This window comes from Salmo salar, chromosome ssa04 (assembly GCF_905237065.1).
Source record: "Salmo salar chromosome ssa04, Ssal_v3.1, whole genome shotgun sequence".
Classification (NCBI taxonomy): Eukaryota; Metazoa; Chordata; class Actinopteri; order Salmoniformes; family Salmonidae; genus Salmo; species Salmo salar.
The window spans coordinates 57399481-57470134 of NC_059445.1; the positions used below are offsets into that span (position 1 = coordinate 57399481).

Here is a 70654-nt window from a genome sequence, read left to right on the forward strand (position 1 = left end):
GATCACTGTATACCCTCAGTGTCACGTCCTGACCAGCAGATGGAGCTATTGTATTAGTTTTGGGGTCAGGACGTGGCAGTTTTTGTGTATGTGAATGATTGTGTTGTTGATTGGGACTTCCAATTGAAGGCAGGTGTGTTGAGTTGCCTTTGATTGGAAGTCCTATATAGGTGTGTGTGTTTTTCTTTGGGGTTGTGGGTGGTTGTTTTTGCACTGCGTTTAATAGCCTGCAGAACTGTTGCTGTTGTCACCTTTATTGTTTTGTTAAGTGGATGCTTTACTCCTTTTTGGAAATTAAATTTGAGTATTCACATACCTGTTGCGCCTTGGTCTTCTCTCCATGACAACTGTCGTTACACTCAGGCTGTGATTGGTCAGGTGTAGACAGCTGTCAGCTCTTCAGACCTAGAGACACCAGACAGCTGATCACCAGGCAGGATGGGTGCTGCAACAGTTATTTCCTGTGTACTCTTCCAAACCCAGATTCACATCTCATCATAGCCACGGGCTTTGATTGTGTCACTATCTTTTGGTACATGAGGCATATACCAGCAAACATATCACTGACAAGCTGAAATGGTCCACCCACACACACAGTGTGGTGAAGAAGGTGCAACAGCTCTCTTCAACCTCAGGAGGCTGAAGAAAGTTGGCTTGTCACCTAAAACCCTCACAAACCTTTACAGATACACAATTGAGAGCATCCTGCCGGGCTGTATCACCGCCTGGTACAGCAACTGCACCTAACAACCTCATGGCTATCCAGAGGGTGGTGCGGTCTGCACAACGCATCACCGGTGGTAAACTACCTGCCCTCCAGGTCACCTACAGCACCCGATGTCACAGGAAGGCCAAAAGATCATCAAGGACAACAACCACCCGAGCCACTGCCTGTTCACCCCGCTATCATCCAGAAGGCGAGGTCAGTACAGGTGCATCAAAGCTGGGACCGAGAGACTGAAAAACAGCTTCTATCTCAAGGCCATCAGACTGTTAAATAGCCTTCACTAGCACAGAGAGGCTGCTGCCTACATACAGACTTGAAATCATTGGCCACTTTAATAAATGGAACACTAGTCACTTTGATAATGTCACTTTAATAATGTTTACATATCTTGCATTACTCATCTCATATGTATATACTGTATTCTATACTATCTATTGCATCTTAGCCTATGCCGCTCTGAAATTGCTCATCCATATATTTATATATTCTTCTTCTTTCCATTCCTTAACTTAGATTTGTGTGTATGAGGTATTTGTTGTGAAATTGTTAGATATTGCTGCACTGTCAGAACTAGAAGCACAAGCATTTCGCTACACTCAATAACATCTGCTAAACACGTGTATGTAACCAATAAAACTTGATTTGAATTGATTTGATAGGCCTATAATATCATGTCTACATGACTGGGCTGATTTTGAGCAATAGGTGTACTTCATATACAGCCAGTGGACTCCTCATAAGTGCATGTCTATGCACCCAGTTCACACTTATCCTATGTGCAGGAGTTTACTATATATACTGATAGATTCAGAAAGCTTGGACATTCTGCTTTTCACTTTGCATTTGAATGCAGGCCGGGGTTCCTGTCTGACTTCACTGTGACAAGAACCATCAATGAATATATGGTGTCCATTCTTTGAGGTTCGGAGAGCTGTGCCATGATGACTGGCCAGAATGCAGCCAGCTGGGGCTACTTCAAACTGCCACCAACCAGTGGAACATAGATATGTGAGCACAATATCCTGGCCTCCTTCTTCTTGTTCTTCTTGTTCTTCTTCTTTTAGCACTAATTCTATTTTAGTAAAGAAGGATGTTATCACTAACATACTACATACTGAACATTATTTGAATGGATGTGTTGTGTTATGTTGTAGGTTAGCTAACATGCAGCTGTGGACGTGTTTAACTATACCTGTGGGTACCAGAAGTCCGCACAAGAATAGTAAACCAACAAAACATTTACCAACTGGGGACATTTTGTTGGTCCCCACAAGGTCAAATGCTGTTTGTAGGGGGTTGAGGTTAGAATTAGTTTTAGGGTTAGGAGCTAGGTTTAGTTTTAGGGTTAGGAGCTAGGGTTAGGGTTAAGGTTAGGGTCAGGGTTAGAGTTATGGTAAGGGTACAGGCAGGGGCGAAAATCTGATATCAACTTTGGAGGGGACAATTACATTACATTTTCTCAAGAGCAATTCCTGAGGGGGACACCAAAAGTAGTGCTGTAACACATAGCCTACGTTTAATATGGTAAATGTATATTGAGGAAGCAAAGAAATAAGGTGTTTGCCGTACTCCTAACTACCGGTACCCAAAACTACACAACTAATCACAACAGCAATACCATTGCCTTTAACAAATCTTAGTTCAGTCACCAGTTTAAGTTGAGAGTGGGGGTATCCATGGCATTTTCCAATTATGTTCCTATTTTACAAGTAAAAAAATTGAGAACCTTTCATAATGTTGCCAAACAAAGACTCAACAAACTTACCTGAGACTCCCTGTCTCTGCCAGTCTGACCCTGCATATCTGTCCCCAACTCTGCTGTCTGTGTGCCATCTGTTGCCTGCTCTGCCTAATGACATCATTGTGAAACATTTCCATTAGAATTTCATTTCTTTCTTATGAACATTTTATCAACTAGTCTTTGAGATATTAGGCTACTAGGGTTCTTACTTTGCGTTTTGGTGTACTGAAAAATACTCTGATGTCCGTCTTTTTTCTGCCATTTTTCTGCCATTTTTCTACCTGGTTGGCTACACACACACAGTATGTAGGTTATTTACAGTAGGAGATGGGCTTCTATCATCTTATCTTCTATCATTCTATATGGGCTTCGATCTAAAAGGTAGCTAGCAAGTGTGAAACGGATTGCAATGACAAGAGTTGACAGCTGTATGAGTTCACCATTTACACAACATATGCTGCAACCTTTTGTAATTTTAATCGTTTGTTTCATATTGGCTGGCTTCTAACAATAGCTGAATTTGCAAAGCTAGCGAACACCAATTCAGTGGTGTTTGCTATAATCTTTGCTACCCGGGTTAAATAAAGGTGAAATAAAATATATAAATAAAAGTTCCCTTGCGACAATTTAGCTTTTGCAACGAGACCATTAAATATATTTAAAACAATGGTAGAAGAGAGTGTAGTTCTGTTCAGTTTATCGCTAACCTTATCACAGGGACTTTGAAGCACTAACTTACATGCATGCTGATCTTGGAATAAATTGACGATAGCAAAGATTCCATCTTTGACGACGCCACATAAATGGAATAGGTACTAGCTAGCTTAATAGTTAATATTTGCGCGCTAGCTCTGCATATTCAGCTAGTGTGTGTGCGCGATTGACTGGATTAACCTCACGTCAGTTATGTGCATTGAGTGCCTTTCAGACAGTAGATACGACCTCTACGTTACCTCGCAAGCTAAGGAATTGGCAGTGGATCAAACCATTGTGAGGCAAAGGGTGGGGGGGGTCGCAATCTTTTGTAACTTAAATAACGAGCTATTAAGTGTCTATAATCAGCACAATTGCTTTCATTGCGTATTATTAATATTATTTAAATTACATAGTTATGTTTCAGTGATATATTGGGGGGGACAAATCATATTTTTCCCAGGATGGGGGGGTCGTGTCCCCCCCGTCCCCCCCGGGATTTCCGCCCCTGGGTACGGGTTAGGGTTGGAGTTAGGTTTAGGGTTAGGGGTTATGGAAAATAGGATTTTGAATGTGACTGAATTGTATGTCCCCACAAGGTTTGCTGCGCAAGACTGTGTGTGTGTGTGTGTGTGCATGCTCTAATCTGAACGATGCTGGCTTTCCTGTGTACCTGCTCCCTGAGTGTGTGCCATCTGGCTGCATGGCTAGGCAGACGTGCTCTGAGTGGCATGGTGTCCACACCAACACACCTGTAGGGGCAGCCCTGGGGGACTTCCAGTGTTCTGTCTACTCCTGCATGACTAACAGGACGGACGCAGGTGAAGCCTGGGGAAGAGGGGTGGTCTGACCTTTGAATGTCAATAGTATTGCTGAACGAGGATTGGATAGGTTTAAGCTATATGGTAGTAGCTCCACCTTACACTTCCTAATATCCTAGGTGGAAAACGAACCATTCTGTGCTTACACCTATCCATCTTTCAGATCTACAGTAGTGCCTAAATGCTAATGGTAGGGGGGCGCCGAGGGCGCAGCGGTCTAAGGCACTGCATCTCAGTGCTAGAAGCATCACTACAGACACGCTGGTTCGATTCCAGTCTGTATTACAACTGGCCGTGATTGGGAGTCCCATAGGGGGGCGCACAATTGGCCCAGCTTCGTCCGGGTTTGCCTGGTGTAGGCCGTCATTGTAAATAAGAATTTGTTCTTAACTGACCTACCTAGTTAAATAAAGGTTAAATACATTTTAAAAAATCACAACTTGACCATTGATTATACTGAGCTAACTATTTCTATCCCTATTTGCATTTGTCAATATAAGCACCTCAGCCCAGCTGACCTATGCCATGCCACTTGATTTCACTCCGCCAAATATCCCTGATCCCACCTCCTCCATCTCCTACTTCCTCTACTTCGATGCCTCCTACTTGGCGGTGGCAGCATCGCTCAATGGGGGAAATGTGGTGGCCATTCTTGTAGCCATGCTGAGTGGCTGGATGAATGAGCTAGGTACATTGTTTATGAATCATTCACATACTGTCACTGACTTAGTCACAAACCCTGTAAATTTGTGTCACTTACAGAAGGATTGTTAAATCCTGTTAAGTCCACGAGAGACAGAGCTACTGAGTCATTACACCTATTTCATATTTTTACCTATAGAGGTGGAGGTGAGCGACTCCAGCCTGCATGAGATTCCAAGATGGCGTAGCAGTCGGGCGTCTGTTTTGTTTGTCTTGTCCTGTCCCGTGTATATATCGCTTTCTTCGTATATATTTCGTATATATTTTTTATATTTTTAATCTCAATTTCAATCTATGGACTGAACATACTATCCTGCAACCCGCCTCACCCAATGTGGTATGGATCTGCTATTTTTTATACTTTAGAACCAGAACCCCCATTAGAAGCTAGCCAGCTAACTAGCTACTAGCTAGTAGTCAGTTAGCCACTGCTAGCGGTCCTCACCGTTAACTAAGACATCAGCCAGCCTCAGCCCGGCCAATTCCTTCCAGTCTGCACAGCGCGATGTCAACCCAGAGCATATCGGACTGCTTTTTCTCTAACACATCTCCGGATTCCTACCGCAAGCTCTGAACATTTACTCTGGATCATCACAGCTAGCCAGCTGCTATCCGAGTGGCTACTCCTGGCTAACGTCTCTGTCCCAAAGCAAGCATCGAGCTAGGCCTATATCCCGGCTTGCCAAAGAGATCCATCAGACAATTCCTGGGTTTCAATACCTCTTTTGCCAATTGGCCTGGGCCCTTTGCTGCCGACATGGAACCCCGCTGATCCATCACGACTGGTCTGCCGATGTAACCGTCCGAGAGAGTTTCAACAGGCTCTTCCGTTGCGACGTCCCCCTGAGGCCCATCTGCTAGCCTACTAGCCCCGGCCTGCTAGCTGTCTGAATCGCCGTGTCTCCAGCTCGCTTAGCTACTCACTGGACCCTATGATCACTCGGCTACACATGCCTCTCCCTAATGTCAATATTCCTTGTCTATTGCTGTTTTCGTTAGCGATTTTCGTGTTATTTCACTGTAGAGCCTACAGCCCTACTCAATATGCCTTAGCTAGCCCTTTTGTTCCATCCCCTCTTTGTTCCACCCCGCTCTAGAGACAAAACCTCTCATCGTCACTCAATGCCTAGGTTTACCTCCACTGTACTCACATCCTACCACACCCTTGTCTGTACATTATGCCTTGAATCTATTATTCCGCGCCCAGAAATCTGCTCTTATTACACTCTATTCCGAACACACTAGACGACCAGTTCTTATAGCCTTTAGCCATACCCTTTTCCTACTCCTCTTCTGATCCTCTGGTGATGTAGAGGTTAACCCAGGCCCTGCAGCCCCCAGCATCACTCCCATTCCCCAGGCACTCTCATTTGTTGACTTCTGTAACCGTAAAAGCCTTGGTTTCATGCATGTTAACATTAGAAGCCTCCTCCCTAAGTTTGTTTTATTCACTGCTTTAGCACACTCTGCCAACCCGGATCTCCTAGCCATGTCTGAATGCTGGCTTAGGAAGGCCAGCAAAAATCCTGAAATTTCCATCCCTAACTACAACATTTTCTGACAAGATAGAACTGCCAAAGGGGGCGGAGTTGCAATCTACTGCAGAGATAGCCTGCAGAGTTCTGTATTACTATCCAGGTCTGTGCCCAAACAAGTCTCTCAACATTGCCGCTTGTTATAGGCCCCCTTCAGCCCCCAGCTGTGCCCAGGACACCATATGTGAAGTGATCACCCCCCATCTATCTTCAGTGTTTGTACTGTTAGGTGACCTAAACTGGGACATGCTTAACACCCCGGCCATCCTGCAATCTAAGCTAGTTCCCCTCAATCTCACACAAATTATCAAGGAACCTACCAGGTACAACCCTAAATCCGTAACCATGGGCAGGCTCTTAGATATCATCAGGACCAACTTGCAATCTAAATATATCTCTGCTATCTTCAACCAGAATCTCATTGATCACTGCCTCATTGCCTGCGTGCATGATGGGTCCGCGGTCAAACGACCACCCTTCATCACTGTCAAACGCTCACTAAACACTTCAGCGAGCAGGCCTTTCTAATCGACCTGGCCCGGATATCCTGGAAGGATATTGACCTTAACCCATCAGTAGAGGATCCCTGGTTGCTCATCAAAAGTGCTTTCCTCACAATCTTAAATAAGCATGCCCCATTCAAAAAATGTAGAACTAAGAACAGATACAGCCCTTGGTTCACCCCAGATTTGACTGTCCTTATCCAGCACAAAAATATCCTGTGGCGTTCTGCATTAGCATCGAATAGCCCCCGCGATATGCAACTTTTCAGGGAAATCAGGAACCAATATACTCAGTCAGTTAGGAAAGCTAAGGCTAGCTTTATCAAACATAAATTTTCTTCCTGTAGCACTAATTCCAAAAAGTTTTGGGACACTGTAAAGTCCATGGAGAATAAGAGCACCTCCTCCCAGCTTCCCACTACACTGAGGATAGGAAACACTGTCACCACCGATAAATCTACGATAATCGATAATTTCAATAAGCATTTTTCTATGGCTGGCCATGCTTTCCACCTGGCTACCCATACCCCGGCCAAAATCTCAGCACCCCCTGCAGCAACTTGCCCATGCCACCCCCCCCCCCCCCACTTCTCCTTCACCCAAATTCAGACAGCTGATGTTCTGAAAGGTCCTAAACGATATCATAACCACCATCAATAAAAGACAGTACTGTGCAGCCATCTTCATCGACCTGGCCAAGGCTTTCGACTCTGTCAATCACCGCATTCTTATCAGCAGACTCAATAGCCTTGGCTTCTCAAATGACTGCCTCGCCTGGTTCACCAACTACTTCTCAGATAGAGTTCAGTGTGTCAAATTGGAGGGCCTGTTGTCCGGACCTCAGGGAGTCTCTATGGGGATGCCACAGGGTTCAATTCTCTGGCCGACTCTTTTCTCTGTATATATCAATGATGTCGCTCTTGCTGCTGGTGATTCTCTGTTCCACCTCTACGCAGACGACACCATTCTGTATACATCTGGCCCTTCTTTGGACACTGTGCTAACAACCCTCCAAACAAACTTCAATGCCATACAACACTCCTTCCGTGGCCTCTAACTGCTCTTAAATGCTAGTAAAACTAAATGCATTCAACCGATTGCTGCCCGCACCCTCCCGCCCGACTAGCATCCCTACTCTGTACGGTTCTGACCTAGAATATGTGGATAACTACAAATACCTAGGTGTCTGGTTAGACTGTAAACTCTCCTTCCAGACTCACATTGTAAAGGCGTGCGTAACTGGTGGCAGTGAAGTCAGACGCAGGAGAGCAGAACAAGGTAATAGCCGGAGCAGTTTAATTTCAAAATCAACGGCATAAAGCAATAACCAACATGGTTACAAAACCCGACACGCACTAGTAAACATGTGCACAAGCACTTACAACAAACAATTCCACACAAAGACATGGGAGGAACAGAGGGTTAAGTAGACAACATGAGGGAAATGAGAACCAGGTGTGTAGGAAGACAAGACAAAACAAATGGAAAATGAAAAGTGGATCGATGATGGCTAGAAGACCGGTGACGCCGACCGCCAAACACCGCCTGAACAAGGAGAGGAACTGACTTCAGTGGAAGTCGTGACAGTAGCCCCCCGACGCGCAGGGCAATCTGGACGGAGACGGTGGAACTCCCGCAGCATTGAAGGGTCCAACACGTCCTCCACCAGAACCCAGCATCTCTCCTCCGGACCGTACCCCTCCCAGTCCACGAGGTACTGAAGGCCCCTCGCCCGATGCCTCAAATCCAGTATGGAGTACGCCGGGGCCCCCTCGATGTCCAGAGGAGGCGGAGGAACCTCCCGCACCTCAGACTCCTGGAGAGGGCCAGCCACCACCGGCCTGAGGAGAGACACATGGAACGAGGGGTTAATACGGTAATCGGGGGGAAGCTGTAACCTGTAACTCACCTCGTTCAGTCTCCTCAGGACTTTAAATGTCCCCACAAACCGCGGACCCAGCTTCCGGCAGGGCAGGCGGAGGGGCAGGTTTCGGGTCGAAAGCCAGACCCGGTCCCCCGGTGCGAACACCGGGGTCTCAGTGCGGTGATGGTCTGTGCTGACTTTCTGGTGCAGCACGGTGCACTGAAGGTGAACATGAGCGGCGTCCCATGTCTCCTCCGCGCGCCGGAACCAGTCGTCCACCGCAGGAGCCTCGGTCTGACTCTGATGCCAAGGATGCCAAGAGCCAGCTGATACCCCAGTACGCACTGGAAGGGGGAGAGGTTAGTGGAGGATTGGCGGAGTGAGTTCTGGGCCATCTCTGCCCAGGGCACAAACACCGCCCACTCCCCCGGCCGGTCCTAGCAATAAGACCTCAGAAACCTACCCACATCCTGGTTAACTCTCCACCTGCCCGTTACTCTCGGGGTGAAAACCCGAGGTAAGGCTGATCGAGACCCCCAAATGTTCCATGAACGCCCTCCAGACCCTCGAAGTGAACTGGGGACCCCGATCAGACACTATATCCTCAGGCACCCCATAGTGCCGGAGACATGCGTAAACAAGCCCTCCGCAGTCTGTAGGGCCGTAGGGAGACCGGGCAGAGGAAGGAGATGGCAGGACTTAGAGAAACGATCCACAACAACCAGGATCGTGGTGTTTCCCTGTGATGGGGGAGATCGGTCAGGAAATCGATCGACAAGTGCGACCATGGCCGTTGTGGAACGGGTAAGGGGTGTAGCTTACCTCTGGGCAGGTGCCTAGGAGCCTTACACTGAGCGCACACCGAGCAAGAGGAAACATAAACCCTCATGTCCTTGGCCAAAGTGGGCCACCAGTACTTCCCACTCAGACAGCGCACCGTCTGACCGATGCCTGGATGACCAGAGGAAGGTGACGTGTGGGCCCAATAGATCAGCTGATCACGGACAGCAGACGGAACGTACAGACACCCAGCGGGACACTGGAGGGGAGCGGGCTCTGCACGTAACGCCTGCTCAATGTCCGCATCCAGCTCCCATACTACTGGTGCTACCAGGCAGGAGGCCGGGAGTATGGGGGTGGGATCCATGGGCCGCTCCTCTGTGTCATACAGCCGGGACAGTGCGTCTGCCTTCATGTTCTGGGAACCTGGTCTGTAAGAAAGTGTGAAAACAAAACGGGTAAAAACATGGCCCACCTTGCCTGGCGAGGGTTTAGTCTCCTCACTGCCCGGATCTACTCCAGATTGTGGTGGTTAGTCCAGATGAGAAAAGGGTGTTTAGCCCCCTTAAGCCAATGTGATACCCTAGGAAGGAGACGGATTGCTGGAAAAACAAGCATTTCTCAACCTTGACGTACAGGTCATGCTCCAACAGTCGACCAAGCACCCTGCGCACCAGGGACACATGCTCGGCGCGTGTAGCAGAGTATATCAGAATGTCATCAATATACACCACAACACCCTGCCCGCGCAGGTCCCTGAAAATCTTGTCTACAAAGGTTTGGAAGACTTATGGAGCATTCATCAACCCGTACGGCATGACAAGGTACTCATAATGCCCTGAGGTCGTACTGAACGGCATCTTCCACTCGTCTCCCTCCCTGATACGCACCAGGTTGTAAGCGCTCCTGAGATCTAGTTTGGTGAAGAAGCGCACCCCGTGCATTGACTCAATCGCTGTGGCGATAAGAGGTAGCGGGTAACTGTACCTCCCCGTGATCTGATTTAGGCCTCGGTAGTCAATACACGGGTGCAGACCTCCCTCCTCCTTCTTCACAAAAAATAAACTCCTGGAGGCGGGTGAAGTGGAGGACCGAATGTACCCCTGATGCAGGGATTCGGAGACATATGTTTCCATAGCCGCCGTCTCCACCTGTGACAGGGGATACACGTGACTCCTGGGAAGTGTAGCGTCTACCAGGAGATTTATCGCACAATCCCCCCCCGTCGATGGGGTGGTAATTGAGTCGCCTTTTTTTTTTTTGCACGGGCTGCGAGAGCCAAATCGGCATATTCAGGGAAATGCGCACGGTGGAGACCTCGTCTGGACTTTCCACCGTAGTAGCACCAACGGAAACCCCTAAACACCTCCCTGAACACTTGCGCCACCACCCCGTGAGAGCCCTCTGTTGCCATGAAATGGTGGGGTCATGACGAGCTAACCAGGGAAGGCCTAGTACCACGGGAAACACAGGAGAGTCAATGAGGAAGAGACTGATTCTCGCATCGTGACCCCCCTGCGTCACCATGCCCAGGGGGATGGTAGCTTCCCTAATTACCCCGGACCCTAATGGTTGACTGTCCAGAGCGTGAACTGGGAAAGGCCTAACCACTGGAACAGTAGGGATCCCTAACCTATGGGCGAATGCTCTGTCGATAAAATTCCCAGCCGCACCTGAATCGATGAGCGCCTTATGCTGGGAATGCGGGGAAAACTCAGGAAAGTAAACAAGCACAAACAGGTGTACAACAGAGGGCTCTGGATGAGAGTGGTGCATGCTCACCTGGGGCGATGCCAGAGTGCCCTGCCTGCTGCCTCGACCCCTAGAGGAACCAACCCGTCACCGACCAGTGACCCCTACAGACGGTACACGGGAAAGCCCCTCCTCCCGCCTCCCTGAGCGCAGCACCACCCAGCTCCATAGGCACCAGAGTGGTGGTGCTAGGAGAAGGAATCGACAGAGCCCTCTCGGGACGTCCGCGGGTGACCAGCAGGTTATCCATCCGAATGGACAGGTCCACCAGCTGGTCGAAGGTGAGGGTGGTATCCCTGCAGGCCAACTCCCACCGGATATCCTCGCGCAGGCTACAACGGTAGTGGTCGATAAGGGCCCTGTCGTTCCATCCCGCTCCTGCGGCGAGTCCGAAATTCCAGGGCAAACTCCTGGGCGCTCCTCGTCCCCTGCCTCAGGTGGAAAAGACGTTCACCCGCCGCTCTACCCTCGGGCGGGGGGTCGAAGACTGCCCGGAAGCGGCGGGTGAACTCTGTGAAGTCGTCCAACGTCGCATCATCTTCTCCCCACACGGCATTAGCCCACTCCAGAGCTCTCCCTGAGAGGCACGAGACGAGGGCGGACACCCTCTCCCTTCCCGAGGGAGCCAGGTAAACGGTGCCCAGGTATAGGTCCAGCTGTAGCAGGAACCCCTGGCACCGTCCCATCATACTCCCCGGGAAGGGCGAGACGCATCCCACTGGGACCGGGTACAGGAGGGACGAGTAGTGGGAACCCCTGTTGTGCTGGTGGAGGCGCTGGAGGGACTCCCTGTCTCTCCCAGCGGTCCATGGTCTGGATGACGGGGTCCATCGCGACGCCGAGATGTTGTAGCATCGCTGCGTGTTCTCTGACACGCTCCTCAACTCCTATAACCGGGGTACCTGCTCCTGCTGACTCCATGGTGTGGTGTGGAATTCTGTAAAGGCGTGCGTAACTGGTGGCAGTGAAGTCAGACGCAGTAGAGCAGAATTAGGTAATAGCCGGAGCAGTTTAATTTCAAAACCAACGGCATTAAGCAATAACCAACATGGGTACAAAACCCGACGCGCACCAGTAAACATGTGCACAAGCACTTACAACAAACAATTCCACACAAAGACATGGGGGGAACAGAGGGTTAAATACACAACACTTAATGAGGGAAATGAGAACCAGATGTGTAGGAAGACAAGACAAAACAAATGGAAAATTAAAAGTGGATCGACGATGAATAGAAAACCGGTACCGCCGAACGCCGCCCGAACAAGGAGAGGAACCGACTTCAGTGGAAGTCGTGACACACATTTAGCATCTCCAATCCAAAATAAAATCTATAATCGGCTTCCTACTTCGCAACAAAGCCTCCTACACTCATGCTGCCAAACATACCCTCGTAAAACTGACTATCCTACCGTTCCTTGACTTCGGTGATGTCATTTACAAAATAGCCCCCAACACTCTACTCAGCAAACTGGATGTAGTCTATCACAGTGCCATCCGTTTTGTCACCAAAGCCCCATATACTACCCACCACTGCGACCTGTATGCTCTCGTTGGCTGGCCCTCACTACGTATTTGTCGCCAAACCCACTGGCTCCAGGTCATCTATAAGTCTTTGCTAGATAAAGCCCCGCCTTATCTCAGCTCACAGGTCACCATAGCAACACCCACCCTTAGCACGCGCTCCAGCAGGTATATTTCACTGGTCACCCCCAAAGCCAACACTTCCTTTGGCCGCCTTTCCTTCCAATTCTCTTCTGCCAATGACTGGAACGAATTGCAAAAATCACTGAAGCTGGAGTCTTATATCTCCCTCTCTATCTTTAAGCATCAGCTGTCAGAGCAGCTTACCGATCACTGTACCTGTACACAGCCTATCTGTAAATGGCACCCCATCTACCTCATCCCCATATTATTACTTACCCTCTTGCTCTTTTGCACCCTAGTTTCTCTACTTGCACATCATCATCTGCACATCTATCACTCCAGTGTTAATGCTACATTCTAATTATTTCGCCTCTATGGCCTATTTATTGCCTTACCTCCCTCCCTACTCTTCTACATTTGCGCACACTGTACATAGATTTTTCAATTTATTTTTCTTTCTGTAGTGTTTTTGACTGTCCGTTTGCGTATGTGTAACTCTGTATTGTTGTTTTTGTCGCACTGCTTTGCTTTATCTTGGCCAGGTCGCAGTTGTAAATGAGAACTTGTTCTCAACTGGCCTACCTGGTTAAATAAAGGTGAAATAAAAATGAGAAGCTGATCAGATGTGCCCTTAGAGTGGACAGTAGTGACCTGAGGGTAAGTCTTACCATCGAGGGGGAAAGACACAACCCGCTCAGCCTGGGCCAGGTGTAAAAAATACACCCGTCCAACCTCTCCCTGGCCAACATAACCAGAGCGGTGTGCCGGGCATTCTGGACAATATCACCTCCATGATGCACCCTATCTTCCTTCTGGAAGTCGGAGTGCAAAGGATCATGGGCAGTGGGAGTGCCTTTTCCCATAACGCGGTGCTCAGACAGGAAGCAGAGGATGTTTTCTTTACCTGTGGAATATGGGCAGGATGTGGACAGCTGTGGGCGTGGTTATGGTCTTTCATGGCAGACTATGAGTTATAAATTCACACACAGAGGGGCATTCCTATTTGTTTATGTCACGGATCCCTCTGGAACTTTCATTGCGCTCACCTGGCCCCTATTCCCACTGATTGTATTTGTATATATGTGCCCTTTGTTCACCATGGTGCTGTCGATTATTGTTACAATGTCCGTTGTTTCGTGTGAGTACCTGTGCTGTGTTTTTTGTCTTTTCTGCCATTGTGGATTGCGCAGATGATTACGTGTCTCGTCCCGTGTGTTAATCATCGTGCGCTTGTGTTATTTATTCAAGGTACTCCTCACTCTTTTGTTTGGGTTTCTACCCTGTGTTTTGTTACGTGTTTGTTTGGTCTTCGTCCCCGTGCCTTAACACGGCACGCCGTAATTTGGGTAAATAAAAAATAAAAAACCCTGTTACGCATTCCTGCACCTGTCTCCCGAATCACTCATGCCAACGTGACAGTTTACTTGAATATTTGAATACTTGAATAGTATTTTTTCTGATTTGCTAACAGTGACCATTACAATCAACATCATGCTTATTTTACTATCCAGTGATATCCTCAGAAATGTTTATGAATGAATACTATTGGAAATTCATTGTGCAATCTCCAATCAAAATGATGTCTCACATTTATAGTACAAACTAAAAGTTAAATTAGGCCTACATTAATGGGTAAGTGGTAATGTAGGACATAGTTAACTACAGTAAAATAATGTACTGTATTTGAAATGTTTACATTGGTGAATTTGAAATTTGAACTAAAACATTGTTCTGCTACTGCTAGCTTACACATCAGTGTTATTAACAAGATTTTAGTATTGTTGATCATTACAACTATCATTTATAATGATTACAATTATTTAATACTGTTTTTACTAAATGATAAAATTGTTATGTTATCATGGCGCATGTAAAAGAAGTCATAAAGTTTGTTGATCCCTCTAACTACAGTATATAGAAGTCTAATCTCACAAGACAAGTTTTTTTTTTCCGACCACAATCTTAGTCACAGGAACAGACTCACCAACAACACAGCTCACGAGGCAGCAGATCTAAGAGAAGGCAGGCACTCAAAAAGCTCTGCAAAGTTGTTCTGAAAGAAAAAAGAAGAAACGCTTACTGACTTGAATGTTGTATTAAAGGAGAAGGAAACCCCTTGTGAGACGAGACACATTCAAAACAATAAGTAAGTAATGTATTATCTGATAATATGTAATTATGTACGATTAGATTAATCATCTATGTTTGTGTTATTACATTGTTATGACATATACAGTACTCAAGAAGATAGATGCCTTTGCATCAAACTAACTACACTGTTCCATTAGGTCTTATGGGGATATTAGAAAATTGATCATCTGTGCAAAATTTTGTAGGCTACTCAATGTGTGAAGTAATGAGAAGGGGATGATATTTTGGCTTTAAGAATTTGCAACATAATATTGTACAACAAGGGGCAAATCAGGATACTGGAATTTACTTTTGAAACAGATTGTGAAATGCAGAATTTTACCATTGCATTGTGTGCACTGAATATGTGTGTATGCGAACTTTGAGGATTTACTAAGAATGTTGGTTCAGCACCGTATCAATGTACTTATGTGGTATTCTATGTTTCTATCAATAGGGATATAGTATGCATATAGTTCGGATGCAGAGGGTAAATAAGAGCCAATGGCTAAACTGATGTCCATTTACTTTTGAATATAATCTTAACAAAACACATGTACATTAAAACAGTTATTTGTCAACATTCATAAGAATAAGCTAAGATCCTTTGTGCATCTCCTGGTCACTATATCATTGCTGTCTCAGCAGTGCAACAGAAGGGTCAGCCATGTAGCCTTTTAAGCTCTCAGAGCAGAGCTCTCTCTGGTGGTAATGTACTCTGATACTCCCTGGGGATGGGCTCTAACTATCTTTCTCCATCTGGCTCTCTCTCCGCTCTCCAAGATCATCCCCATCGCTTTATCCATAGCATCCCTCCCTACTACTCACAGTAGTATTGAGTAAGATTCAAACACACACACGCTCTGTACATAGAGGTTGATTTGTCATGCGGTTGTGGATTTAAGGTGTTTATTTAATATACGAATGATATGATAGACAGAGACATAAGAGAAAATGTGATCCAACAGACCACTCTGTGAAGTTGTCTTCGTACATACATGGAAGGAATTAATTCATCTCTGTGTAAGTACAGTTATCTGTATGTTAAACCTTCAGGTCCCAGATGGCTTCATGTCCATGTTTGAATTATTGAATCATAAGCAGGTGTTGATGATGGCTTTGCATTTGCTTTGTTTATGTGGGAAAGTTTCAGTTCTTCTATTGCCATAACTGAATTCACTCCAAACTGTAAACATTCACTCCAGTCAACATGTCGTGCATGAGCTCACTGTGAGAAACTACTGTAGAGCAGGCTACTAATAGAAACCAGGAATATAACCAAATGACAATTACTCACTGTTTGGTTTTACATGTTTGCATATTAGTTAGATGTGTCTCAAACTGTGATTCTAAAATGCTTTGTTTTCATGATGATCCATGATGTCATTGTCTACCAGTCTAGTTGTTTTTTAACAAGATCTGCACAGGAGGACAATTCAAATGTACACGGTTACATAAAGACTGTATCAGAGCAGAATAAAACAAGCACAACAATTAGATTATTCAGCCTGAGTTTCAGCTATACTGTAGTTAATGTGAAAAGATGAAATTAGCATAGGAAAAACAATGTGTTTAATGAGGAACAGACTATATGTTGTGGTGGGAGAGAGCTCATCATTGATGTTCTACAGTTGGTAGACACTGTGGTTTTGTTTTTTTGTAAGTAGGGAGGGGTTGGTAATCATATGACACCACATCAGAAAATAGCCTTTCTTCTCTGAGAGGAAGAAGCCATTTTGAGCCCCAGGTCCAGCAGCTTTAGATGAGTGGATGAGGATCTATAATGTACATCAAGTGATAGCAAAATGGCCACATCGATTATGCATACAGACATTATCTCATAGAGTGGATAAGAGACATTGTTCACGTGCTGCACACTGTTTTATGTGCCCACTGATTTACACTGACTGTGTGTTGTGCCATGCAAATGGACCTGAAGTACACATTACACTAATTTGTTTTACAGTAATGGATCAGCAGAATAACAATATGTTAAAAAAACTATCGTGACTAATGTTGAGCCTTAGATTATTTGTTTTCACAATGCTGTATCCCCTAGTAACACAGTTCTGTATTATTTCATTCATTTGTCAAGGGTATCATAAACCAAAATATTTGATGAGAATGAGATGGATCTAGATGTGCTGGGTTATAAATGGGGATGTCTTTGAATCATGCTCCTGACTTCTCTCTTTCTGCTGTTCCACACATGTTGTTCTCCTCATGGTAGGCAGAGAGGTCTTCAGAGTTTCACTCTGAGTCATTGTCAATCTCCTTCCTCTTTTCTAGGGCATCTACAAGGAAATAACAAAACAAGTCGTTTCTCATGTCATCCTTTTTCTGAGAAATAATTTAAATCCCAGAAATAATGATTCATTCTGATCAGTTTAGCTTGAAGAGAAATGTGATTATTTACAATGTGTCTCAGTAATTGCTGTCCTAATTTTCAGCTGAACTGTCTAGGAATGTTTTGTCAGTTATTTAAGTAAAGAAAGGGTTCTAGGCCTGGATAGAGTTTTGTATTAGCTATAGTTGTCATGGGGAAGTGCTAATAAATAACCAGCTTTGTTAGCCATCTGGGGGTGAAACATCACATGTCTAAAAGCTGGTGTATTTTGAGGTCAGCTCTCTTATTATGTTTCAGAGAATCTAGATAAATGGAAGAAATTGTAAAGTCAATGTCTAGTTATTCAAATGTGTATGACCAAACAATATTTCATCATGCCAAAACTCAGGAAGATAACCATGAATGCAGTCCCTCACTGCAGAAAAATTACATTAAATTAGAATTTGTCAATCCTCTCATTTATAATATACTGAACATACTGTATTAACATGACTGTGATGTGTTATCATTGTAACTCCTCCTCTAGAACAGGAGTCATTATGAGCAAGTCAAAGGGCCCAGAGTACCCTTCCTTCTCTCTGGAGACGGATGACAGGACGGATGATGAGAGGGCACAGAGCAGACAGGTGAAGAAGCCTGACCGGCTGGTGTCTGCCCTAGGCTTAGGCAGTTCGGGGGGGCCCAAAACCCCCATGGACTCAGACTACCAGGATGAGCTGGAGGAGGCCGCTCCCAAGATTAGATTCAATCTCAATTTTGACAAGTGAGACAACACATTCACAAAATATAATAACACATTCTGTACAGTATGGAGACAAATGGTGTTTAATGCCTGATTGTAGGGCTAAGTCACACTAATAACAGTCTTAATACTGTTTGAGAAAACACAGATGTCTTCCCTCAGGGAGGACGTTTTGTTAATCAGAAGTTCATTTACAATATAACATGAGAATAAGGTCTTTGTTTTGAAGCCCTTTTGGGAAAGACCATTCATTTTTTGTTTTCCAATTGAAGAAGAAATGCTTTCCCAATACTAAAGTCTAACATTTTTCTTTGTAGGGAAGTACGATGTTTGGAGGAGAACAAAGAGGACAGGGTCAGCAAGAGGTTTGACATCAAGAGGCTGTTTGAGGCCGTGTCCACTGGTGACGTCATGAAGCTGGAAGGGCTGCATCAGTACTTGCATCAGTCCATGAAGAAGCTCTCCAACACTGAGTGTGAGGGGGACTATGCATTACAGTATATAGTACTGTATAATTGTAGCATTTTAGGGTACCACTTTACATTACAGTGCTATTATTGCTGTGTAACTACTCGTGTTATTACAGTGTAATGAGTATTGTAAACTAACCCTATTTTCATGTCCACACCTCTGATCAACCTTAACCCAACCTATTACCCTAACCCTAGCTTGATGTCCACACCCTGGCTCAACCCAAAACCTATCCATTAACCTAACCCTACCTTCATGTCCACACCCCAGTTAAACCCTAACTCTAGCTATTACCCTAACCATAGGTTCATGTCCGCACCCCGGTTCAACCTTAATAACCCTAGCTTCATGTCCACATCCCAGTTAAACCCTAACTCTAGCATCAATCCTAACTTTAACTTCATGTCCACATCCTAGCTCAACTCTAACCCTAACCTCAACTCTACCCCTAACCCTAGAGTGGTAATGCATCGTACCTATAGCTTTAACACTAACGCTGACCCTAAAGTGTATTATTTTATACCCCATTCTTTCACCTCTTGCTCTCCTAGATCAATCGTATGGTAAAAACGTCCTGCTGAAGGCTCTACTGAATCTGAGAAAAGGCAGAAATAACACAATTGAATATCTTCTTGACATCTCAGAGAAGATGGGGGACATCAAAGAATTTGTAAATGCTGCATACACAGACAGCTATTACAAAGGTGAACTGTCATATAACCAGAATTATCATTAGTTGATGTTGTTCATCTATTCCACACATGCCTCTGACAACTCCGTTCTATGTACACAGCCCTCAACATACCAACACAGTCATGTAACTGTATATGTCAGGCCATGCATGTTATGATATTCTATCCTTTCTATCTACGGATCAAATAGGTCAAACAGCCCTTCATATTGCCATTGAGAGAAGGAGCATCTATTTTGTTGAGCTATTGATCAAGAAAGGAGCAAACGTCCATGCCAAAGCCTGTGGGAAATTCTTCCAGGCCCATGATGGACCCAGCTTCTACTTTGGTGAGTGTGTCAGTATCACTGAGCCTTGAACAGTATCCTCCTCTGGTAGGTTTGACAACAGACTCTTCTGCTTGTCAGGCGTCTAGTCATCCCTCAGAGAATAATCATTCCCTTCTTTATGACTAAGGGAATTTTATTAAAGTGTTTTATGAAGCTTTATTTAAAGTGGATTTACATATCCAGAAAATATTTCCAACAAGGTTGTCACTGTTGTGGTGGATAGGGTAATAGAAAGGACATTGAATTGAGGGAAAATGTGTTTCCAGGTGAGCTGCCTCTGTCTCTGGCTGCATGCACCAACCAGCCTGAGGTGGTGGACTTCCTGCTGGAGAATGACTACCAGAGAGTGGACGTGAGGGAGAGTGATTCCCTGGGTAACATGGTGTTGCATGCCCTGGTGGTGTTGGCTGATAACACACCAGAGAACACTGACTTCATCACCTCTATGTACGACCACATCCTCACAACAACTGCCCGCCTGCACCCCGAATGGAGGCTGGAGGACATAGAGAACAACCAGGGCCTGACGACTATAAAACTGGCTGCCAAGACTGGCAAGATCGGGGTAAGGGAGGAGTCCAATATGGAGTAATGCTGTAATGGTGTTCGGCCCAGTAAAGACCTTCTGGAGAACAGATCAACAGTTTGTTGTTTCCAAATTAAGTAATCTCATTGTCATCTCATCTTCACTGTAATATTTTGTTCCTGTTAGACGTACGAAGAAAATGCATTTTTCTTCCATACAGTGCATTCCGAAAGTATTCAGAACCCTTGACTTTTTACACATTCTGTTACGTTACAGCCCTATTCTAAAATTGATTGAATACACGTTTTTCCTCATCAATCTACACACTATACCCCATAATGACAAAGCGAAAACAGGTTTTTAGAAATGTTGCAAATTTATTACAAATAAAAAACAGAAATACCTTATTTACATAACTATTCAGACCCTTTGCTATGAGACTCGAAATTGAGCTCAGGTGCATTCTGTTTCATTGATCATCCTTGAGATGTTTCTACAACTTGATTGAAGTCCACCTGTGGTAAATTCAATTGATTGGACATGATTTTGAAAGGCACATACCTGTCTATATAAGGTCCCAAGCAATGAGGTCGAAATAATTGTCCGTAGAGCTCCGAGACAGGATTCTGTCAAGGCACAGATCTGGGGAAGGGTATCCAAACATTTCTGCAGCATTGAAGGTCCCCAAGAGCGAAGTAGCCTCCCTCACTCTTAAATGGAACAAGTTTGGAACCACCAAGATTCTTCCTAGAGCTGGCCGCCCAGTCAAACTTGAGCAATTGGGGGAGAAGGGCCTTGGTCAGGGAGGTGACCAAGAACCCAATGGTCACTCTGACAGAGCTCCAGAGTTCATCTGTTCATCTGTGGAGATGGGAGAACCTTCCAGAAGGACAACCATCTCTGCAGCACCTTTATGGTAGAGTGGCCAGACGGATGGCACTCCTCAGTAAAAGGCACATGACAGCCCACTTGGAGTTTGCCAAAAGGCACATAAAGAAACTCAGACCCTGAGAAACAAGATTCTCTGGTCTGATGAAACCAAGATTGAACTCTTTGGCCTGAATGCCAAGCGTCACGTCTGGAGGAAACCTGGCACCATTCCTACGGTGAAGCATGGTGGTGGCAGCATCATACAGTGGGGATGTTTTTCAGCAGCAGGGTCTGGTAGACTAGTCAGAATCAAGGGAAAGATGAATGTAGCAAAGTACAGAGAGGTCCTTGATGAAAACCTGATCCAGAGCATTCAGAACCTCAAACTGGGTCAAAGGTTCACCTTCCAAAAGGACAACAACTCTAAGCACAGAGCCAAGACAATGCAGGAGTGGCTTCAGGACAAGTCTTTGAATGTCCTTGAGTGGCCCAGCCAGAGCCCGAACTTGAACCCGATCGAACATCTCTGGAGAGACCTGAAAATAGCAGTGTAGCGATACTCCTCATTCAACCTGACAAAGCTTGAGAGGATCTGCAGAGAAGAAGGGGAGAAACTCCTCACATGTGTGCCAAGCTTGTAGCGGTATACCCCAGAAGATTTGAGGCTGTAATCACTGCCAAAGGTGCTTCAACAAAGTACTGAGTAAAGCGTATGAATACTTATGTCTATTTCAGTTTTAACATTTTTATAAATGTGCAAAAATTTCTAAAACCATGTTTTTACTTTGTCATTATCGAGTATTTTGTGTAGACGGATGAGGGGGGAAAAAAACAATTTAATCAATTTTAGAATAAGGCTATAACGGATCAAAATGTGGAAAAAGTCAAGAGGTCTGAATACTTTCCGAATGCACTGTATGTGTTTATCATAATGTGCTACATCCTTCCATTACGTGTAAACCAATTGTTTTATTCCTCATCTAGCTGTTTAAGCACATGATGCATCGTGAGTTCCAGGAGAGGGAGACCAGACACCTGTCCCGTAAATTCACTGAGTGGGTTTACGGACCCGTCCACTCCTCCCTGTATGACCTGGCCTCATTGGACTCCTACGAGAAGAACTCTGTCATGGAGATCATCGTCTACAGCAGTGACATTCCTGTGAGTCACATTTATATCTGTTGAGATTTCTAGCTCACTCAGGAAAAGAAAAAAATATATGTATATAAATAGATAAAAGAGAAGCAAATGGGTCTGATGTGTTCAATTAAATGGGGAACGAGTGATTTCTTTAAGTTTCTTAGATGCTCAGATATGTTACGTTGGTCGAGCGAGAAGAAAAAAGAAAGGAGGGCATTCACCAGAGCCACATCAGGAAACACTCTAAAGGGCGCTCAACCAAGCTCATGCATCACATGTGGAGACAACGAGCACGGAGGTAGGCTGTTCGCCTGCAAGGTCTTCAAGAAGCTCAATCTGACAGGCAAGAAGGCTCAGCTTAGGAGAGCAGGAGCATGCTTTAAGTGCTTGCGCCTTCATGGTGACGATGGCGGCTGCACACAAAAGTATCAATGCTCAAAGGATCACTGTCAGAAAGATGGCTCTTCAGACCACAATTACTTGCTCTGTCCAAAGTCACAGCAAGAAGAATGTGCGCATGCGCAGCTTCACTAGAGACTTAAATTACAGCACCTGGTAATCACTTCACCGTAGACAATCATCAGGAGCACACAGCCCGTTGGTATGTAACTGCGAACTACTCAGTCTAGCATTGATGTTTAAGTCACTTATATGTTTGTGCACTGAACATTTACCTCACTGTGTCGGTGTTAGTTGGCCGGGAGTAACTTGTAGCTCGCTGGGTGCGGTAGCTCAGCGAACCAGATGCTATATAGCATTAGGCTATTATTATCAGCCATTTGCATTGTACTGATTGTTCAGAGCACTCTGCTGGTTTCTGGTGGCGGTGGTGATAGCGGTGGTTTGGTTCGGTGATCCATGGTGGAGTGCCGCATTATGTTGCGTTTGTGTGTAAATCCTTTGGACGAGGCATGTGGTGGCATGGGTTCTGTGTCCTGTGACAGCGTCCATATCAACCTGTGACGGCAGAGTCACTGTGCGCATGCTCCTCTGGCGCTGGGCATTCTGGGTGATGTAGTCGGTGCTGTTTTAAGCCAGATTCGCCACATCTTTGATGGTGTTGCAGGCTTATTTGATTTATTATTTACATTATTATTATATTACTTGAATAATATACTAAATAATATATCTGAATAATATATTGTCATTACTTGTTTGTTGTATTTCAGGTTTATGACCTGTGGTCATTTGATTTCAAATAAAATTAAGGACAAAACACGAGTCATGACATTGTGTGCTTCCTGGTGAGCCTTTTCGGAGGGCTAAATAACGAAAATCTGAACAGTCATAAACCACGGTTCTTCTTTTACATGGATAATGCAAGGCTAGAACATTCGTCACGAGACTAACTTCTGATAAGCAAACAGTCCACCCATAAAGCTGTCTGCTCATCTGTTGACTTACTAGGCAAATCAATAATGAGTGAAAGCCAAGAATAAGGATAGAGTCTACAGTTAAAGGACTACTTAAACCCAGTTGGCAGAAAACACTTGAGCTTGATTTAAACACTAGAAAAGTTGGCAAGATGGCAGCATCAGAGGAGGAGCTGGAGAGGCTAAAACAGAAGCGGGCAGCAGCCCAGACTGCGTTCACTAGAAGAACCAATTACCTCACCTACAGAGCTAGTGCACTGGGGGAAAGTGAAATGAGAAGTGAGTGGAGGAACTTTAAAGTGGATCACTCCAGAGTCAGAGATGCAGGGTTTGAGTATGCCACGGCCCTGAGAGAAGTGGACGATGATGAAGCCAAAAAGAAGGCGGAAAACATTGATGGAAAAACAGCAGAATGTGACTGTAAGTTTGATGAAACTGAACAAATCATCCTGATCAGCTTCTGGACAAGGTTCGCTGAGGCGGAAATTACCACCCTCACTGAAGAGGCTGGATCAGCCATGGACCAGGCCGAGGACACCGATCACCACCATATGACCAGGAGGGAATGTGAATTGATTCATAGGAACCTGGAACGGGAGGTCAACAACTTCGAACGAGGATTGGATGAGTGGAAAGATTTGATCCCTCGGTCCAAGGCAACAGAGTCAAAGGACCAGATCCGGAAGTTGAAGAAAAGGCGTGAAAAACTGTGGGATGAGTGGGCATGGAAAGGCGGTTCTCAATCCGACGACGAAGAGAAACTGGGAAAAGTGAAATTTGTGGAGCACGAGGAGCCAGTTGGGACTTACAACTACAGGCCCCAGATCAGCCTAGAACGTGCACGCTTGCCCATGTTTGCTGGTAATATGAGGGATTACTACCGCTGGAAAGCTGAATGGGAGGACTTGCAACGTCTGGGAAACCCTCATGGATTGGAAAATGTGAGAAAATTCTATCTCTTGGGAAGCCTAGATGAAAAAGTCAAGAGGGACCTCGTATTGTCCAGCTGTGGATCCGCCAACGACGTGTTCAGGCTCCTGGACAACAAGTACGGAAATAAGCCAAAAATAGTGCTGCTGATTGCACAAGAAGTGCAAGGACTTTGCCCCATCAAAGGAAACCATCCAAGGAAGACAATCGAACTGATTCAAGCCGTGGAGAGAGCTCTTCGTGACCTACAAGTCTTAGGGGAGGAAGATGCTGTGAAGAACCGAGTGGTTGTGCAGTCGATTGAAAGTAAGCTTCCTGACTCCCTGAAAGAAAAGTGGTTAACACACAAAAATGACCCTGGAAGCGGGTTTTCACCACGCAACCACTTTGACTGTCTACTGCAATACTTGAAAAAGCAGGACGACATTCTCGAGGAGCTAGACCAGCTACAGCCTAGCCCGGCGGACAATACTGAGAAAGAGGAAAAGAGCGGAAAGCAGAGCGATGCAAAATTGGGGAAACGGGGGCTTGGACTAACCAACAAACAGGAGGAGCTCCTTGCCAAACTTTCTCCAGAGGTGCGAGCAGAGTTCAAAGAAGCCTTTTCAAATAAGATCACAATAAAAGTGTGTGCTAGCATTGGTTGTGAGCCAAAAGAGTGCCCTGTCATAATGATGCTATTGGATGTGACGACAAACTCTGGCCAGCTAGTCGGTACGTTGATTGATCTCGCTTCAGATACTAATTATATCTCTAATAAAGCAGCAGAGCGTCTCAAGCTAAATGGTGAGAACATTAAGTTGATTGTCCAAGGTGTTGGAGGGAAGGAGAAAACCATTACTACCATGAAGTATACCCTGAGGCTGAGAGTAAAAACTCCCAGAGGTACGATAGCAGAGCACAAACTCCTCTGTCACGGCTTGGAAGATGTTGCGAAGGTGAACCAAGCTGTCACGCCACAGCAACTGCAGAAGTTCTTTCCAAATGTTCAACTCAAGGACTTTGTCCGGCCCGAAAAGATCGACCTGTTGATTAGCCACAGAGAGGGTCGCCTTGTCCCACAGCCAGTCAGAGTAGTTGGAGACCTTGTCCTCTGGGATGGTCCCCTTGGGAAGGCTGTTGGTGGAACGCATCCTGACCTCTTTGAAGTGATAGACCTAGCAGTGCACAGGTCTGAAACACATTTCTCTAGGTCAATGAGAACAGCTTCAAGGGCGTACAAAGAGATTCTCGTGAAGACGGGAGGACCCAGTGGAGTTTCGGTGGAAGAAGACGCAATCCTCCGAAACACTGCAACTACCAACAAAGAAGTTTTTAAAAGGTTCAAGTGGGACAGTATTGGCGCCGCCTGTGATCCTCAGTGTGGTGGCTGCAGATGCGGTAGGTGCCCCCCTGGAGGCAAGGAAATGACCCTAGGAGAGGAAAGAGACTTGGAGAAAATAAAGGAATGTCTCACCTACGTGCAAGCTGACAAGCACAGCGAATCCCCTCACTGGGACGCAGCTTACCCGTGGAAAGGAGACCCCACAACGCTGCCTGACAATCGACGTGCAGTGGAAGCGACCTTTTTAAACACTGAGAAACGACTGTAGAGGGAGCCAGAATGGAAGGCTGCGTACAGAGAGCAAATCCACGATATGGTCTCGAGGGGCTGCCGTTAAAGTCACCCAGGAGGAAATCGATAGCTGGAAGGGACCTAAGTGGTATATCAGTCATTTAGTTGCTCCTAATCCTCACTCAACCACTACCCCTGTAAGAATTGTCTGGAACAGTAGCCAAGAATTCATGGGAATAAGTTTAAATGATCTACTGTACAAGGGTCCTCATGTCCTAAATCAGATAAGGGGCGTGCTTCTGAGATTCAGGACTGGGTTGTACGCCGCCCTGGGCGATGTGAAAATAATGTACAACTCTGTCTGGCTAGAAGACAAAGAAGTACACCTCCATCGATTCCTCTGGAGAGACAATCCTGAGGAGGTGATCGAAGTCTTTGCTGTCGTCAGGGTCAACATTGGCGATAAACCTGCTGGTTGTATTACCCAGGTGGCAATGAGAGAAACAGCCAACCTGCCCCAGTTTGCAGCCATGGTTGAGGAGCGCAGAGTTGTGGTAGAAGATAGTTATGTGGATGACATCTTGATGTCCCACAATGACTTGCAGATACTGGAGAAAATCACCAAAGGAGTGGAAAAGATCTTAAAGGCTGGAGGCTTCTCCCTTAAGCCATGGGTCTTATCAGGCCAAAGTGGGAGGTCTGCAACCACAACTGATGCCAGTATCAGTAAGACAACTGTGAGTGTGCCCAAAACGCTGGTGTTACCCAACCAGATGCGGGACGAAGAGAGCAAAGCACTTGGAGTCGGCTATGAACCAGAGACCGACAAACTTCGTGTGATGACCTCTGTAAATTTCTCAAAGAAGAGAGGAAAGATGAGAACAGGAGTCGATTTGCGCGAAGAGGAAGTCAGAGGTAAAACTCCAAACCCATTGACCCGTCGGATGCTGCTAAGCCAGATTGCTGGATTCTATGACCCCATTGGTCTTGCCACACCCGCAAAGCAGAAAGGGGTTATGCTTGTGAGAGAAGCTTACCAAGAAGCGAGTATAAGCAGTCCAGTTAAGGACACTTGGGATGACCCACTCTCACCAAAACTACGAGAGGCTTCCATAAGACTCCTCGAAGAATATGTGAGACTTGCCTAGATCAGGTTCGAAAGAAGCCTCACACCAACTGGAGCCATAGGCCATCCAATGGGAGTCACGGTTTCAGATGGGAGTGAGGCTTCCTACGGCGTGGTGCTCTATCTCCGTTGGGAGACGCAGAATGGGGTCGTAGTGAGGCTGGTTGAGTCAAAAGCAAAGCTTACCCCTCTCAACCAGAAAGGAGACGTGATTAAGGCAGAGGTATGTGGTGCTGTCTTTTCGATCCGCCTGAGAAAATACCTTGTAAAGCACTGCCGCATCAAGGTTGCACGCTGGGTCCACTTCGTGGATAGCCAAACAATCCTGGGAGCAATTCACAAGGATAGCTATGGCTACCAAACTTTCTTCGCTAACCGCATTGGAGAGATCCAGAAGGCTGGACCAGTGGAAGACTGGAGGTGGATTGAGGGCAACCTGAACATAGCAGACATCATCACAAGGGGAGCAACTCCTGAGGAACTCGATGAAGGGTCAGAGTGGCAACAAGGCCCAGAGTTCCTGAGTTGGCCTGAGGCTGAGTGGCCTGTGAAGACGGCCAGTGAGATAGTGACCAGCGTGGCTGATGACGTTAAAAGGTTGCAGAGAAGAGCGTTCTCAGCTGTAGTCACCAGGTCTCAGGCAGAAAAGTTCTCAGACCCCAGCAATACTGATGTTGGGGCAGACTTGCAAGACTCCGCACCGCGACCGCAGATGAAAGACCAAGGTCCAACTCCAGCAGTAGAGAGGCCAAGGAGGAAGCCCTGGGGTGTAGCTCTAGTGCGCCTTGTCGGGCCCGAACGATTCAGTAGCTTGTCTAAATTGTGTGGAACAATCGCCTGGGTTCGAAGAGCGGCAGAATCCTGGCTGAGGACAAGCTACCAAGCCTCGAGCTCAGCAAACTGGGAGGTGAGGGGGCCCAGGCTGTCTGTGGGAGAGAGAACAGCGGCTTTCCAAGACCTAGCCCTTGCAGCCCAAGACGGCGTGAACTTTCAGGATACGACCTTAAACCGCCTTGTTGTGATGAAAGATGACAACAAAGGACTCTTACTTTGTGGTGGTAGAGTCCAGTCTTGGAATGAAGACGGAACCGCTGTACCTTTAATCCCGTTCCGGTCGTGGCTGGGGGCCTTGCTTGCGAGGGAAGCTCATGAAGCGAATCATGAAGGGGTGGCTGCCACACTGCTGCACACTAAATGAAAGGCCTGGGTTGTGCAAGGTCGGAGGACAGTGAAGAAGGTGGTCAACAGGTGCATCACTTGCAAGAAGCAAAGAGCCCGGCTGTGCCAGCAAGTGATGAGCGCTCTTCCTCAGGAACGTACCAGTAGAGCGACCCCATTCGAGTATACTACACTAGACCTCTTTGGACCCTTTGAAGTGAGGGACGCTGTTAAGAAAAGAACCAAGAAAAAGGTCTGGGGAGTCGTGTATTGCTGCATGACTTCCAGAGCCGTCCATGCTGATCTCATCGACGACCAGTCTTCTGAGAGCTTTCTTCAGGCCTACTCCCGGTTCACTGCTCTGAGGGGGCATCCCAAAAAGCTATGATCAGACAGAGGCACAAACTTCTTGGGAGCCAGGCCTGCTCTGAGAGAGCTACACAAGCACCTGGCCTGTTTGCAGAAGGCATCCGTTGAAGACAAGGCTGCCAGAAATAGCACAGAGTGGCAATGGGACTTTCATCCTGCAGACTCACCACACAGGAATGGAGCACCAGAGGCAGCTGTCAAGCTCCTTTAAAGAGCTCTTAACAGTCTTGGCGGAACAACTGGCTGCTACACCTGGGGGGAGTTCCAGACCCTTCTCTACTCTGCAGCCAACTTGACTAATGAGCGACCCATCGACGCCAGGGCACAGGAACAAGAGGACTCAGTGGAGTACTTGACCCCCAACTCCCTTATCCTGGGGCGCACCGGACAGGGAGGTGACATACACGGAATCGACATGGAAACCCGCTCTTGGTGCAGGCTGAGTGCTGTCCAGGCTGGAGTCGACAGGTTCTGGAAGAAATGGAGCGAACTGGCAGGACCAAACTTGTTCATACGACACAAGTGGCACCGAGCAGAGAGAAGTATCAAGGTTGGAGACGTAGTCTGGATTGCGGACCAGAACGCTCTGAGGGGGCAGTTCCGGCTCGGCCGGGTTGCTACAACATATCCAGATGAGAAGGGGGTTGTCCGGGATGCGGACATAACAACCTGCATGGGTCTTCCTGCTCCCATGGTTCCCAGGGCCCGGAGGAAGGACTCTACCATGCACACGAAAATCGTCATTCGCAGGGATGTGAGGAGGTTGGTGATCTTGATTCCTGCTGAAGACCAAGAGGAGGTAAGATAAGTCCTCGCCATGGGTACCAAAAGACTGTGACTCGGTGTTCTTTGCTTAGGTAGCGGGTAACCCTGGGAGGCAACTGAGTGCTTCGAGGGCAAACCTACACTCAGTAGGAGGAAAGGTGGTGGAGCCTACCTCCTTAGTTAATACATGTTTGTAAATGCCTACAAAGACTGGACTTTAGTTTGAAATTCTCACTGAGAGACTCAAGAGACTGTGCCCTCCTTGGATCTTCGATCAGTCGGCCAAGTGGGAGGTGTTGACATTTCTAGCTCACTCAGGAAAAGAAAAAAAAGATATATATAAATAGACAAAAGAGAAGCAAATGGGTCTGATGTGTTCAATTAAATGGGGAACGAGTGATTTCTTTAAGTTTCTTAGATGCTCAGATATGTTACGTTGGTCGAGCGAGAAGAAAAAAGAAAGGAGGGCATTCACCAGAGCCACATCAGGAAACACTCTAAAGGGCGCTCAACCAAGCTCATGCATCACATGTGGAGACAACGAGCACGGAGGTAGGCTGTTCGCCTGCAAGGTCTTCAAGAAGCTCAATCTGACAGGCAAAAAGGCTCAGCTTAGGAGAGCAGGAGCATGCTTTAAGTGCTTGCGCCTTCATGGTGACGATGGCGGCTGCACACAAAAGTATCTATGCTCAAAGGATGACTGTCAGAAAGAGAGCTCTTCAGACCACAATTACTTGCTCTGTCCAAAGTCACAGATCAAGAAGAATGTGCGCATGTGCAGCTTCACTAGAGACTTAAATTACAGCACCTGGTAATCACTTCACCGTAGACAATCATCAGGAGCACACAGCCCGTTGGTATGTAACTGCGAACTACTCAGTCTAGCATTGGTGTTTAAGTCACTTATATGTTTGTACACTGAACGTTTACCTCACTGTGTCGGTGTTAGTTGGCCGGGAGTAACTTGTAGCTCGCTGTGTGCGGTAGCTCAGCGAACCAGATGCTATATATCATTAGGCTATTATTATCAGCCATTTGCATTGTGCTGATTGTTCGGAGCACTCTGCTGGTTTCTGGTGGCGGTGGTGATAGCGGTGTTGGAGTGCCGCATTATGTTGCGTTTGTGTGTAAATCCTTTGGACGAGGCATGTGGTGGCATGGGTTCTGTGTCCTGTGACAGCGTCCATATCAACCTGTGACGGCAGAGTCACTGTGCGCATGCTCCTCTGGCGCTGGGCATTCTGGGTGATGTAGTCGGTGCTGTTTTAAGCCAGATTCGCCACATCTTTGATGGTGTTGCAGGCTTATTTGATTTATTATTTACATTATTATTATTATATTACTTGAATAATATACTACATAATATATCTGAATAATATATTGTCATTACTTGTTTGTTGTATTTCAGGTTTATGACCTGTGGTCATTTGATTTAAAATAAAATTAAGGACAAAACACGAGTCATGACATTGTGTGCTTCCTGGTGAGCCTTTTCGGAGGGCTAAATAACGAAAATCCGAACAATATCAAAAGGATCAAATCATAAGCCCCTTTATACCTGGTGCTAACATGCATCCTTTGTCCTGATCTTGGCCACATTCTGATTGTGCCCAGATTTTCAGACATGCGTCTACACATCTGTCCACTGCATTGTGACGAAATTTGCTGATCCCTCCCTTTATGCAAATTATTTGAGAGGTATTATTTTTAAATAATATTTATTTATTTTAAGACACATGTTGATGGCCTTGTCACGTCCTGACCAGTATAAGGGGTTATTTGTTATTGTAGTTTAGTCAGGGCGTAGCAGGGGTGTGTTTGTTTTGTGTTGTCGGGGTTTTTGGGTATTGTTCTATGTTTTGTAGTTCTATGTTCTTTCTATGTTGTGTATTTCTTTGTGTTGGCCTGGTATGGCTCTCAATCAGGGACAGCTGTACTTCGTTGGTGCTGATTGGGAGCCATACTTAGGTAGCCCTTTTTCCACCTGTCTTTTGTGGGAAGTTGTTTTTGCACTGCTGTGGTTAGCCTGCAAGACTGTTTAGCTGTTGTTCGTTTTTTCTTGTTTTGTGTAGTGTTCAAATAAAAGTCAAGATGAGCATTCACATACCCGCTGCATTTTGGTCCAATCAATACGACGGCCGTTACAGGCCTGAGTTAATGGTGCCACCTGTCAATGATTTTAGAGGGCTGGATAATGATAATTTAAATGGTTTCACTTTCCAGATCCATCTACACTTCCAGACACAATGCATGCCTGACTACCTCTTGAAGGTGGTCAGGAAGATTAGATCACAATCAGATCAAAATGCATCTTTTATTTTTTTAATTTAAAAAAAATATTTTATAAACAATACAAAACATTCACATACAAATGACAACATCGTACAAACATCAACTACATCACACCTGCCCCGACCCACTAGCACACACCCCCCATCTCCAGCGCCCCATCACTCTGTTTCTCTCCATAGCCCACTCACTTTCAATTTTTAGATAGTAAAGCGTTTGACCTTTCCATTGTGTTATCGACGAACGATTGCTTGATTTACAGTTTTTACGTATATGTTTTTTTTTAAAGATGATTGACGAGTAAAGTATCGTCCAACCCATCGGTTATCTTACTGCACCCCCTCTTATGCCATGTCTTCAAATATGCAGATTTACAGATTAGAAGTACATTTACATTGTAATACTTCTGAAAGCCAACTTTCTAACTCCGCCCATAACTTTTAGACTTTATAACATTCCGAAAAGGCATAGATTATTTAGTCATTATTAGTTTTACACTTCAGACATGACTCTGCCGTTGTGTTGCAGAATTTGTGAATTTTGTCTCAATATTATTCTATAAATGTATTTATACTGGATTAAGTGTACATTTTTGTTAACTGTAATCTTGTTAATTATGGCCCAACATTCCCTCCATATTGTGCCAACATCAGTTATTTATTTTTAAGTCTGGTTCCAATAGTTAATTTTTTTTGTAAGAGATTGTCAGTTGGATATGCTCTCTGCAAGGTTTTGTATAGCTTACCTAGCATATGAATATCCTTTTCTGACTCAAATAGGATTCCCTCAAGATTGATCTGATGTCCAAAAGATTTTGAATAAAAATGTTGTGATCGAAAACATTTAAGTTGCATGTATTTGACAGTATTGCTTTTCAGAATTACCAAGTCATTTACAGTTTCTATGCCTTTAGTTTTTACATGTGGACCAATTTATCGGTGAATTCTGAAAAGCTATCCAAGGATTGGTCCATAAGGTTGTGTTTTTAGAGAGTGATATTGGTTCTTGTAGAATACACTTAATTTTCTTCCAACTATGAAGTTATTAATATTCTTAGCTTTATCCTTTGAAAATAGACACGTAAAAAGATTCTGGCTATGAGCATCTGAATAGTCTACACCTGTCTAAAGAATATGGGCACACTCAGAATGGGTCCGTGCTATCAGATAGCATTGACTAATCAGAATGTGGGCAACATTAGGAAGGACACATGTTAGCACCAGGTATAAATGGGGCTCTAGATGCCTTTTCCTGCTGTTGTGCCCTTGAGCAAGGCACTTAACCCCTAAACTGCTCCATGAGTTCTGCACTGTGGTTAACCCTGTGCAGCTGTTCTCCAACCTCTCTGTGAGTGTGTGTCTCTAAAGAGAGAAAGACTAAAATATAGATATACTAGCATAAAGGTGTGGTTATATTATATCAATATTATAAAATATAATTTCAGAATCGCCATGAGATGCTGCAGATTGAGCCTCTGAACAGGCTACTGGAGGAGAAGTGGGACAAGTTTGCGGCTCGGATGTTTTTCTTAAACTTCCTGGTTTACCTGGTTTACCTCTCCGTCTTCACTGCTGTTGCCTACAACAGGAAGAAGGGAACGGTGAGGTCTTTGCATTATCACAATAAGCTGCATTATTCTAGCCTGGCTGGTCCAAGAGCAATTAAGTTTGGATCCATGCTAACATCATTCAGCTATAGAGGAGATCAAATTATTATTTATGAATCGTTTATTGTCACATACAGGTGCAGTGAAATGTGGTGTTTTACAGGGTCAGCCATAGTAGTACGGTGCCCTTGGAGAAAATTATGGTTAAATGCCTTGCTCAAGGACACATCGACAGATTTGTCACCTTGATGGCTCGGGTATTAGCAGCATACCATCCTGCATCCCACTGCTGGCTTGCTTCTGAAGCTAAGCAGGGTTGGTTGTGGTCAGTCCCTGGATAGGAGACCTGATACTGCTGGAAGTGGTGTGGGAGGGCCAGTAGGAGGCAGCCTTTCCTCTCGTCTGCCCCAGGGCAGTGATTTGGGACATTGCCCTGTGTAGGGTGCTGTCTTTTGGATGGGATATTAAATGGGTGTCCTGACTCTCTGTGGTCACTAAAGATCCCATGGCACTTATTGTAAGAGTAGGGGTGTTAACCCCGGTGTCCTGGCTAAATTCCCAATCTGGCCACCTAAATATCACATCATGGCCACCTAATCATCCCCAGCTTACAATTGGCTCATTCATCCTCCTCTCCCCTGTAACTATTCCCCAGGTTGTTGCTGTAAATGAGAATGTGTTCTCAGTCAACTTACCTGGTAAAATAAGGGTTAAATAAAAAAATCTAAACCAGCAACCTGTTGGTTACTTGGCCAACACTCTAACCACTAGGCTGGCTACCTGCTGTCCAAAGACAGTTATTTTAACTTCAGCTTAATTTCTTCTCTCACCCTCTGATATCCAGCCACCTTTTACTCTGGAACATACCAGACAGGAGTACCTGCGACTCGCCGGTCAGCTTTTTATAACTGTGGGAGCCTGCTATTTCTTCATAAGAGGGGTATGTGTGCATGTGTGATGTGCTTTGATTATATGAGGATTAAGGCCAGGATTCAATCCGATTCGCGCTAGATCCATGTTATAGCGCGGTTGACACTTAAAGGTATTTTCTAATTGAGCCGACACCTGCAGCATTTACCTTGAACGCTATCTCCATTAACGCGGTAAGATTGCCTTTAAAAGCTGTGTTGTCTGCAAGCGCGATCGGATTGAATCCCGGCCTAAATGTTTGAAATATCATTTAACAAAACTGTATTCAAAAGTGTGGTTGATCAAATGTTTTTATTTTTCTATCCCAAGATATTAGACTTGAAGAGAAAACGTCCAAGCCTGGACACTTTGCTGATTGACGGATACAGTGAAATCCTTTTGTAAGTTGTATAAAATCTCTCTCCACAAACACTAATTATTTGATATATTATGTATCACCTGCCCCTGCATACTTTAGCAATAACTAAGGGATTAGAAGAACTTCTAATAAGGACAACGCCACATCTTTCAGAACGCCTTGCAAGCTTGTGGGCTAGACACACACACTCCTACTGGTAAACACTGTATAATAACATGCTGAAGTCAGAGTGGTCCAACGCAGTACTAGTCTATCTTTGATCCTGACATCTTAGGATACGTTTTCTAAGCCATGTTGATAATGTTTCTTGGCAGCTCTATGCATGTGTGTGTAGGAAGTTAGTGTTTCACTAGTGTCAGAGGTTATCTCTCTGTGATTCCAACTCTCTTCCGCAGTGAGTTGATGAAACGTTTGACTTTAACTTGCCTTTGTGTGTAGTTTTCTGCAGGCGATCTTCTTCCTGGCCTCCTTAGTGCTGTACTGCTGTGGTAGGGAGGAGTACCTGGGGTTTCTGGTGCTGTGTCTGGCTCTCAGCTGGGTCAACCTGCTCTACTTCTCCAGGGGATACAGACACATGGGCATCTACAGTGTCATGATACAGAAGGTACACTGGATACCAGGGCCTGTTTTCACAAAGAGTCTCTGAGTAGGAGTGCTGATATAGCAACACTTGCCTTTTAGAACACAATGAATAAAATTCTATGGCGAGAGGGGACCTGATCCTAGATCAGCACTCCTGCACTGAGACTTCAGAATTCAGTCCCAGTGACACTCTTACAGAGAAGCTACAGGATTCATTGCCACAGGGTATCTACCATTGGAACAACATTGGTGTTATGACCAAGCTGTAGTTATAATCCAGTTTGTTTGATACTCTCATTCTTACTCTCTTTTTTTTCCCTTTGTAGATGATCCTAAGTGATATCTTGCGCTTTCTCTTCGTCTACGTTACCTTCCTCTTTGGGTTTTCAGCAGGTATTTCAACTCTCCTCTGTCACTTTTGCACGCAGGGACACAAACACAGCCTGTCAGTGGCTCATGAATTCAAAATGTATTTGTTTATTCTTCCAACATCATCAAAAGACCTATCAAAATTGCAGTTGACAGCTCCCTCGTTCATTGACACTTCTAAACAACTGAAAACAATTGAGAGAATATAAGCAAACAATATGAATGGGGTCACTTAGGGGTCACTTAGAAATGTCCTTGTTTTTGAAAGAAAAACACTTTTTTTGTCCATTAAAATAACATCAAATTGATCAGAAATACTGTGTAGACGTTGTAAATGACTATTGTAGCTGGAAACGGCAGATTCTTTATGAAATATCTACATAGGCATAAAGAGGCCCATTATCAGCAACCATCGCTCCTGTGTTCCAATGGCACGTTGTGTTAGCTAATCCACGTTTATCATTTTAAAAGGCTAATTGATCATTAGAAAACCCTTTTGCAATTATGTTAATAATGGTAGGGAGGAGTACCTGGGGTTTCTGGTGCTGTGTCTGGCTCTCAGCTGGGTCAACCTGCTCTACTTCTCCAGGGGATACAGACACATGGGCATCTACAATGCTCTCGGTAGCCGAATGCTGTTCATTGACTACAGCTCAGCGTTCAACTCCATAGTGCCCACGAAGCTCATCACTAAGCTAAAGACCCTGGGACTAAACACCTCCCTCTGCAACTGGATCCTGGACTTCCTGACGGGCCACCCCCAGGTGGTAAGGGTAGGCAACAACACGTCTGCCACGCTGATCCTCAACACTGGGGCCCCTCAGGGGTGTGTACTTAGTTCCCCCCCTGTACTCCCTGTTCACCCACGACTGCGTGGCCAAACATGACTCCAACACCATCACTAAGTTTGCTGACGACACAACAGTGGTAGGCCTGATCACCGACAACGATGAGACAGCCTATATGGAGGAGGTCAGGGAACTGGCAGTGTGGTGCCAGGACAACAACCTCTCTCTCAATGTGAGCAAGACAAAGGAGCTGATTGTGGACTACAGGAAAAGGCAGGCCAAACAGGCCCCCATTAACATCAACAATGCTGTAATGGAGCGGGTTGAGAGTTTCAAGTTCCTTGGTGTCCACATCACCAACGATCTACCATGGTCCAAACACAGCAATACAGTCGTGAAGAGGGCACAACAAAACCTTTTCCCCCTCAGGAGACAGAAAAGATTTGGCATGGGTCCCTAGATCCTCCAAAAGTTCTACAGCTGCACCATCGAGAGCATCCTGACTGGTTGCATCACCGCCTGGTATGGCAACTGCTCGGCATCTGACCGTAGGCGCTACAGAGGGTATTGCGTACAGCCCAGTACATCACTGGGGCCAAGCTTCCTGCAATCCAGGACCTACAGTATATAATAGGCGGTGTCAGAGGAAAGCCCTGTTTTAGACTGTTTTCTCTGCTACCGGACGGCAAGCGGACCCAAGGCTCCTTAACAGCTTCTACCCCAAGCCATAAGACTGCTGAACAATTAATCAAATGGCCCCCGAACTATTACATTTACCCCCACCTCCATTGTTTTGTACACTGCTGCTACTCGCTGTTTATTATCTATGTATAGTCACTTCACCCTACTGTACCTACATGTTCAAATTACCTTTAACCTGTACCCCGCACACTGACTCAGTACCGGTACCCCTGTAAATAGCCTCATTGTTATGTTATTGTGTTACTTTTATTATTTTTTTACTTTGGTAAATATTTTCTTATTTCCTCTTGAACTGCACTGTTGGTTAAGGGCTTGTAAGTAAGCATTTGACGGTAAGTCTACACTTGTATTCGGCGCCTGTGACAAATAAAGTTTGATTCAAAGGGTGGCTACTTTGAAGAATCTCAAATATAAAACATATTTTGATTTGTTTAACACTTTTGTGGTTACAGCATGTTTCCATATGTCTTCACTATTATTCTGCAATGTAGAAAATAGTAAAAAAACCAAAAAAAACACCTTGAATGAGCAGGTGTGTCCAAACTTTTAACTGGTACTGTGTGTAAAAAATAAAACCTCTGTGAATGGACCGTGGTAAAGCATTCTCTGTCCCTCCACAGCGGTGGTCACTTTGCTGATGGAACCTGAATTGCCGGCCAGTAATACAGCACAGCCAATAAACAGCACAGATGGAAAAGGTCGTACCCTTTTCCTTCCCACTGAGGATTCGTGTATAAAACCCACCTTCAGGAACATCTCTCACACTATCATGGAGCTGTTCAAGTTCACCATCGGCATGGGAGACCTGGAGTTCACAGAGGGGTAATAATTGATTTTACAGATGCTAAAAGGCTCTTTAGATAGACATGTCTAGCACCCACCTGAGTGATGCCAAGACAGCCATTTTTCCGCCAGAAAGATCACCACACATCAGTTATAAACTTCCATATACTGGACTAGCTATCATGGTGGAGAAATGGGCAGTTATTTAGGCAATAAGGAATGTGTTTTTTCTAGGTACCAGTACAAGGAAGTGTTTTACATGCTGCTAATCTCCTACATCGTGCTCACCTACATCCTGCTGCTCAACATGCTCATCGCCCTCATGAGCCGCACTGTGGAGAAGATGTCCCTGGAGAGCACCAGCATCTGGAAACTACAGGTGTTCCACCACAGGTTCACTGGCGGACAGATAGACGTACTGACAGAAAGGGAAATGGCACATTTCTTTTAATGTGTTGTTTGTTTTTGTGGATAGTTTGATATTAGCTCTTCATTGTAATGAACATGTGTGTCTACAGCGGGCCATCACCATCCTGGATCTGGAAAGGAGCCTGCCTCGCTGCTTGAGAAGGAGGCTTCGTTCTGGGGTGGACAAGGACCTGGGGACCAGGGCTGGAGAGAAAGACCGCCGATGGTGCTTCAGGTGGCCAATTTATTTACATACTCTAGATGTTGAATCAATGATGAGAGAATAGATAAATTCTTTCAGACATCACAACCTGATTGTATCTGACAAAAGTACAAGTGAACATACCTGTACATTCCTATTGGATAACATTCTATAGATTTGATTGCGTCCAATATCAATAGCATGACAATCATTCCCAACACTAGCCCATTTCGACAGGAACCCATCATATCAGGAAAATATCATTTAAAGCCCCTCATACAACCCCAGCTGAGTGATTGTGCGTCTAGAATTAAATGACTGAATGCACTCCACAGCCGCTGTGCACAGCAGCACCACAGCCTGGTACATGGTGTGCTGCATCATTGATTTGCTTTCTGTGACAGCTGATGGATGTGTCATACACTCAGGGACAGTAATTGGAGCATGTGTCTGTCTATCTGTCTGTCCTCTCAGAGTGGAGGAAGTCAACTGGAACAAATGGAACACCAACCTGGGAATAATCAATGAGGATCCAGGGAGCGGAGATACGGCCAGGCTGTCCCCTTCACACAGCAGCAGAACGCTAGGCAAAGGTATAGGCCTAGAGTGTGTGTCCGTTTGTGTGTGTGTTGGGAGAGAGAGAAGAACAATGAGTTTATGGCTTGGAGGCATTTTTACACCCTCTGGATCACATAATATTCATCTGTCCAAATTAGTACTATTCAAATGTAAGTACACCAATCTAGTACCGGGTCGGACCCCCCTTTTCCTCCAGAATTCTTCAGGGCATGGATTCTACAAGGTGTGGCATTCAAACGTTGCTCATGGTATCAAGAGACCTAATCTGTGCCAGGAAAATATTCCCCACACCAGTACACCACTGCCACCAGCCTGTACCGTTGACATCAGGCAGGATGGGGCCATGGACTCATGCTGCTTCTGCCAAATTCTGACTCTGCCATCAGCTTGACGCAATTTGTCAGAACATGCAATGTTTTTCCACTCCTCAATTGTACAGTGTTGGTGGTCCAGCTTGTTTTTCGCTGATAGAAGTGGAACCTGGTGTGGTCGTCTGCTGCAATAGCCCATCTGTGACAAGAACTGACGAGTTGTTCAGATGCCGTTCTGCGCCGTTATTTGCCTGTTTGTGGCCCACCTGTTAGCTTGCACGATTCTTGCCATTCATCTTCGACCTCTCTCATCAACGAGCTGTTTTTGCCCACAGGACTGCCGTTGACTGGATGTGTTTTGTTTGTCGCACCATTCTCAGTAAACCCTAGACACTGTTGTGCATAAAAGGCCCAGGAGGGTGTCCGTTTCTGAGATACTGGAACAGGTGTTGTGCCAAAAATCTCCCCCCTGCCAGAATCCCCCCCCTTCTAATTTCCTTCATTTTGTCACAAGAGTCAAATATTTTCTGTGACACACATCAGAGTCAAATACATTCTATAGAACAAACTTCACATCAGGATAGGCAACCGAAATTAATAATTAATGTATGTGTGTTATATTAAACATAGAGGGAGTAAAATGTTGGCAAGCAATAAACATTTCAGAACAACTATTGCTGAGTTATTATCCTTACACTTTCAAAAATACTAGTCGAGTAAGACATGGTAGAGATTGAATTTTGGCAAAGAGACTTATTTATAGACTAATTCAAAATCAGTATCGGATTTAGGTACGAGTGACATGGGCAGCCGCCTAGGGCGGCATCTTGCCGGGGGCGGGTGCTGAAGGGGGGTTCGCCCAGGGCGCCATACAAGCTAGAACCACCACATACACTTGAAACAAATAGCCAAACCGAAAACTGCAGACAAAAATGCTTTCTGCTACTAAGATCAGTGAAATGTAGGCTAAACTGACAACTGAGTGAAGAGCAGAAATCTCAACTAGCAAGCAAGTCGCAGCAATGAAGAACGCGAAGGGGGGAGAATTATGTCAGGGGGGAGATTTTCGGCACAACACCGGCACGCCTGGCACCAACGATCATACCACGCTCAAAGTCGCTTAGGTCACTCTTTTTGCTCATTCAAATGTTCAATCGAACAGTAATGGAATGCCTCGATGCCCGCTTTATATAGTGAGCCATGGCCACCATTTTCGTGAACGGGGTACCTAATAAACTGGCCACTGAGTGTATATTGACATTAATATACTGTATCAGTCATTTTGGAGTGCATACAGATGAACATTTCAAACTCTTTTTTCTCTATAGAGAGGAGCTGGCGGGGGTTCCTGGGAAATGTCAGTCGAAGACAACATACACAGCCTCAGCATCAAATACAAGTAGAGAGCACAGAGATGTCCTCTCTGTCTCCTCTCAGCCATGTCTGAAGTCTGCTCTCGCATCCTCCTGACCTAGATGGTTCTCTTCCTTGCAATGATTGTGATGTGTGGTTGTTTTACCAATGCACTGATTTCATTCAATTACTAAAATGTATATGTACTCTGGTTTAGTCCATTCGTGTGGTTTATAGACCCAATAGGAGGGTAGTGGAGGGTTCTAGCCTCTAGAGGGCAGGTTTAAACAGCAAACACATTCACTCCACTGTTATTGTGATTTACAATATTGATTTATTTATACTTCAAGCTGATTGTTAGATTTAACAGTATATGTGCCCTAAAATGACTGCAATCTGTGTTGAGCAAATCGTAGGGATGAGATCTTAATACATTGGAAATCATTGCAAAAGTGGTCCTTAATCCTCATATGTTTTACTTAAGCAATAACATAAAACTGGAAAACTGTATAAATGTATGGTTATTTTAATGAACTAATGTATTGACATACTTACCTGGCTATCCAGACTAATTTCTCAGACCAAAAGCCACACCCACAAAGGTTTGTTTCTTCTCTTCAATGAGTCTGGATTTGACTCTTAGACTTATATTGAATGCGAACACATTCGGACCGTCTGATTGGTCCCAGAAACCAATGGGTTGGGCCATAAGTATAGTAATAACCAAAAAGATAACGCCAAAGATTTTTATAACTAACCTAAGACAGACTGTTGTTTCCAAATGGGAGCAAATTAATCATATACTGCTTTGACATAGGATTTAAGGTATTTTGCCTGTAAAAACATTTCAGACATGTTTATATGACCCTTTTACAAACAAGCCTATTTTTACCTGCATACACCTTTTATACCTCCCGTGTGCATGACGACATGCCAGGGAAGAGTGGTAGTAGTGGTGTGCAGATGTGGGTGGACATCTATTTGAATAAATCCATGGAGAATATACACCATCAAAAATAAATCCATTATTAATTAGTTTAGGCATGTCCTAAGAAACATAAGACTAATACAATGTATTTTCAAAAGAATAGAATGGTATATTGAGTTAATTACTTTATTGATCTATGCAGCCTATATGACTGCGGCATGCACATGAAATCAGTTATTTTGTTAAAAAGACTAGACACACAGTCAACACACATTTTACAGTAGGCTTAGAATATAATGAAATATAACAGAATAAAATACAAATCTTTTTCCTACACAACTTGCATTATGGCAACAACATGTGGAACCCGTCATATAAAAATGATATGTTGAAACAGAGCCCAAAGCAAGCCCATGCTTTTTTAATCCACATTTCATCGCTTTCCTACCCTCACTCTGCTTTGTTAGGGAGCAGGCATAGTCTTACTCTGAATGTATCTTCATCCTTTCAAAAGCATTTGAACACCCTCTGTTGGCTTTTGGGGTTGCTTATACATGACCGAGCAAAATAATAGGCCTACACTGAATTTAGGCTACATTATTGCACGCTAAATGTTTCTGATCAGTGATAGATGAGACAATGAATAGATGAGCTATACCACCTCCACTTATTTGTCCAGCCAGACAATTAACCAAATATACAGATGGAGATTTAGTGAAACAAAATCACATTGATTGATTAAGATAAGTCACAGGCCTTTGGTTGGGAGTAGGCCTCGGCTAGATTACTGAGCGACCGACTGAAGAGAAAAATAATCCACTTGTTAATCTACATAACATCCTGGCAAAATGCTCTGATCAGGGCTAATAAATTAGCCAACTAGACAAGATGATCATGAGCACCACTCACCTCAATTGAGCTAACATTTCCCCAGCCTAATATCCAAACAGAGATTCAGTGAAAAAAAAACTCTGACATTGATTTATCAATACACCAAGCTTGTCTCAAAGCAGAGCAAAACGATGCTGAAATAGTTAACCACACGCAGGTAGTTTATTGCTTCTATCAAATGTATTATAAAAATTGGATGACTTTGGGGTTTCAGTAAGCAACAATTGAATGCCTTCATTACAATATTCTTGTCATTCAGTGATATTTATTCCCACATTAATTCTTTATGGATCCATCCACTTGTGGTTAAGAAAACAGTGGTGGAGTCTGCAAAGAGATGGGTGAAGTGACATGCCTGGCAAAGTTTAGAACTGCCAGGATGATAGTAGTAAAGGGAGCTGCCTAGCAACCATCAAGAGCTTAAGAATGTAGGCATAAAGGCTACATTTAAGTGATAATGCCCGAGAAGCCGATGTTTGGAAGATATATTCATTGAGGGCCGGTGTTGTGCCAAAAATCTCCCCCCTACCAGAATGTATCTCCCCCCTACCAGAGTCCTGGCTCTGGCTGGTCCACTCAAGGACATTCAGAGACTTGTTCCGAAGCCACTCCTGCGTTGTCTTGTCTGTGTGCTTATGGTCATTGTTCTGTTGGAAGGTGAACCTTTACCCCAGTCTGAGGTCCTGAGCGCTCTGGAACAGATTTTCATCAAGGATCTCTCTATACTTTGCTCCGTTCATCTTTGCCTCGATCCTGACTAGTCTCCCAGTCTCTGCCGCTGAAAAACATACCCACAGCATGATGCTGCTACCACCATGCTTTACTGTAGTGATGGTGCCAGGTTTCCTCCAGACGTGAAGCTTGGCATTCAGGCCAAAGACGTCAATCTTGGTTTCATCAGACCAGAGAATGTTGTTTCTCATGGTCTGAGAGGTGCCTTTTGGCAAACTCCAAGCGGTCTGTCCTGTGCCTTTTACTGAGGAGTGGCTTTCGTCTGGCCACTCTACAATAAAGGCCTGATTGGTGGAGTGCTGCAGAGATGGTTGTCCTTCTGGAAGGTTCTCCCATCTCCACAGAGGAACTCTGGAGCTCTGTCAGAGTAAACCATTGGGTTCTTGTGCCTTGACACAATCCTATCACGGAGCAGGGTGTACAGGAAGGGACTGAGGACCCACCCTTGTGGGGCCCCCATGTTGAGGATCAGTTTGGAGACGGTAATGTTGCCAACCTTCGCCACCTGGGGACGGCTCATCAGGAAGTCCAGGACCCAGTCGCATAGGGAGTTCAGTCCCAGGGCTTTGAGCGTTGTGGTGAGCTTAAAGGGCACTATGGTATTGAAGGCCAAGCTGTAGTTGCTGAACAGCATTCTCACATATGCATTCCTCTTGTCCAGATGGGTGAGGTCAGTGTGTAGTGCAATGTTGTCGTCCGTGGATCTGTCAGGGATCTTGCGAATTGAAGATTTGGCAGGTGCACAGTGCACTGTTCGCATGCTGTTATTATTTTGGATAAACGTGTGAAGGTAATCTGCTTTTTAAAGTGATTTATTTGACAATCAGATGAAAACATCATGACTGGTTGTGTTCATGTCATTCAAAGGTAATACAGTTTTACAGTTAAATTACATCTTCACTATAAAAGCCTCAGACCAAATCAAGTCCACCACTATAAAGTAGCCAATGTCATCCTTCTTGATTATATGAGCCCAGTTTATACCTGGTTCTAACATGCGTCCCTTGCCTTGATCTTGTCCACATTCTAACAGCATACTTAATGATTATCGATAAATCAATGACTCATTCTGGCCAGTTCGGTAAACTGTCTCAATGAAAACGCTACATAAATAAGCATTTTCAAAGTTCAGTGATAGGTCACAGAATAATATCCCTGTTGCTGTTGATGATTCAACCCCTGCCTTGCTCAAATCTCTCAAGAGTGATAGTGTCTGAACTGAACCCAGAAAGCGGCCCCCCCCCACGCTCTTTATAGAACTCCTGCCGGACGGATCAAAGCCAGTGTGTCCTGCAGATTTCTCGATTTCACAGACAGCTTGCTCTGGCTACGTGACTTCCTGTCGCTATTTTACACCGGATCGCTTTGATACAGTAGGAAAGCAGTCAAAGCACTGAATGAAATTGGTGCAATCACCGCTTTGTATACCAGCTGTCACAGTTAAACGGCAATGTGAGGCACAAGGTGTGTAGGCCTATGTACTGTATAGCCTCTTGAATCATTGATTGATTGTTGACTTCCTAACTACGTCCAATTGCAGTAACTGTTACATTTAGGTTTCTGTTCCTGATTGATGCGGAGATGAGGTGCTACCTAAAAATCAATGACTGTGTGATGATGATGTAGGTAAAACTTTATTTCACACACAGTACTGTTGAAATTAAATCTCAGGGACTCAAATGGGGGGGTAAAAAACTGTCTGATCTAAAGAAATAATTCAAGCACTCAGGGGGTAACCCATGCAGATTTGTAGGGCAGTGAGCAGACAGGTATATGGTTTGGAGACAAACATAAGGTGAAAGAATGTCCAATTTCCTCCATCTGTTCTCATTGAATGAAAAGTTGTGAGCATATGCATTTCAAATACTCAAATTTGCAAGTTCTGTACGACTCATCAAATAGGAGAAACGGCATTTGGGCATCAAAAGAACAGGACATCCATAGAACACTCATTTCCAAGCATAAATTAGAACTTTATTTTATTATTACAATATTACAAAAAGAGTAGCACAACTCTCACTCTCTCGCCTTTTTATCTGTCGTACAGCCACAGAGTGACATGTAAAAAAAAGACTTATTAAGCCTTCCTCCATTTCACAGCAACAGTAAAGGAAACAAAGACGACCATTTTTTAAACAACAAGAAAATCAAGTATTATAAACGAGTCACAACTGAAGCTTTGAAACTGGGGGAAAAAATGGTTTGTTACAGCCCAGTAACTACACATACAGTGGCTTGCAGAAGTATTCAGACCCCTTGGTCTTCTTCACATTTTGTGTTACAAAGTGGGATTAAAATGGATTTGTCCTGTTTTTTCTTCCAACAATCTACTCAAAATTCTCTGTAGTGCCAAAGTGGGAGAAAAATGAAGCCCCTTTGCTCAGGCAAGCATAAATTAGTTCAGGATAAAAATGTGGCTTAAAAAAATATCACATAATTACATGGACTCACTGTGTGAAATACAAGGGGTTGACATGATTTTTGAATGACTAACCCTTCCACTTTCCCTCATACATACAGTGCCTTTAGAAAGTAATCAGACCCCTTGACTTTTTCCACATTTATTACAAATAAAAAACAGAAATACCTTATTTACATAAGTATTCAGACCTTTTGCTGTGAGCTCTGGTGCATCCTGTTTCCATTGATTATCCTTGAGATGTTTCTACAACTTGATTAGAGTCCACCTGGGGTAAATTCAAATGATTGGAAAGGCACACATCTGCCTATATAAAGGTCCCAGAGTTGACAGTGCAAAAATCAAGCCATCAGGTCGAAGGAATTGTCCGTAGAGTTCCGAGACAGGATTGTACCGAGGCACAGATCTGAGGAAGAGTACCAAAAAATGTCTGCAGCATTGAAGGTCCCTCAAGAACACAGCGGCCTCCACCATTCTTAAAATGGAAGAAATTTGGAACCACCAAGACCATTCCTAGAGCTGGCCGCACGGCCAAACTTAGCAATCGGGGGAGAAGGGCTTTGGTCAGGGAGGTGACCAAGAACCCGATGGTCACTCTGACAGAGCTAGAGTTCCTCTGTGGAGATGGGAGAACCTTCCAGAAGGACAAACATCTCTGCAGCACTCCACCAATCAGGCCTTTATGGTAGAGTGGCCAGACGGAAGTCGTTCCTCAGTAAAAGGCACGTGACAGCCCACTTGGAGTTTGCCAAAAGGCACCTAGAGGACTCTCAGACCATTAGAAACAAGATTCTCTGGTCTGATGAAACCAAGATTGAACTTTTTGGCCTGAATGCCAAGTGTCACGTCGAAGAAACCTGGCAACATCCCTACGGTGAGGCATGGTGGTGGCAGCATCATGCTGTGGGGATGTTTTTCAGTGGCCCAGTCAGAGCTCGGATTTGAACATCTCTGTAGAGATCTGAAAATAGCTGTGCAGCAACGCTCCCCATCCAACCTGAGAGGATCTGCAGAGAAGAATGGGAGAAACTCCCCAAATACAGGTGTGCCAAGCTTGTAGCGTCATATCCAAGAAGACTCGATGCTGTAATCACTGCCAAAGGTGCTTCAACAAAGTACTGAGTAAAGGGTCTGAATACTTACGTAAATGTGATATCCGTTTTTTTTTTTTTTAAATAAATTAGCAAACATTTCTAAAAACCCTGTTTTTGCTTTGTCATTATGGGGTTGTGTGTGTAAATTGATGAGGTGGAAAACATTTGTTTTGATCAATTTTAGAAGGCTGTAATGTAACAAAATGTGGAAAAAAATCAAGGGTTCTGAATATTTTTTGAAGGCACTGTATATCTACCTATAAAAGGTCCCTCAGTCATGTATTGAATTTCAAGCACAGATTCAACTAAAAAGAGCAGGGAGCTTTTCGATAGCCTTAAAACAAGGACAGTAATTGGTAGATGGGTAACAATAACAAATCAGACATTGAATATCTCGTTAAGCATGGTAAAGTTAATAATTATGGATTATAGATTAAACCACCCAGACACATCAAAGATACAGTGAACCTTTAAACTGAGCTGCAGGACAGGAATGAAACTGCTCAGGGATGTTACCATGAGGCCATTAGTGATTTTAAAACAGTTCGATGGCTGTGATGGGAGAAAACTGAGGATGGATCAAAAACTTTGTAGTGATGCCACAATGACTTAAATGACAGAGTGAAAAGAATACAACTATACTGAATAAAAATATTGCAAAACATTCATCTTGTGTGCAACAAGGCAAAGCAATAAAGCTGAAGAAAAAAAAACAACAGTAAAGAATATACTTTTTGGCCTAAATGCAAAGTCTTATGTTTTGAGCACATCGCTGAGTAACTGCCTCCTTATTTTCAAGCATGGTGGTGGCTGCATCATGGTATGGGTATAGTTGACATCAGCGAATACTGGGGAGTTTTTCAGGATGAAAAGAAATGGGATGGAGCCAAGCACAGGCAAGATCCTGGAGGAAAACCTGCTTCAGTCTACTTTACACCAGATACTGGCAGAGGAATTCACCTTTAAGCAGGACAATAACTTATAACAATAGGCCAAATGTACACTTGAGTTGTTTATCAAGACGACAGAGAATGTTCCTGAGTGGGCAAGTTACAGTTTTGACTTAAATATGCCTGAAAATCTATGAAAAAGACTTGAAAATTGCTGTCTAGCCATGACAGAGCTTGAAGAATTATGAAAAGAATAATGGGCTAAGTAAGCAATAAGGCCCGAGGGGGTTTGGTATATGGTCAATATACCACGGCTAAGGGCTGTTCTCAACCACGACGCAACGCGGAGCGCCTGGATACAGCCGTTAGCCGTGGTATATTGGCAATATACCACAAAACCCCAAGGTGCCTTATTGCCATTATAAACTGGTTACCAGCGTAATTAGACCAGTAAAAAAAAATTGGGGTCATACCCGTGGTATACAGTGTGATATACCGCAGCTTTCAGACAATCATCATTCAGGGCTCTAACCACCAGTTTATAATATTGCACAATATAGGTGTAAAGCTCAGAGACCTACCCCAGAAGACTCTCAGCTGTAATCGCTGCGAAGGAGTTTCTAAAATGTACTGACTCAGGTAGATGAATACTTATGCAACGACTATATTTTAGTCATTTCATTTCTATTAATCTTAAACTTTGACAGAGTATTTTGCATAGAATGTTTACAAAAATGTACAATTGAATCCATTTTAATCCCACTTTGTAACACAATCAAATTTGAAGAAATCCAAGGAGAATGAATACTTTTGCAAGGCACTGTAGGATTAAAATATAATTACAAAATATAACTCAATTTCTTGTTTTCGTAATAAAATAAGAATCTAAGGAATTGCCTTTCCTATTCAACAAAAACTCCCATTAAAATAAAAGGCAAATTAACAAACAGAAATTGCGGGTCCTCTGTATGTATCCTTGCAATCGTCATTCTCATAATCATCATTTTGGGTTTCCGTTATAACCATGCTTGTTTTCAAAGGAAAGTCCAAGGACCAAATACTTAAGGCTTTTTAAGGGCTGTTAGGGAAGGAGGTGAACAGAAAGTGGAGGTCAGTGTGTCTACCACTCTCACGTACAGACACACACTCACATCTGCATACATACAAAACGCACATGCACACACGTCTATACTCAACCTGCATTAGCAGGCATCATTCACACACAATCATTACACTTTAAAAAGTTACAGTAGTATAGTAGGTAAGCCAGTGTAAAATAAAATAAACAATGCATTTGCTGTTTCACTTAAGTTAAAGTCAATTTCCTTTAACCTCCAAGTGATCTTGCAAGTGATCAATTTGGTCTTTTCAGCAGACTTCATACCAGAATCAGTAGCAACTAAGTTACCTTTAGTGATTAAAGACAAAATACACTCAGGATCAAAAACTCTGATTTGGTTCATAGTTAGTTTCTAAAATAACATCACATTAGTAACAATGATATTTATTTCACTCCAGTAAAAAGGTTTAGTCCTGCTAACTAGCCCACTGCCTTCACTAAACAACTGCCAAACAGAACATCGCATTTCAACAATTCAAGTAGTTGTTTTCAGGTTCACGAAAAATGATAGAAAACATAAGATTACATCTTTTAAAATAGGTTTTCCTTGTCAATTATGTGACTTTGGCCATTTAAGGCTTCAGACAGAATGAACAGATTTCATTTATTTTTTCACTCCATTAAAATAAAAATATATTAATCCACAATCATGTTGCCAATCTCAATTGGCATTGGTGACAAATGGTTTGTAACAGACACCTGAATTCATTGCAGCATTTTGAGCAAGAGAGCGTTGGTCAGCTCCCCCAGTCAGTCCCCACGTATGTTGCTCCCTGCTGGATCTAGATGTCTACACTGTCTATACAGTATATATCTATACTCTGTACAAACATCAACCTGATTAGATTAGATACTTTGATGATAGCGAGGAATCAACCTTGATCAGTGACCTGATTCAGAAAACGGTCCTATTTCACAAATAAATACATTTCTAAAGAAAGAAAAAGCCTCTTTGTACATGTGTCTCCGTCTGTCCTTTGTAGTGTCCAGTGACTGATAGTTTCAGTTTCACACCGAACCATTCATTATCTCGTCTGCAAGGTGATTTCAAGAGGTTTTTAATCTTGACGTCACTACGAGTTTCAGAAGTAAACGCAAAAAGGGAACATTAGCCACTTGTCCAAAAAAACGAATCGCAGCGGAGAAATCCCCACAAGACTCAGTAAAAACAAACGAATGAATGTTTTTTCTTTCCTCCATGAAGCGTCAGTGAGTTTTCATCCATCCTCTGCAGAAATTGAAGGAAGGACAGATCTGAAGTAAAAATAACTCTGTATCCTTAGATCCAGGCACACTGATAGACAGGAAGGATGGAAAAAAGGTAGGGAATGATGACAATTACATACATAAGAAACGCTCCCTAGAGGGTGCCTAGTGAAAGCACTCATTTACAAAATCAATTGATCACTTGCAAGATAGACTCCAAGAAAAAGAAAAACCAACACTGCTCTTTATTATATATTAATTTGTCCTCTTTTTAATGTTAGCGGAAATTTTTACTTAATTTATTAATTTAATTACATTTCCTATTTTTCCTTTAAGACTAAAAGAAGGTTTTTGTTTTCGATAACTGCTGTGTAGACAAGACCAGCCGTAGCTTATCTTATCTGTACCCTGGGTGCTGGATGTGAGCGGTTCTGCCGTCCCCGGGGCCAACCTCGGGCCCCACCCTGTTCATGGGAGGCCTGTGCATCTTTCCCATCAGCCCCAGATTGTGATCTCGGAAGCAGGGCGTCTGGAAGTCCCCGCCCAAGTAATCTGCCGTTTGCACCAGACTAGTCTGGCCGGAGGAGGAGGAGCTCGCCCCCGGCCTGTAATGGCCTCCCCCAGGGGGCCCACCGCAGTCTAGGGTGGTGGTGCCCACTGGGGGCCCACCATGGAATGGCATGGCCAGGTCCTGAGACCCGGAGCTGTCGCTGTTGGGCGTTGGCAGGATACTGCTGTTCCACACAGCGTGTTGTTGGAAATAGTGGCCACCACTGGTGTAGTGGGCCAGTGGACCCCCAGGCATGCCATTGTTGTTGTTGTTGTTGACGGGGGGAGAGGGGGTGGGCTTCTCTATAGGAGGCTTCAGGCTGTATGGCTGGCCCACACACAGCTCTGGGGGGTAGCCCATGTGAGAGGGGTGCTTGCAGGGGTGGCCCCCACCATCCTGCTGCATGTGCTGTAGATGAGCCAACTGCTGCTGGTTCCAGCGCATCTGCTGTTGGTGATTATGTTGTTGTTGTTGATGCTGTTGTTGATGCTGTTGGTGCTGCTGCTGTTTGATATCATTGTGGTAAACAGGCATCATGTTAGAGGCAGCCATGTTGTTTTGGGGGTGAGAGGGAGCAGCAGCCTTGTTTGCGGGACACATGATGCAGTTGGGGTGTGTGGGCAGCCCGGGGGGACAGACGTTGGGGTGTGGGTGGCTGTGCATGGACAACCTGGAGCTGGCGTTGATGAGGAGGTTGCGGCTGATGGGGCTGGGGTTGGCGATCTGGCCCTCGCACATGGAGGTGGCTCCAGCCCCCTGGGCCCGGGCTTGGCAGAACTGGTTGATCTGGTGCACGATGCTGCTCAGGTCTGGCTGGCGGCCCTGGTTCAGGCCGGCGGCCATGGACAGAGGAATTGTTGAGGTAGAGACGGTCACGTTAGGCGGCGCGTCGGCGTCTGGCAGCTTCCGGCCCCCCTGAAGGCCGGGAGGAGGCTGCCCCTGCTGCTGAAGGTTCTGTTGCTGTTGGAGCAGGAGGGTGGGGCCAGAGGGAGGCTGGGGGTGGCCCAGGGCTGGGGGGTGGGACAGAGTCTGGGGCCTGGGCAGACTCTGCTCGGGGTGCTGCTGGGGCATGGAGGGTGGGTGTCTGAGGACCTGGCACTGACCCTGCTGCTGGGGGTGAGTCTGTTGTAGAGTCTGAGGGTGAGTCTGGCTCCCAGGGTGAGGGTTCAGGCTCTGCCGGGACATGCCCTGGCCTTGGGCAGGAGGGTGGTGGAGGTTTAAAGTGCTGGCCGAGGCGGCTGCTGCTGCGTATGGCCCTCCGGGGCCAGGGGGGTGCATGATGACCTCGGAGGGGTGCAGGCGTACCCGGCTGCCATCAAAGTCTTTGAGGATGCCCTTGATGACGGGCATCTTGATGATGGCAAGGAGGCCGGCCTTGGCGCTGGCCTGAGAGGGGGGGTAGGGGCTGTAGCGCTGGCCTGAGGTATCCAGCCCGTTGACTGTGCGGCGCACGTGGTTCCTCTGGGGGACCTTGACGCTGTTGGGGAAGATCTTAATGGTCAGGGGGTTGTTGGCAACCTTCTTAGCATAAGCATCCAATTCTGCAGGGGTTGGATATTGAGCGGATCTCATCCTCTGTGTAGTGTCCCCTGGGGTGACAGAGACAGAGAGAGTGGGGTGGAGGGGAGAAGGTGAGGGGGGGGAAGGACAAAGAGAAAGAGGGGAAGCGAGAGAGAAACATGTTAACGCAGGTAAAAAGCAAAAGGACATGTTTCCCATCAGAAGAGCAGATGTGTGATAATCTGAACTGAGGTTCTAAGGTTCTCTTCTGAGTAGAACAGAACCTGACTGACTTCAACAACATTATCACATTCCTAATCTCAGCGCTTCACCTAACATGAAAAACAGCACAGTGCTCTCATTTCATATCTCACGGGGACACAAGCCGAGTCCCAAATGGCATCTTATTCCCTTTATAGTGCAGTCTAAAGGGAATAAGGTGCCATTTTGGATGCATACAGAGAGTTCTTGCCTGGATTCCCCTGCAAGCAACACATTCTGAAGTGCCATAGTAGGGGTTAAGGGCTGTCAGTCATTCAGACAGTAACAGTGAGGTCAATAGCTTCCGGCCACAATGGAGCCATACTCAAACGTTTGCTTAGACCCAAGGTTTATAACTGAGTCTAAAATGGCTAGCTGCTAGCTTTTCTCATAGCATAGTGGCTAATTGTGCCAGGTTGGCCTGAGGACGACCAGCTGAGTACATAATTACATCTGGTAACAGATTCCATATAGGCCAATTAAAATTGTTGATGTAGTTGGACTTGATCCAACACTTTTTCACAAAAGCGTCCTTACCAGAAGTCCACCGGCACCTTCTGATAATCAAAATAACTATCACAAGTTGTAACATGACTGCACAAACAGCTCACAGTGTAGAGCGCTGAGTTCTTGACAACTGCTGCAACTTCCTGTGTAGGTTCGAATCCCCCACGGGATAATTCTTTTTCTTCCTTTGAAATGTAGAATTACATTTATTCAACACGTTGAAAATGAAGGAGGCAGAGTGGTAGAGGCAGAGAGAGAGTGGCGCAGCTCCATGACAGCAGACAGTAATCACACAGCATCTCTGTGATCTCCGGAACACCACTGAGCCCTCTGACAGTCATTTGTTACAGCTGTTAAGCACCTCACTGGCTATATTTAACAATGCCCCAGTGTGTGTGCCGATGCTGTAGTGTGTGTGTGTGAGAGAGACTGATAAGGTGTGTCTTGTGTGTGTGTTTAGCATGTGTTAATGTGATTGCGTGTTTTAGTCTTGCACGGTCACTCAATGAGACCCATTTTCTTCCCCAACTATAGAAGTCAGTAATAATGTTATATTAGAGAAAGGGACCTGCCTCCAGCCATTGTGATCTGGACTGAGGAGAGGCTCTGTATCTGCAGCCTCACCAAGCATCCCCTCTCCAGGCTGAGCCCTGGGCCTCACAGCCTCCTGGCCCAGCCAGCCTGACCTAAACATACACACAGGTTGCATCCTAAATTGCACCCTATTCCCTATATAGTGCACTACTTAGAATTATTGAATAGAAAAACAAAATATATCTCATACAACATTCTTCTATTAAATACGCGGGTAAAAAAAAAAAAAAGAAGGTAGTGTTTATTGGAGGGTGGCTAGTTCTGTCCTTCACTGGAATGCTAACAGGTTCCTTTTTAGCAGACACATCTCCTAATGTCTTTCGTCTAGCTGAAAGTCTCTTTCCATCTTCCTCTCCTCTGCTCAGCCTCACAGGCAGCATGCAGAGTGAGTGGGCTAGGCACCAGTGGCACAAGGCAGAGAGCTGAGCTGTGAGGACAGGCATTGGCACGGCGGTGGCACAAGGAAGTCATGCCAACGGACTAATTCATCCTCTATTAGTGAGCAGGAAACAAAGGGTGTCAATGAGAGGGGCCGGGGTGGCATTGGCGGGTGTGGTGGGGGGTGACTAACTGCTCATTAATGCAGGGGTCTGGGCCAGGCGTTTGAGCTCAACACTCTCAATCACTGGCTGCTTAATTCCTTCTTCTGACTTAATGCCTGGGTAAGCAAACAGAGCACAGACACAACCGCAACGCCTGCCCAGCCAGCCAGTCACACCTTTGTAACTTTTGTTGCAGAGATTACTAATGACCTCCATGAGCCATCTCTCCATTCAATGACAGGAAGATCAAATCAAGTTAGCTAAACTGTACAATACTGTGTGTGCACTGTGCATGTGGCTACGGGCACATCTGTGTGACCTCCAGCTGAACAGATCCTTGGAGAGATGGATAGGAAAACTACTGAACGCTCAGTAAGACACACACAGGTTCTTATTCAAACTACAGTTTTCACCGAAACAACATTTAAACAGTAGGGAGGCCAAAGGCTCACGCTGTTTTAAATGAAAAATGTATCACACAGTAGCAGGATATTGAATCAGACATCAGAGCCATACAGCAATGACAATTAAGGCTTCTTCGTCCCTTTTTTCAATGTTACACTGCTCTCTCTGAGTGTTCCATAATGATAAGACAAGAGACTTAATTTAAACAGCAAGAGACTCGTTATGCTGACAGAGCGAACGTAGTCGCCATCTACTTCAGATCTCAGTATCTTCCCATGCAGCCCCTTCGGTAAAGTAGTTACTGAGAGAGTAAAATGTTTCTGCCTGCTCCATTTGCTGTACTTCTCTCTTATCTCTACATGCTTCCTTCTCTTCTCTGTTCTGTAGAAGACCCGGGTGGCCATTTCCACTTTCCAGGCATTTGAGCTCTGACTCAGTCTGACGAAAAGCTGTTTCTGTGTGTTCCAGTATGTACTTGACCCACTCCTCTCATCTGCTCAGACAGCCCTTAACATTTCACAGGTATTGTGTGTGTGTGTGTTCTCATCTATTTAACATCTGTCCTCAGTCTCTCTCCCCCAATGATAAATAAATGCTGCCCTGGCCTGGACTCTTAATGGCAACCTGCTAGCTCGTAACTTTAAACGACTCTCCCTTGTACACAAACGCACAGAGGAAAAGGACGGGAGGGGAAAGAGATGCTAATGAGGAAGAGGCAGACACTGCAGTGGAAACGTATAGGACAGATCCACCATAGACTAGTAACTTAGGTAAACGTATAGGACAGATCCACTATAGGCTAGTAACTTAGGTAAACGTATAGGACAGATCCACCATAGGCTAGTAACTTAGGTAAACGTATAGGACAGATCCACCATAGGCTAGTAACTTAGGTAAACGTATAGGACAGATCCACCATAGGCTAGTAACTTAGGTAAACGTATAGGACAGATCCACCATAGGCTAGTAACTTAGGTAAACGTATAGGACAGATCCACCATAGGCTAGTAACTTAGGTAAACGTATAGGACAGATCCACCATAGGCTAGTAACTTAGGTAAACGTATAGGACAGATCCACCATAGGCTAGTAACTTAGGTAAACGTATAGGACAGATCCACCATAGGCTAGTAACTTAGGTAAACGTATAGGACAGATCCACCATAGGCTAGTAACTTAGGTAAACGTATAGGACAGATCCACCATAGGCTAGTAACTTAGGTAAACGTATAGGACAGATCCACCATAGGCTAGTAACTTAGGTAAACGTATAGGACAGATCCACCATAGGCTAGTAACTTAGGTAAACGTATAGGACAGATCCACTATAGGCTAGTAACTTAGGTAAACGTATAGGACAGATCCACCATAGGCTAGTAACTTAGGTAAACGTATAGGACAGATCCACCATAGGCTAGTAACTTAGGTAAACGTATAGGACAGATCCACCATAGGCTAGTAACTTAGGTAAACGTATAGGACAGATCCACTCTAGGCTAGTAACTTAAGTAAACGTATAGGACAGATCCACTATAGGCTAGTAACTTAGGTAAACGTATAGTACAGATCCACTATAGGCTAGTAACTTAGGTAAACGTATAGGACAGATCCACTATAGGCTAGTAACTTAGGTAAACGTATAGGACAGATCCACCATAGGCTAGTAACTTAGGTAAACGTATAGGACAGATCCACCATAGGCTAGTAACTTAGGTAAACGTATAGGACAGATCCACCATAGGCTAGTAACTTAGGTAAACGTATAGGACAGATCCACCATAGGCTAGTAACTTAGGTAAACGTATAGGACAGATCCACCATAGGCTAGTAACTTAGGTAAACGTATAGGACAGATCCACCATAGGCTAGTAACTTAGGTAAACGTATAGGACAGTGGACACTAGCTGATTCTACTGTACTTAGCATGGTGCATGGGAACACGAATTAGAGCTAACCGTGGAATATACAGTGCATTCGGAAAGTATTCAGACCCCTTCCCCTTTTGTTACGTTACAACCTTATTCTAAAATTGATTAAATAAAAACATGTCCTCAATCTACACATAATACTGCATAATGACAAAGCAAAAACAGGTTTAGACATTTTTGCAAATGTATTAAAAATTAAAAACAGAAATACCTTATTTACATAAGTATTCCGACCCTTTGCTATGAGACTCAAAATTGAGCTCAGGTGCATCCTGTTTCCATTGATCATCCTTGAGATGTTTCTACAACCTGTGGTAAATTCAATTCATTGGACATGATTTGGAAAGGCACACACCCGTCTATATAAAGGTCCCACAGTTGACAGTGCATATCAGAGCAAAAACCAAGCTATGAGGTTGAAGGAATTGTCCGTAGAACTCTGAGACAGGATTGTGTCGAGGCACAGATCTGGGGAAGGGTGGCAAAAAAAAAATCTGCAGCATTGAAGGTCCAAGAACACAGTGGTCTCCATCATTCTTAAACTGAAGTAGTTTGGAACCACCAAGACTCTTCCTAGAGCTGGCCTCCTGGCCAAAATGAGTAATCGGGGGAGAGGAACAGTTACAGTTCCTCTGTGGAGAAGAACCTTCCAGAAGGACAACCATCTCTGCAGCACTCCACCAATCAGGCCTTTATGGTAGAGTGGCTGGACAGAAGCCACTCCTCAGTAAAAGGCACATGACAGGCACTTGGAGTTTGCCAAAAGGCACCTAAAGTACTCTCAGACCATGAGAAACAAGATTCTCTGGTCTGATGAAACCATGATTGAAGTCTTTAGCCTGAATGCCAAATGTCACGTCAGGAGGAAACATGGCACAATCCTACTATGAAGCATGGTGGTGGCAGCATCATGCTGTGGGGATGTTTTTCAGCGGCAGGGAGTGGGAGACTAGACAGGATTAAGGGAAAGATGAACGGAGCAAAGTACAGAGAGATCCCTGACGAAAGCCTGCTCCAGAGCGCTCAGGACCTGACTGGGGAGAAGGTTCAACTTCCAACAGGACAACGACCCTAAGCACACAGCCAAGACAACGCAGGAGTGGCTTCAGGACAAGCCTCTGAATGTCCTTGAGTGGCCCAGCCAGAGCACAGACTTGAACCCGACCGAACATCTCTGGAGAGACCTGAAAATAGCTGTGCAGTGACGCTCCCCATACAAACTGACAGAACTTGGGAGGATCTGCAGAGAAGAATGGGAGAAACTGCCCAAATACAGGTGTGCCAAGCTTGTAGCGTCATACCCAATAAGACTCGAGGCTGTAATCACTGCCAAAGGTGCTTCAATAAAGTACTGAGTGAAGGGTCTGAATACTTATGCAAATGTTATATTTCAGTTTGTTATTTTTAATACATTTGCAAAAAAAAATGTTTTGCTTTGTCACTATGGGGTATTGTGTGTAGACTGATGTGAAAAAAACTATTTCATCCATTTTAGAATAAGGCTGTAACTTAACAAAATGTGGAAAAAGTCAAGGCGTTTGAATACTTTCCGAATGCACTGTACATTAGAGCATTTTGTTTTATTTTTAAAACCAACATTTTGCTTACGATGACCATAATCCATTACGTGCCTACTTGTCCGGTTTGTGTGTTTCTTTTATGCCTGCCATGTTAGGTTAGTGTGGGGAAGACATGGAGGGGACAGAAGAATGTGTGATCAAGAGGGATAAGAGGGCAGTTGCTTCGTGAGTTCTCTACTTGAAAATACATGATCTAAGTGATTGATAGTTGGTATTCAGCAGTAATAAAAGTATGCCTTATTTACTTTAAAGAACTATTAAAATAGTGATTTTGTCAGAAAGAATAGGCAGTAGCTCTAGAGATGAGATGACTTGAAATGAAATAATAAAGTAATCAAATAAAAATGGAATTTGTTAAATTAAAGTAATGTGAATAAATGATGGCCAGTCACTACCATCGTGGGACTTTTACTGAATTGTTTTATTGTGTCGTTACAGCATTTTGCCCACATAATCCATAGTGCATTAAATGTTTAAAAAAATTATCGAAACCAAAATCTGTGAAGGAAAAAAATATAGAATCGAACCGAAACCAAACAGACCTCAAGAAGCACTAATCGCTCAGCATTATATAGCAACAATATCATTTAGGGTTAGCAATCTAGCTAATGTGTTTTGAGTTCCCACTTCCTCATGTGGGGAATTATGTAACATATAGCGTAAGCCAATATGCACAAAAATGCATCAATATACAGGCAAATTCATTTCTAAAGACTAAAATAAATCTGCCCATTCTGGATACAATTTTGACATTCTGCAAATCAAAATATCCATCATGCAGTCCCTGAACATGTCAGATGAAATAGCAAACTTATTTAATGTCTTACTTGGCACAATAGCAACACCCACCCGTAACACACGCTCCAGCAGGTATATTTCACTGGTCATCCCCAAAGCCAACACCTCCTTTGGCCGCCTATCCTTCCAGTTCTCTGCTGCCAATGACTGGAACGAATTGCAAAAATCAGTAAAGCTGGAGACATATCTCCCTCTCTAACTTTAAGCATCAGCTGTCAGAGCAGCTTACCGATCACTGTACATAGCCAATCTGTAAATCTGTATATTGTTATTTATCTTCTTGCCCTTTTGCACCCCAGTATCTCTACTTGCACATCAATCACGCCAGTGTTAATGCTAAATTGTAATTATTTTGCCTCTATGGCCTATTTATTGCCTTACCTCCCTACTCTTCTACATTTGCACACACTGTATATATATTTTTCTATAGTGTTATTGACTGTACGTTTGTTTATGTGTAACTCTGTTGTTTTTGTCGCACTGCTTTGCTTTATCTTGGCCAGGTCGCAGTTGTAAATGAGGACTTGTTCTCAACTGGCCTACCTGGTTAAATAAAAAGGTGAATTAAAATAAAATAAATAAAAACTGAAAAAGTCAGTCTAGAGCCCTGCCACTATTTGAAAGTAACTGTGCATAATGTGACAAATAAAATGTCTCTTTAGAGCAAAATGGGTCAATTTATGATACAACTTTTTGTTCATACTGCCCTGCTCTACTCCTTAGTTCCTTTCAATAAGAATTTCTCAAGATACTGAATACATATTCCCCTTACCACTGATGACACTCCTCACCTTTGGGGTAAAAAATAACAGTCCCAAGTCCAACATGTTTCTTCAGTGTCACACTTAACATAAAAAATTATGTCAGAGAGAAAATGTGTTCTGTGGCATGTAGATAGCAGGCCATCAATCTCCAGGCTACATCACTAAAGAAGCCTTGTTAGACCCCGTGGCTCCGCGTGACCAACCAGGACCCCGTGGCTTCGCGGGACCCTGTGGCTCCGAGTGACCAACCAGGGCCGTGGCTCTGTGTGACCAACCAGGGCGGTGTAGACAGGACCCTGTCGCTCTGAGGTCAGCCAGGGCCCTGTGTGACCAACCAGGGCCCTGTGGCTCTGTGTGACCAACCAGGGAGCTGTAGACAGGACGCTGTGGCTCTGTGACACCAACCAGGACGCTGTGGCTCTGTGTGACCAACCAGGGAGCTGTCGACAGGACCCTGTGGCTCTGTGTGACCAACCAGGGCGCTGTAGACAGGACCCTATGGCTCTGCGAGACCAACCAGGACCCTGTGGCTCTGTGTGACCAACCAGGACCCTGTGGCTCTGTGTGACCAACCAGGACCCTGCAGACAAGACCCTGTGGCTCCGTGACCAACGAGGGCCCTGTAGACAGGACCCTGTGGCTCTGCGTGACCAACCAGGGCACTGTAGACAGGACCCTGTGGCTCTGTGTGACCAACCAGGACCCTGTGGCTCTGTGTGACCAACCAGGGCACTGTGGCTCTGTGTGACCAACCAGGGCGCTATAGACAGGACCCTTTGGCTCTGTGTGACAGTCCCTATTCTATGGGACAGATGCCTTAAGGCATCAGCATGCATCAGTACCAAACGAGTGTGTTCGCCTACTCCCTTAAAAGATGTTCACTTGAAAAACTAATACAAAGCCACAATAGTACTGTTTGTCCATTTTGAGATGCCGTAGCCAGTATACACCTACGCAAAATAGTCAGATTAATTCTAGGATAACTCAAGAAATATGTCATTAACTGATGTTTTTGCAGAGATCTTAGATGAAAAATTGCGTGACTAAGATGTTTGGTGCAGAAGTGCTCAATGAACAATTGTGCATGAAAACAAGTCGTCTCTCATTGAATGACAGACTTTATTGAAGAATTCCCTACTGTTGACCAATCCCGGCGAAGGGGGGTAGACTTCGTCTCCAGACTTTGGCTCGTCTCAAGAAAATGTTTTTGTGTGCCCAGACAGCCAAAAAAAACCTTACCCAAGTCCCAAACGAACAACAACGTCACACAATGTCGTCATAATATATGCACAAACTGTTTCGGTTGGGAATCATGTGGACGCCTTTAAACACACAAACAGCTCTGGATTCCAGATATCGTCATGGGAGCAGCTCCATAGGGAGCTCTGACATGGGAAAGAGGCAGAAGAACAGGGGAGAACACATATTTATCAGTTGTTGTTTGAAAGGGGTGGTCTGAAGAAAGAATAAAACCCTTTTGAAATATCTCAGTTGGATTTTGATGTAACAACGCCTTCCTTATTATCAAGTCTAGCAGATGAAGAGGGGGATTCTTATGTGAGAAGATAATGAACAAGAACTAGTTTAGTTTAGTGAGAAAGAGAACAATTCCACATCCACATTTCCTTCAGAATAGCTCCAATCAACAAAATGGATCACACCAGACTATCAGGGAGAAAAACAAATCCAACTTTAATTTTCAGCCCTTCTGCGCGTCACAGAACACAGCAGCAGTGGAGCAGGTGACAGACATAAGAAACCCCACTCAGATTTACTTAATTTTTTTGAATTTTCGGAGTGGACCTTTTCAGAACCGTTCCACTGTACTCTGTCACATGCCTTCCTGCCAGAGTAGAGGGAACAAAATAACATGGCGGACGTTGGCACTTAGTGAGACACCCCCTCGCTCGGCACTGCTGTGCTCTTGGGGGTAGGCTGATTACAGTGATTCTTCCAATTAGTCTTGATGAGCCATAGTGACGGAGCAAGACAGACAGCGTTTTATAACACACAAAACTGCTGCAGAACTAGGTCAGACTGGGGCTGAGAGAGAAAGAGATTCCTCTAAGTACGAGGGGACATTCTCTAGAAATGTCTGTGCCTCAGGGAGATGTGTGAATCTAAATGAAGCTGGTCTGTTGGGGTGGTTATACCCGGGCTGGGTGGGTCTGATCAATAAAGTACATGACTGATTCAGAGGGGCTGGGTTAAATGTGGAAGACACATTTCAGTTGAATGCATTTAGTTAAACAACTAACTAGGTATCCCCTTCCCTTTATGATGTCATCTACGAGGTCCTGGATAGGAGATTTGAGAAGCTTTCTACAGAACTTTGCACCAGTTCTGAGGAACCAAAAAGACTGGGAAAGACATGCATGTGTGTCTATTGTTCAACACAACATGTGTGTCCTGTTACTCATTTTAGGTTGTACATGTTGGGCACTGTAACCGTTATTTTATAGTAAACCATAGGAATCTATGAAGTGAATCCAATAACGGCAAACACCGAAACGATTTACAACTATTGACTGACACCTAATAATCCATATGGTGTATGTGTATATGAGAGGTATGTCACATGTCCAGCGCCTCACCCCAGGGGAAGTGGGGGAGAGAGGGAGGGGTGGGGTTTTGTGGTGTCACATGTGGAGACAGGTGAGACTGTGTGAGAGAAGGGCATGTTGTTCACACACAAACATCCTGCTCAATGTGCTGGTGGCTGGCTGTTGACTGGCTGCCTGGTCCGCCTCGTTTCTCATCCTAACGAGATTGACTTCCTTATTATCACCGAAACGCATCCCTGTGGGAGACAGGTCTTTAGGGGGAGGACAGGGAGGAAGGGGGCGAGAGAGGGAGGAAGGGGGGCGAGACAGGGAGGAAGGGGGGCGAGACAGGGAGGAAGGGGGGCGAGCGCACAACGTTCTCTAGCAAGTTATTAGTACAGTCTCATCCCCTGACTTCTCCCTGAATTGTGATCTATTGTATTGGAGCACAACACTTTCTTTCTTTCTCGGTCGCCTCTTTTGGTTTTGACACAAGGCTGTTACAGAGAACCAGGTCAGCAACCAGCAGCTCTGTTCATCTGATGTGGGGTGGGTGGGCAGAAGGATTTTAGCAACCTGGGGTGTGTGTGTGTGTATAGGAGAGTAGAGTACAGACACTTACATTTCTGAAGTCCAGTGTTCATCTGCGTGTGTGAGAGAAGCTGGAGGGAGAGGTCACCTGGCCCTGGCAGGCAGGCCAGCATTTCACACAGACACTAATGCAACATGGGACACTGGGTCCTCCTCACACTACAGGGGGAGAGAGAGGGGAGGTCAGAACTCAGACATAACTGCCGGTCCACATATGCTACATGGAGAAAATACAGTAATAGTATAGAGCAGCACAGGGATGGCTAATATAACCCTCAGTTGTGAATCACTTCAATTATAACATCAAACAGCTAGCGGTAAAACATGGGGAAAATTCTGTCGATATGCATAGGCAGGTTGAAAATTACTCTTTCACAGTCACACACACCCCCCCCCCCCTTGTGTTGGTAAGGTGGTACGACCCTGCAGCTACCTGTGCATTGCCTCTACAAGACCTTAGCAGGAGGAATTAATTACCCTTATATGAATGAGTGTGTGTGTGTGTGTGTGTGTGTTTCACTCCACTCAAAGAAGCCACTCCAGAGAGCAGTAGCAGAAACATGGCAGTAAGTACCACATCAATCCAACGGTCCCCAACCAGGCCCCAGGAGGCTAGCGCTACAACGTAGCGTACATTTAGCGGTACATTTAGGGGACGTCAAACACAGTAATAGAGACCAAACCGTATGAAAAATAAAAACAACAAGGTACTTTAAATAGTGAGAAGCTGTGTGTGAGAGAGGTTGCCACCGAGTAACAATCAGAGGTAACAGCAGCAGCAGAGAGAGAACAGCTTTAATTGCAGTCTGCTTCACTTACAGTATTCAAAACACCACAGATGCTTGCTTAATCAGCACGGAAGGTCAGTCAGGGAGTAAATTAAGTCGACAGAGTGCGTTGCCCCGTGCCCTTCTCCTTTGCTGCCGCGTGGCATCAGAACAAACACCGGAGCACAGACAAAAACCACACACACACCGCGTTGTTATGAGGGAGGCAATTACCCACCAACAACCTTGGCACGGCCGTCTGCCGCAGGGTGGCGGCTTAAAAGCGCCTGTCCCCCGTAGAGGGGGGAGAGAGAGGAGGGGGTGAGATGAACTCTTTAAAAACACAGGCGCTGAAAAAGGTCAGGATGACAGCTCTTTTAAATCCTCCCAGCGAGGGGAAAGAAAACAAGCCTTAATGAAGCTGGCAGTTACACAGAGAGAGATACCCGAGACGGAGCTGTCTGTGCTGCACCTTGGGGTCTGGGTGGGGAGGTATGGGGTCGGAGGGGGGCTGGAAGTGACAGGGAGGGTGGCTGGGCGGGGGTGGCATGGGGAGGACAGTTGGGGCCTGTGGAAGGGTGGCTATGGGAGGAATGATGGGGGGAGTGGGCGGTAGGAGTGCTCTCTCTCTTACTAGCACACAGATCTAAGGATTTGTTGCCATTTCGTTCTGTGCGGCCAGGGTGATGCGGCGGATTTCAGTGCCGGTCTTAAAGCCGCAAGGGAGATTCAGTTTTTTCTCTCTCAATTCATCTTAGTGCCAATGTTTCTCAACAAGGATAACAAGAATGTTTTCAAGAACACAAAGGCATTGGGGTGGAGGTAGTCAAACTCACATCAAATGCAGACATGTAGAATATAGATAGACGAGGAAGAGAGGGTTACCAGTCAAAGCAAGATCCCAATTTTCGATTGGTTTGTTTTATACACACCCAGAGGCATCTACCACACACACAATCATCCTCCCCCACAGCGCCCCTGAATGTCAGAAAACTGGGGAGCGCAGCAGCAAAGGTCAGCCTACGGTAATGCTCCAGCTGACACTCTGCTTTAGAGTCGTAGAGAGACTACAGCAAGAGATGATGAAACCAGACAGACGGGGCCCTGGCCTGACAGCCACCCAGTCACTATGATACATCCACTTCAAATACACATCAGACAGAAAATAAAATACAGGCTCTTTCAACAATACAAACACTCAGACAGTGCAGTAAGACTCTCTCTAGCACAGCTATGAAACATCAGATGCTGCAGCAGTGCTGTGTGTGTGGCTTCTGCTACTCCAACCGATTCCTAATTGCCCACAGGGTAAAACCCAGGTGGGTTAGATTGGTATGATGTGGACTTTACTCTGCAGTGACCCAGGCAGGCACCTGTACATCCAGTTGATTGCAATCCTTACTCGTCTTGCGTGTGAAGTATGGTTGTGGAGTCATGGCTCAGCCAGTGGAGTTAAGCCAGGTGTCTAACACTGACTGACCCAGACACCCCTTGTGCTTTCATCATGGCATTAGGGACCCCTTGACGACGCAGCAAGTGACTCTTCAGTCTCCACCACAACTCATATACATCTATAATAATCTCCTAATCATTGGGTGAGCCTCTTTTTATAAGAGTAAAGTGATTAGAGATAATGCCGTATTTGAAAACTGATGCATGCACATTCACACTTACAACTTCAAGGCTTGTGTCATGTGTCAAATTGCTCCATTAAAAGCTAACTTTCCTCCATTTCTCAGGGGCAGAACAACTCTCCCATCTGTGGAGAAAAAACAGTGAGGGTGGAAGAGGAGAGGGCCATTTATAAAATGACACCAGCCAGCTATAAATCATGCCTCTGATTGCTTTGGTCAATACCTCCCCACGTCAGGGCAATCTCCCTTGGTTACACATTCAGGAGGAAGAGTAGGAAATGTACTATAGGGCAAATTTCTGAGAAAAACAACCCAATGCTTTAGGGGCTGAAAAAGACCGGGGTTCAGCTGTAGTGTAGCCTAAGGAAGGGGACAACTAGTGCATGCAAGTGTGTGTATGTGTGAGTGTGAGGTGTGTGAGTATGAGGCGTGTGAGGTGTGTGAGTATGAGGCGTGTGAGGCGTGTGAGTATGAGGCGTGTGTGGCGTGCAGTATGAGGCGTGTGAGTATGAGGCGTGTGAGGCGTGCAGCGTGAGTATGAGGCGTGTTGAGCGGCGTGCGAGTATGAGGCGTGTGAGTATGAGGCGTGTGAGGCGTGTGAGTATGAGGCGTGTGAGTATGAGGCGTGTGAGGCGTGCAAAGTATGAGGCGTGTGAGTATGAGGCGTGAGGCGTGTGAGTATGAGGCGTGTGAGGCGTGTGCGTATGAGGCGTGTGCGTATGAGGCGTGTGCGTATGAGGCGTGTGCGTATGAGGCGTGCGCGTATGAGGCGTGTGAGGCGTGCGAGTATGAGGCGTGTGAGGCGTGCGAGTATGAGGCGTGTGAGGCGTGCGAGTATGAGGCGTGTGAGGCGTGCGAGTATGAGGAGTGTGAGGTGTGTGAGTATGAGGCGTGAGGTGTGTGAGGCGTGTGTGGTGTGTAAGTATGAGGCGTGCGAGTATGAGGCGTGCGAGTATGAGGCGTGCGAGTATGAGGCGTGTGAGTATGAGGCGTGTGAGGCATGTGCGTATGAGGCGTGTGAGTATGAGGCGTGTGAGGTGTGTGAGTATGAGGCGTGTGAGGTGTGTGCGTATGAGGCGTGTGAGGCGTGTGAGTATGAGGCGTGTGAGTATGAGGCGTGTGAGGCGTGCGAGTATGAGGCGTGCGAGTATGAGGCGTGCGAGTATGAGGCGTGTGAGTATAAGGCGTGTGAGTATGAGGCGTGTGAGTATGAGGCATGTGAGGCGTGTGAGTATGAGGCATGTGAGGCGTGTGAGTATGAGGCGTGTGAGTATGAGGCGTGTGAGTATAAGGCGTGTGTGGCGTGTGAGTATGAGGCGTGTGTGGCGTGTGAGTATGAGGCGTGTGAGGCGTGTGAGTATGAGGCGTGCGAGTATGGGGCGTGTGAGGCGTGTGAGTATGAGGCGTGTGAGGCGTGAGAGTATGAGGAGAGTATGTGGAGAAAAAACAGTGAGGGTGGAAGAGGAGAGGGCCATTTATAAAATGACACCAGCCAGCTATAAATCATGCCTCTGATTGCTTTGGTCAATACCTCCCCACGTCAGGGCAATCTCCCTTGGTTACACATTCAGGAGGAAGAGTAGGAAATGTACTATAGGGCAAATTTCTGAGAAAAACAACCCAATGCTTTAGGGGCTGAAAAAGACCGGGGTTCAGCTGTAGTGTAGCCTAAGGAAGGGGACAACTAGTGCATGCAAGTGTGTGTATGTGTGAGTGTGAGGTGTGTGAGTATGAGGCGTGTGAGGTGTGTGAGTATGAGGCGTGTGAGGCGTGTGAGTATGAGGCGTGTGTGGCGTGCGAGTATGAGGCGTGTGAGTATGAGGCGTGTGAGGCGTGCGAGTATGAGGCGTGTGAGTATGAGGCGTGTGAGTATGAGGCGTGTGAGGCGTGCGAGTATGAGGCGTGTGAGTATGAGGCGTGTGAGGCGTGCGAGTATGAGGCGTGTGAGTATGAGGCGTGTGAGGCGTGCGAGTATGAGGCGTGTGAGTATGAGGCGTGAGGCGTGTGAGTATGAGGCGTGTGGCGTGTGCGTGAGGCGTGTGCGTATGAGGCGTGTGAGTATGAGGCGTGTGAGTATGAGGCGTGCGAGTATGAGGCGTGTGAGGCGTGCGAGTATGAGGCGTGTGAGGCGTGCGAGTATGAGGCGTGTGAGGCGTGCAGTATGAGGCGTGTGAGGCGTGCGAGTATGAGGCGTGTGAGGCGTGCGAGTATGAGGCGTGTGAGGCGTGCGAGTATGAGGCGTGTGAGGCGTGCGAGTATGAGGAGTGTGAGGTGTGTGAGTATGAGGCGTGAGGTGTGTGAGGCGTGTGTGGTGTGTAAGTATGAGGCGTGCGAGATGAGGCGTGCTAGGCGTGCGAGTATGAGGCGTGTGAGTATGAGGCGTGTGAGGCATGTGCGTATGAGGCGTGTGAGTATGAGGCGTGTGAGGATGAGGCGTGTGAGGTGTGTGCGTATGAGGCGTGTGAGTATGAGGCGTGCGAGTATGAGGCGTGCGAGTATGAGGCGTGCGAGGCGTGGGAGTATGAGGCGTGTGAGTATGAGGCGTGTGAGTATGAGGCGTGTGAGTATGAGGCATGTGAGGCGTGTGAGTATGAGGCATGTGAGGCGTGTGAGTATGAGGCGTGTGAGTATAAGGTGTGTGTGGCGTGTGAGTATGAGGCGTGTGAGTATGAGGCGTGTGAGTATAAGGCGTGTGTGGCGTGTGAGTATGAGGCGTGTGTGGCGTGTGAGTATGAGGCGTGTGAGTATGAGGCGTGCGAGTATGAGGCGTGTGAGGCGTGTGAGTATGAGGCGTGTGAGGCGTGAGAGTATGAGGAGTGTGAGGTGTGTGAGTATGAGGCGTGAGGTGTGTGAGGCGTGTGTGGTGTGTGAGTATGAGGCGTGCGAGTATGAGGCGTGCGAGTATGAGGCATGCGAGTATGAGGCGTGCGAGTATGAGGCGTGCGAGTATGAGGCGTGTGAGGCGTGTGCGTATGAGGCGTGTGAGTATGAGGCATGTGAGGCGTGTGAGTATGAGGCGTGTGAGGTGTGTGCGTATGAGGCGTGTGAGGCGAGGCGTGTGAGAATGAGGCGTGTGAGGTGTGCGAGTATGAGGCGTGCGAGTATGAGGCGTGCGAGTATGAGGCGTGCGAGTATGAGGCGTGCGAGTATAAGGCGTGTGAGTATGAGGTGTGTGTGGCGTGTGAGTATGAGGCGTGTGAGTATGAGGCGTGTGAGTATGAGGCGTGTGAGTATGAGGCGTGTGAGTATGAGGCGTGTGAGTATGAGGCATGTGAGGCGTGTGAGTATGAGGCGTGTGAGTATGAGGCGTGTGAGTATGAGGCATGTGAGGCGTGTGAGTATGAGGCGTGTGAGTATAAGGCGTGTGTGGCGTGTGAGTACGAGGCGTGTGAGTATGAGGCGTGTGAGTATAAGGCGTGTGTGGCGTGGAGTATGAGGCGTGTGAGTATGAGGCGTGTGTGGCGTGTGAGTATGAGGCGTGTGAGGCGTGTGAGTATGAGGCGTGTGAGTATGAGGCGTGCGAGCATGAGGCGTGCGAGTATGAGGCGTGCGAGTATGAGGCGTGTGAGGCGTGCGAGTATGAGGCGTGCGAGTATGAGGCGTGCGAGTATGAGGCGTGCGAGTATGAGGCGTGAGAGTATGAGGCGTGTGAGGCGTGAGAGTATGAGGCGTGTGAGTATGAGGCGTGTGAGGTGTGTGAGTATGAGGCGTGTGAGGCGTGTGTGGTGTGTAAGTATGAGGCGTGCGAGTATGAGGCGTGTGAGTATGAGGCGTGCGAGTATGAGGCGTGCGAGTATGAGGCGTGCGAGTATGAGGCGTGCGAGTATGAGGCGTGTGAGTATGAGGCATGTGAGTATGAGGCATGTGAGTATGAGGCATGTGAGTATGAGGCATGTGAGGCGTGTGAGTATGAGGCGTGTGAGTATGAGGCGTGTGAGTATGAGGCGTGTGTGGCGTGTGAGTATGAGGCGTGTGAGGCGTGTGAGTATGAGGCGTGTGTGGCGTGTGAGTATGAGGCGTGTGAGTATGAGGCGTGTGAGTATAAGGCGTGTGTGGCGTGTGAGTATGAGGTGTGTGAGGCGTGTGAGTATGAGGCGTGTGAGGCGTGTGAGTATGAGGCGTGTGAGGCGTGTGAGTATGAGGCGTGTGAGTATGAGGCGTGTGAGTATAAGGCGTGTGTGGCGTGTGAGTATGAGGCGTGTGAGTATAAGGCGTGTGTGGCGTGTGAGTATGAGGCGTGTGAGGCGTGTGAGTATGAGGCGTGTGAGTATGAGGCGTGTGTGGCGTGAAAATTAAGAGTTCAGCATCAAAATAAGCAGCTCATTAGAAAAAATGCCTCCGTGTTACAAAAACAAGGTGAGAAGAAAACCCTGTTTGGTTGGTTGGTTGCATTAACAGCTAGTCCTTAGCAGTCTTTACCAATTAAAGGCAAAAGCAATTAAGAAAGCTAAGCCTTTGTGTTGTTCCATTGTTTGTGATAATGGCTGAGGGAGAAGGAGAGGAGAAAGCAGAGCAGGCTGTGTGCTGCTGTTATCTAACTGTGTTTATCCTGAGGTTATAGTGTCCATAATAGAGCCAAGGAATAATCTTGTTGGGAGAAATTCATTGTATCCTTAGCATGTTGTGTGTGTGGATTCTACCAGGGAGAATGAAATGACTTCTCTTTTGCGAGTGAGGAGAGCTGAATGCCGGGGGAAAAGAAAGAGAAAATAATATATTTTTACCCTTGAATTCCAAAGCAGAACATTCTAAATGAAAAAAAGACCTTGCCTGCTCTTGTGCATGTTACTCAGAACTGACTGTTCACATCAGTGTGGCCTTCATTAGCCCATCTGGGTTGTACAAACAGTACGGGCGGAACAGGATTTAATGAAACAATGCTGCTGCTAGCCCAGGGCCCACAGGCATGTAAGCCAATGCTGTTCTGTTCCACTGTGTGTGTGTGTGTGTGTGTGTGTGTGTGTGTGTGTGTGTGTTCGACATTCTCACACAAAAGAGTTCCTGATGACTGTAGCAGATCCTGAGGTGTTTAGTCCTGGGCTGGGCTGGCTGACATTTATATTTTTCAACCATAGAGATGCCAGCCCTCATCAATCTGGAAATGTTATTTGCAACTGAAGAGAATGTATGTGTATTTAAATGAGTGAGGGAGGGGAGAGAGAGACTGTGAGAAAGGAGAGAGAAAGAGAGAGTCAGTATGGTACAGTTTCCAAACAGGCAACACAAAAGGTGTCAAAAATCAAACTGTCAAACAAGGAAATTGCATTGGTGGTGTTGACAGAGAGAGAGCTACTCCGAGCTGAGGGGGAGGGTGGGAGTAACAGATTAACTGACACATCTCTAATTAAAGGTGAAGGGGGGATGGAGGAGAGGAAGAGGAGCAGCAGCCAGCGAGCCAGACAGACAGACTCCACCTAAAATAGTGCTCAGTCCGCAATTGGATAATCTCGGACTGTCCGAGTGTCACAGAGGAGAAGTCTGTTTTACAGTTAGAGCAGAAGCTCTTAACATGATGAGATGTCATGACACGAAAGGGAGGGGGGACAAAATGTATGAGCCCTGATCACCCCATTGGCCTCATCTTCACATTGTGTCAGTCTTTAACATCAGTGGCTCTCATCTTTAGCCTGAATGAGAGCCTCTGGGCCTGCCCCTAGCCAGTCAGCCAACAGAGTACTGACTGGATCCTCATCCAGGCTGGTCACTAGAAACAGACGGTGATTTTGGACATCTGAAAAGACCCTGAGAACGTTGACTTATGACTTCCTCTGTGCTTTAAAAAAAAACGCTGCACTACGGCAGACCACAATGCTCTAGCAAGCCGTGAGAATACTATGAACACTGATGATACCCAGCGTGCCAT

General features: G+C 45.6%; 5 protein-coding genes and 1 long non-coding RNA gene across 11 annotated transcripts in view; 4 read left to right on the top strand and 2 right to left on the bottom strand.

The window, feature by feature from the left end:
- Positions 1–14677: 14677 nt before the first annotated feature.
- On the top strand, positions 14678–41101 carry trpv1 (transient receptor potential cation channel, subfamily V, member 1). 5 transcript variants are annotated; one of them, XM_014197074.2, is made up of 17 exons: positions 14684–14911; positions 17774–18005; positions 18302–18459; positions 19007–19159; positions 19338–19475; positions 19742–20040; positions 21856–22032; positions 33021–33176; positions 34027–34122; positions 34422–34492; positions 34909–35074; positions 35379–35445; positions 37532–37733; positions 37929–38073; positions 38213–38337; positions 38779–38897; positions 40523–41101. In XM_014197074.2, exons 2-17 carry the CDS (start codon positions 17782–17784, stop codon positions 40639–40641), a joined length of 2415 nt encoding a protein of 804 aa, XP_014052549.1. In that variant the 5' UTR covers positions 14684–14911; positions 17774–17781; the 3' UTR covers positions 40642–41101. The 5 variants fall into 5 exon arrangements, with proteins under 5 accessions (XP_014052550.1, XP_014052549.1, NP_001133970.1 ...); NM_001140498.1 differs by having other exon boundaries at positions 14868–14911; positions 17769–18005; XM_014197073.2 differs by lacking the exon at positions 14684–14911 and adding an exon at positions 15243–15918.
- On the bottom strand, positions 34909–36036 carry LOC106603503 (uncharacterized). Its single transcript, XR_001328422.2, has 2 exons — positions 35952–36036; positions 34909–34972 (listed from the first exon to the last, which is right to left on the bottom strand). It is a non-coding gene; the product is annotated as an uncharacterized lncRNA (long non-coding RNA).
- Positions 41102–46692: 5591 nt separating the features above from the next.
- The window catches only part of fam222ba (family with sequence similarity 222 member Ba), a 64306-nt gene continuing 40344 nt past the window's right edge, over positions 46693–70654 (bottom strand). For both annotated transcript variants that reach the window (XM_014197271.2, XM_014197270.2), the window contains exons 2-3: positions 62422–62549; positions 46693–51966 (exon numbers count right to left, since the gene is read on the bottom strand). In XM_014197271.2, the coding sequence (XP_014052746.2) occupies positions 50225–51966; positions 62422–62503 (1824 nt within the window). In that variant the 5' untranslated portion in view covers positions 62504–62549 and the 3' untranslated portion in view covers positions 46693–50224. The remainder of the gene's footprint in view (positions 51967–62421; positions 62550–70654) is intronic.
- LOC123742356 (keratin-associated protein 10-2-like) lies at positions 65189–66209 on the top strand. The gene is made up of 3 exons (XM_045716256.1): positions 65189–65322; positions 65434–65665; positions 65715–66209. The coding sequence occupies exons 1-3, from the start codon at positions 65189–65191 to the stop codon at positions 66207–66209; spliced, it is 861 nt and encodes a 286-aa protein (XP_045572212.1).
- LOC123742357 (keratin-associated protein 10-6-like) lies at positions 67601–68426 on the top strand. The gene is made up of 3 exons (XM_045716257.1): positions 67601–67796; positions 67841–68164; positions 68206–68426. Exons 1-3 carry the CDS (start codon positions 67601–67603, stop codon positions 68424–68426), a joined length of 741 nt encoding a protein of 246 aa, XP_045572213.1.
- Positions 68431–69080, top strand: LOC123742358 (keratin-associated protein 10-2-like). Its single transcript, XM_045716258.1, has 2 exons — positions 68431–68463; positions 68526–69080. Exons 1-2 carry the CDS (start codon positions 68431–68433, stop codon positions 69078–69080), a joined length of 588 nt encoding a protein of 195 aa, XP_045572214.1.

Excerpts from the sequence above, each read along its gene's own strand:
- LOC123742356 (XM_045716256.1), top strand. The coding sequence starts at position 65,189 with ATGTGTGAGTGTGAGGTGTGTGAGTATGAGGCGTGTGAGGTGTGTGAG. Across the intron at positions 65,323-65,433 it reads AGGCGTGTGAGGCGTGCAGC|TATGAGGCGTGTGAGTATGA; the intron begins GTGAGTATGAGG and ends AGGCGTGCAAAG. Across the intron at positions 65,666-65,714 it reads GCGAGTATGAGGAGTGTGAG|TATGAGGCGTGCGAGTATGA; the intron begins GTGTGTGAGTAT and ends GTGGTGTGTAAG.
- LOC123742357 (XM_045716257.1), top strand. The coding sequence starts at position 67,601 with ATGAGGAGTGTGAGGTGTGTGAGTATGAGGCGTGAGGTGTGTGAGGCG. Across the intron at positions 67,797-67,840 it reads GTATGAGGCATGTGAGGCGT|GCGAGGCGTGTGAGAATGAG; the intron begins GTGAGTATGAGG and ends GAGGCGTGTGAG. Across the intron at positions 68,165-68,205 it reads GTATAAGGCGTGTGTGGCGT|GCGTGTGTGGCGTGGAGTAT; the intron begins GTGAGTACGAGG and ends TGTGAGTATAAG.
- trpv1 (XM_014197074.2), top strand. The coding sequence starts at position 17,782 with ATGAGCAAGTCAAAGGGCCCAGAGTACCCTTCCTTCTCTCTGGAGACG. Across the intron at positions 34,493-34,908 it reads GGATACAGTGAAATCCTTTT|TTTTCTGCAGGCGATCTTCT; the intron begins GTAAGTTGTATA and ends CTTTGTGTGTAG. Across the intron at positions 35,446-37,531 it reads CCTCTTTGGGTTTTCAGCAG|CGGTGGTCACTTTGCTGATG; the intron begins GTATTTCAACTC and ends GTCCCTCCACAG.
- LOC123742358 (XM_045716258.1), top strand. The coding sequence starts at position 68,431 with ATGAGGCGTGTGAGGCGTGAGAGTATGAGGCGT. Across the intron at positions 68,464-68,525 it reads GGCGTGAGAGTATGAGGCGT|TATGAGGCGTGCGAGTATGA; the intron begins GTGAGTATGAGG and ends GTGGTGTGTAAG.